This window comes from Corvus cornix, chromosome 1, assembly GCF_000738735.6.
Source record: "Corvus cornix cornix isolate S_Up_H32 chromosome 1, ASM73873v5, whole genome shotgun sequence".
Classification (NCBI taxonomy): Eukaryota; Metazoa; Chordata; class Aves; order Passeriformes; family Corvidae; genus Corvus; species Corvus cornix.
Window position 1 is genome coordinate 25,629,923 of NC_046332.1, and position 57,643 is coordinate 25,687,565.

Sequence of the window (57,643 nt, forward strand, 5' to 3'; positions counted from 1 at the left end):
GAATCTAATAACATCCTCAACCTGCTTACTCTGAAGTTCCCTGAAGAATAGGTTTGGTTTGGTTATTAGTAAAAGCAGTGGCTGAACTCTACTTTCTCTTTGCCATGCACAGCACATGTGGAAAACAAAGAACTTCTCAAGCTTCTTTGAATGCACACACGTGCCTATTTGCATCCCTTCCTATCAAACTGTTCAGTTCCCTTAGGAGAACAGTCCTTACAATTAACTCTGTCATTCATGAGTCTTCAAACTACCTCTCTAGAGAATTAGCCCACATTGCTGCAGAAGTGGCTCTACCCAACTTGTTCCCCATTGCTTTGCTGTACTCTTGTCTTTCAGACTGGCTCCCAAGGACATTGTTTCAGTCCTTTTCCAAAGATCTTTTGAGAGGGACGTGCATTTTTAAGTTCTATATCATCAACAATTTCAGATCTCAGTGTGAATTTCAAATATCTGGAATTTTAAAGGCTATTCTGGGTTAAGTTCAATTAATGACAAATATAGGTCTCAGGTGCAGAAACTGAAAAAAATGTATGGGTTTTGAGTCCCACAGCCTCACCTCTCTACAGTGGGGCTTTTACTGCAGTCTTACTAATGTTGAGAAACTTTGGCCTAGTGAGTTTGGGTTTTTTGTTTATTTCTCTGTGGTGAAATGCCGACTGACAGTTTACATGTAACACTCCATATATACCCACATGCACATATATGCCTATGCACACACACACACACCCCCACATGCATGCATGCAAACGAGAAACGGGACGATGATCAGAGGGCTGGAGCACCTCTCCTATGGAGACAGGATGAAAGAGTTGGGGCTGTTCACCCTGGAGAAAAAAAGGCTCCAGGGAGACCTCACAGGAGTCTTCCAGTACCTAACGAGAGCTTATAAAAAAAGGAGGAGAGTGATAGTTGTGGAGAGTTGTGGATGCTCTACCCCTGTAAGTGTCCAAGTCCAGGCTGGACGGGACTTTAAACAACCTGGTCTAGTGGGAGGTATCCCTGCCCTTGGCAAGAGGGTTGGAACAAGTTGATCTTGAAGGTCCCTTCTGACCCAAACCATCCTGTGATTCTGTGATGCAAACACTGATAGAGACAGCCTGGGTTAAAACAGTCCTGGCACAAAGCTTTGATTGGAAGTTTGCTTTGTTCTACAAGGTTTGATGAAGTGGATCAGACTCAGGCTTGACTCTGCATTCCAGCTTATGACCCCCCAAACTAGGAGGAGACAATACAAACCAATGGTCTGTTTTTCATCTCAGTCCTCAAACTTCCCCAACACAAACCCTTCTCATGATCCTTTTTTTTTCATTTGAAGCATTTTTATATGCAATTTAAAGGCAGTGTGTTACATGCTGTAGCACAGAAATCAAATCCTCTTTGTGTCTGTCACTGTCATTCACCTTCATGTTCCAATGCTGTAGTCATGCCAGGGGCCTTTGCATAAATGAGAGGCAGATTTTATAAGCCCAGAAATGTTTTTACATTGATGAACTGGATTTATAAAGAGTGTACCATAAAAATTAGCCTTCAGGCCCCATAAACTTCAGAAGGCAGCTAGAAAATTATTACCCCTGCTACAGATTAAATTAAATTAAATTACAAATTTGTAGTTGAAGGATTTTGGTGATTATTTGTGATCTTAAATCATAAAACTTGAATCCAGATTCCAGCCCCCTTTGTATTTGGGGGATCAGTGGCAGGTGCTTGATTGCAGCTCACTGCTGTGAGTTAGAATGATTACATTGCTAGAGCTGCAGCATTCCTAGGCATCTTTTGCTGGAAACTGCTGCATAGCACCACTGAATGTTGTTACACACACCCCTGTCCTGGAATATTTTCATCTCAGTCACTGATGAAGGATCTAAGTCATGTGCTCTAAACTTCTTAAAAATGAAATCTTTGCAATCCTTAGAAGGCTTTGAAATAAGTACTGTAAAATGTAGAGCTTTTTATACTTTTATTGTTGTAATTGTTCCTCTTCCTTTTCACCCACAGCTGTACCTTTGAGCAAATATAAGTCCCATAAGACATCAAAGTGGCTTAGAACAAAGAAAAGCAAAATCAGTAATTTTCACATGAGGTCACAGTGGACTTAGCAAGTCTTCAAGGTCTTCTTAGATGGCCATCATTTACATAAATATTCATGTAGCCCTAGTTGTACTCACTCCTTGGCAGTCAAAACAGGCATGGGAGCCCCACCTGGACCATGGGATGAGGGCAGAGCAGCTGCCGTGTTCCCAGGGCTCCAACTGTGAGTGAGTAGGGGAAAATCTTAGATTCAAAGCACCACTGAAGGCTGTGAGGGAGACCTGGTGGGACTGGCAGGGTGAGGGATAAAAGGAGATTACATGGCTTTCTGTAAAATCTAGTGGTATTTCTTCTACCAGCATTGTGGTAGAAGCAGCAGAGGACCTGGTGGAACCAGCTCTACATGCTTCCAAATGTTTTCCTGTGGCTGGCTGAACATCTTCGGGTCAGGCCTGGACATGAAGGTACACTCCAAACACAAATAAGTAACAGCTTTATGGGAATGAGAGCCCAGTTTGCAGACAGTGACTAGTTCTCCTTCGGTAAAATAATCATCTGCCTTCATTCCTTATACTAAACAAGCTCTTTTGTCTCTGCCAACAACCAGCTGATCACAACGCCCAAGGCGGACAACACCATGTACGTACAGCAGCGAGACGAGTACCTGGAGAGCTTCTGCAAGATGGCAACGAGGAAGATCTCAGTCATCACGATTTTTGGCACCATGAACAACAGCAGCATGAAAATTGACCACTTCCAGCTAGGTTCTTTTTCTTTTAATATTTTCTTTCCATCTCATGGGCACAATACAGACAGCAAAGGGAGAAATTGCCCCAGCTTGGGTCAAAATCTAAGACTATGCAGGACCTGCAAAATAGCTCATTTAGACATATTTGATGCCACCTTCTTTACATACAGAGTTTCCATGTAAACAGGTGACACTGAGCATTCATCTCTCTTAGGCAGCTTTTAAACAACTGCTGTCAATGTTCCTGGGGAAGCACCCACCAAAGTCAGTGAAAACCTGTCCTTTTGTAGCAATAGTGGTTGGACAAAGACTTCACACTGCAGTCCAGCAAAGCACTTAAGCTTAGGTATCTCTTGAATCATGTGAACCATCTCGTTCCTGTCTGCAGCTAAAGATTAACACCACTGTGAATGCTTTGATGGATGAAGTCAAAGAAATACAAATATTCTTCAGTTCTATACTGCAAATAGAATAAAAGCTTCTAGTTTTGCTTTTAAGTCCACCACATCCTTCCCCTCAAAGTTCATCTGGTTTTACCAAACCTTGGGAAAAGATATGTGATGGATGAGAAAGCTCTGGACCAAACCAGCTGCAGGGTGTTTCAGGTCTGGCATATAAATGGCCAGAAGATCACAGATGTATGTCTGGCTTCCAGCCGTGCCTCTGTTACTCTCAGAGGGATGGGATCTAGCAGGAGACCTAGCCTTGTGTCCCTGAATGACAGTGAGTAACAAATCCTGCCAGACTGTCCATTTGTGCACCTCCCTGACAGATCTGGAGCAGTGCAGGATTTTCCACATCAGGCCAAGGTTACTCAAGTTCATTTTTTGTGTACCTAGACCCATCTGCCTGTCAGTGGACTGTTTAGGATTATATTTAGCTCTAGTCTGGCTAATATTCAGATATTCACTCTGACACAGACCATACTCTTTCAGCCTGTTTCAAACTTAACCTACATCCAAACTTTCCCCAAACCACACAAGTGTATGTAACAGCTGAGTTCTCACAGGAGGAATTAAATTGTTGAAGAAAAACAGGAGACTTGGAAGGGTATTGATTAAACCTTACATGAAGTTCACCTTACAGTTTTGTCCAAAAAAACAAATCCTGACCTTTATAGAAATATATACAATACAAATAAATAATACAAACATCTTTCTGTTCTATCTCCCCTTCTCCTCTACCCTTCTTGCTTGTATGACCTCTTCAAGGCTCATTCTTTGTGAGAATCAGAGGTAGCAAAAGCTCCTAAGAAATATTTTGTACACAGTATGTTGCTGTAGTGAGAAGCTTGAGCACCCAGCATGATGAGGTCTACTTGGAGTGCTGCATCTTGGGACTGAAATACAAATGATAACAACAGAAAAGTCCACAGAAAAGACTTCTGACTTGAGATTTCAAATGCATTTAGAAGTAGTGAATGAAAGAGCTCAGTGACACTGGTCAAGATTAGCTCACAGTGAAACCACAGAGTATTTCCTAGTTTCCCACTGGAATGACACAAAAGCTGAGTGTCACTGCAGAGGCCTTTTCTTAAGCCCAAGCAATGTGGCCTCTTTTCCCTAGCTCATGGGAACAGGGCTTTAATCAACTAAACATCAGCCCCTGGCTACCCATCCTATAATCAAAGCTAATACCTAATCTATTAGGCCACTGGACTGCTAAAACAACCTGCTGGCCTTCTTTGTAACCTCATTGGAATTATTTCTAAAGATAACTCATCTTCCCAGCCTGTCTAGCTGCCAAAGATGTATGGAGAAACATTTCCCCACTGTTTCAGAGAAAAAGCAAAGTGAGCAAGGACTTTGCAGGTAGCAGCAGAGTCTCAGCTCCAGTGGTTCTTTGTGTGGATCCCAGACTCCTTTATGAGGTGGAGGTCAGGGACAAGTAGTGACTTGGAAAGACTAAATTAGATTAACTTCTTTTTTCTCCACAGAAATAGTTTCCAAGTTTGAAAGGCAGGACAGCCTTTGTGGCATTACTTTTTTCCTTGATACAGAATTTTCTGTATTACTCTGCAATTTAATTTTCTTCCTTTCATCGTAGATTTTGAAAGAAAATCTTATCACTCTCGACAACTACATGAAAAGTGGTTGTAGTCAGGTGGGGGTCAGTCTCTTTGCCCAGGCAACCACTGACAGAATGAGAGGACACAGTGTTAAGCTGCATCAAGGGAAGTTTAGGTTAGATATTAGAAAAAAATTCTTCACTGAAAGAGTAATTGCACGCTGGAATTGTCTGCCCAGGGAGATGGTGGAGTCACCGTCCCTGGATGTGTTTAAAAAAAGACTGGACATGGCACTCAGTGCCATGGTTTAGTTGACGAGGTGGTGTTAGGTCATAGGTTGGACTAGATGATCTTAAAGGTCTTTTCCAACCTAGTTCATTCTGTGATTCTGTGATCTCTTAACAAGGAAACTCTAACTTCATATTGATATCTAGAGTTTAAAGCAGAAGGGTGCCATAGGTCAGTTGGTCTAAGGTACTCCTGTACCGTAGCTGTTTTCCATCACATTTCACAATAACAACTTTTCTATCTCCACCTAGGCCGATGAGACAGTCTTTGCTTTTAAACATAAACTTTTGGTCTATGTCTTAATGGTCATACTTGCCATTAGTAACACATAAATCTCACTTGTGAAGCATCTGATGCAGGATTTACATATATTTTATGAAGTGAATAACCAATTAGCATATCCAGCAACCCATCCAATCAAAAGCTGATAACACTGCTTGTTAATTCTTTACCAAACTTTCAACTGAGGTATATAAAACCATGAAAAATCATGCAAGTTAGATATATAGCCTGATAAGTGTAACCAAATTTTATTATTTGCTGGCTTGGCTTTTTTTTTTAAACAGTGGGTTCAAGGTGTGAAACCTAAACATCAGATTCTAATTCAAACATTTTCCCAAAATTTTAATTCAGAAGTTTCATTCAGTCTATACACAGGATGGACGTACTGCAAAATTTGAATCAGATCAGTATGACCCTTAAAAGCTATGTATATTTAGAAAATTATTTAAATTATTTGTTGTATGGCTCCAATCTTTCCTGTTGCTGTGTGCCCCAATTGAACCAGTCAATCTCATCTCTATTTGATGGCAAATAATTATGGAGCAAGGAACTGGAAAGTTGTACCTCTGGGACTGGAGAGTTGTACCTCTGGATTCCACCTCTTGACGACCTGCTGTGTCTCTGACTTCAGGCAGGTCACTTAAGCCATGGCTGGGATTTCTAAGTGAGGATATGAATATAACATTCATAGTGGTGTCACAGGGCACAGGCAAGCAGTGTTTGCAGGGAGCTCTTGGTGCCCAGGTGACATTTCACTTGGTGTGTGATTTAGCCTGTCTTTAGCTTTCCAGGCCACAATTGCATATGGAGGCTTGTTTCAGCACTGTTGCAGTTGTATAGGGCTGTGCTGGGTGCTACAGCTGAGGCTGTGCTGATGACATGGAGACTTTCAGGACTTGACTGCAATATACCCTGGTTCTATGGGAAGTAAGGAACCTCAGTACCTCCACAGGCTTGTCCTCAAATCTCTGTGTTCAGAAGTCCTTTTCTCATTGTTTCTGAATGTTTTCTTAGAGTGGACCACTGAGTAGGCACAAGGGGTACTCAAAATTAAGTTTTCGCCTGTCAGGCTGCTAGAATCAGCCAGCAGGAGGAGGAGGGAGTACCAAAGTGGGGTATCTAGAAAGGTATGCTGCCAGCACTGCAGCATTCAAGACATGTTGAACAGTTTCTGGTTTCTTGTAGTCACTGAATGTCCCATGTAAATTTTTAAGACTGGTAAGGTTAACTCTAGTTTGCTGGCCAACCTCAAGCTGTTCTAGATATATTTTAGTGACCCAAATCACCTAGACTGTTTCATTTGCACATGGTGCACATTGTTAAAATTTCTGTTTTCAATTACAGAAGTGGCTGCATTTCAGTGGGTGAAATGATTAGGACATGCATATACATGTATGAGCATATTGAAAAAATCTAAAAGATCTTTCCAGGAAAAAGCAAGATTTTTCAAAAGAATGTACACATGATAAATACTGAAGTGCATGAGGCCTAGGATAGACTGATTTTCAAAGAATACTGGGATGGAAAACTGGACAGTTAAAAGTCGTAGTGCCACATCCATGGTCTGTGATACATTGAATATTGCAGCAGGAAAAGAGCTTCTGAGAAATGAATTCTCCCCTTTCTTTTGAGGTGAAATTAAAGGCAGAGTGCTGTGTGATTCCATGACTATTTTTATTTCTCCTTTGCCTCACATTAAGATAATGAAAAGCCCATGAAAGTGATAGAAGATGAAGATCTCGTGGACCAGCAGCTCATCAGTGAGTTGAGGAAAGAGTATGGGATGACCTACAATGATTTCTTCATGGTCCTGACAGACACTGACATGAAGGTCAAGGTGAGGGTTTCAGCTCTTTGAACTCAGCTCTCTTTAAAGAAAACACATTGGAAAAATATGAAAAAATTTGAAAAATTTAGGAAATTACAGGCTTTCATGTGAGGCACATCAGAGACTGATGCAGGAGCTGGTCATTGCTGGAGGACAAGCAAAAGAACAGTAAGCAAAATTTTCAGAACTTAGGTAGCTATCTTCATTTTCTGCACTTAGGGGATCTCAGGAATTGTGTGTTTCTGCTGGAATGGTGAGGAACAGCACCTCCCCACAGCTGACAGGGTTTTAATGTAGCGTCTGGCATTCTAAAACACACAGCTTGGCTGCTCAGCGAGATGACACCACACTGCATAAGGACAATCCTCTAGGAATGGCCTTACAAAAGAATATAATAACTGCAACGTCCTGGCCTTATCACATTGGGCAAAGACTGAAAATACGCCACTTCCAAAGGGCAGTCTGACTGCAAAACCAGTTATATTTTCCATAGTTTCTGATCTGTTTTAGGCCTTGTTGCCTGTGTGCAAATTCGAATACTTGGATCTCTAAATATCCTATGGTGCTGTGATACATGCAGAAGGGCTGCTAATATGAGCATCCTTATATCCACCTGTCTTGGTTTTTTTCATAACAGCAATACTATGAAGTACCCATAGCAATGAAGTCTGTGTTTGATTTGATTGACACCTTCCAATCACGAATTAAAGACATGGAAAGACAGAAAAAAGAGGGCATTGTCTGCAAAGAAGATAAGAAACAATCCCTTGAGAGCTTCTTATCCAGGTATCACCTTCTGTTCTTATCTGCTGCTAGCTCTACGAATTATTGTTGTACTGTAAAAATACCCATGTAACTATTTCTGGGATTTTTAAATATAGATTTCTCAGTATTTACAGTGTTAAGTAAATACAGAGATGCAGCCAGAGCTGAATGCAGTCTTGTATAGAATACTGGAAGTCAGGAAGCATGTTTCCTGACTAACTGCACCTTCCTTGGACACTGATTTTCAGTGCCTCAGTTTCCCCATCATGACATGGAGATAATAAAACTGATTTGCATTACAAGAGCAAATAAGGATTAATTCACGGATGTGAGCTCAATGTTTTGAATGTATGAAGCACAGTGTTTATGTGTTTTGATCATCAACCATCCCAATCTCATTAATCCCATTCTAATCCCTTCCATGTAGTTCAAATCAGTAATTAATTCTGACTTCCTTCTATCCTGCTTGAGATAACAGCTGGTTTTTGCCAGTATTAGTCATGCATATGATTAAAGGTCTTGCAGATGTCTTTTGCAAAATGTTGGAGACCTTCTGCAGAAAGACAATTTTGTTTATGCAATCTCTATATGCTGTGTTATTACTCTATCTTGAGACCTGAATTCCAGGCAAAAAATGTGCCTGGACTGTGGGCATTCAGACCCACAGAAGAGCTGTGCAGCTATAGCCTTCTCTCAATTATCACTGGGTAATTGACATGAAATTAGTGCTACCCCATCATTCTAGACCTTTCCTGTTACAACTGCATCCTCCTCACCTACTATCAGAATCCATGGGAATACACTGTTGATGCCAGACAGCTTTAAAAGTAACTGAGGCAGCATGATGGATTATGACGAGGAGGAAAGGAGCAACAAGTAAATTAATAGGTTGTTGGTTCATAAACATTTTAAAATTCAATGGCCACTTCAACAGAAAAAGAACCTTTAACAAGATCCACCCCACCCACCTCACCACCTCCTGTTTAGGTCCCAGTGATTCATCCTTGAGACCACCAAGAAGAACCACAGTTTGGAAACAGCTGATCAGCACAAGAAAGAGCTTGTATGCTGGAAAGGGACAGGCCCCAAATCCTTCTCTGCTTGGAAACAGCCCTAGTAATAAACACACATTAGAAAACTGGGCACAAAAAATGCAGAATGTTGCATCTATAAACCGCACTGCCGCTGCACAGAATGCATTTGTTGTCTGTGAAAGAAGCATCAGGCTTTAAATATTGGGTGGACTTCTCTAGCCACATTAACTGGTCAGATTCCCAGTAAAATTAATTCCAGCTTTGTCCAAGATCGTGTTTCCAGTTGAACAAGGGCCCTGGCATCATCTCCCTGGTGTTGCTCCTTGCAGAGGTCAGTTACAATAATGCAAATATTGTTCTTAACAAGCCTGCCTGGTGTGAAAGGAGACCACGAGAGCCAGAGCCAGCTTGAATAATGCTTAAAAGCCACATGTAGAAGGAGGAGAACCTTGAGTTTGGGGCTGAGTTCCCCCTAAGACCTAGACACTGGCTGTGCTGCTCTTTGGGCTCACACATCAGAACAGGATGCAAAACAGGTAGAAGAAGAAAAAAGGATCCACACAGGAAAGGATCTGGCAGATTTGTCAGGAGTATTGGTCCATGGCTTCTGATGTCAGAAATAAAGCAGAAATCTGTACTTTATTGATGGTGAACTAACAGCTGTGAAGGACCAACTGAATTAATTTCTAAGATGTAGTCCCAGATAAGCACACCAAGTGCTCCTCAGGCAGGGGAATAAACAGCTTGAGTGGCTTTCAACGCTTTTCAGCTCTGTGTAACTCCAAAGGAGATATTAAAAAAAAACCGAGAAAGCAGTAGAAAAGTATCTTAAAGTGACTCACAGTTTTTCCCTAGGCAAAATATGATCCAATGGCTACATTCTCAGTCACTGTTCATAGGTAACCAGGTGCTTTTCTGTACAAAATAGCACAAAGATTATTTTGTTCCCCATTTTCAGAATGACACAAAATTTCCCTCCTTTTCTTCACATCACATATGTGATCCTTAGTGCTTCTCGTTCCTGTTCACTTGACTGTACACACACATTCATGTCTCTTTGCTGTTCCTCCTGAGAGAGATTAAAATTGAGGTTTGCTTTTCAAGGATTTACTTTTCTAACTGTAAAAAACCCCCAGTACCAATCAACAAGCAAAGACATCAGCATGCCCTGCTCTTCTAACAACTTCTTCCCTGACTTTGAGCAAATCCCACCACACCTTCAGCTTCTCTTAAGTGAAGCAGAATTGACCCTTTGCATTAGCCTTCATTTTGAGATCTTCACATGGTACAGCAGAAAGGCAGGCTATTATTATAGCAGAGTAACATCTGCATCCATTTAAAAGATCATTTCCTGCTGTAAAAATATCTCTGCAGCTTTGCAAATTCCTATAAATCTGACTTTTTAGGTTAAGTGGAGAAGTACCTATATTCAAGAAACAAGTTGTTGAGAGAGTATTAAAAAAAACCCACAGTTAGAATTTTTAAAGATTTCAAGTGTCCTTATAGCACTGCCTTTCCTTGACAGGAAAGGAAGGAGATCCTTGTGCAAAATCTTGGGTAGATGGCGCAGTCCCTCTTAAAGAAAGATTCCAAGATTTATCTTATTGCCCCATGCATGCCTTATATAGCCACAGACTGACACAACCACACACTTACAAGCAAGCTCAGATTTAAAGCCAGGTTAAAGGCATTTTGAGCAAACGTGGTGCAGGAAATAAAAAAGAGGTCAGTGATTATTTACACAGAAGTATGAGTTATGTCTGAAATGAAGATACGCCCTAATTCTCAGACAGCCCTTGGACTGCAAAATAACTGTGCAGTTCCAGCAGTGGTGAATGATGTAAAAGCTAAATGCCTAGTGAGGAATTCCACAGGAATCTTTCTCTCTTGAATATACACTTCTCAGCATTGCTGTAACTACTGAAGGGGGCTTTGAGCAAAGATGGTAAACTTTGCAGTGTTTGTTTGGTGAAGCAGCAGCACCGCAGGTGTTTCTTTGAAAGTTTTGGAGCTGTAAAACTCAAAACAAGCTTTATCCTTTCCCAGTGATGGACAGAACTGGGAAGATTTCCCATCCAGCTGTTACTTAGAAGTTGTGAGAGATGATGTGTCTCAGCCTACAGAGAACAGAAATGCTGAGAGGACTTGAGTCACATGTCTTGACCATGGCCACACTCTCTTTTCAGATTCCGATGGAGAAGGCGGCTGGTGGTGATCTCTGCTCCCAGTGATGAAGATTGGGCTTATTCCCAGCAGCTTGCTGCTCTCAGTGGACAAGCCTGCAATTTTGGTGAGTCAAACGGAATCATACTCTTGCTCCCCCAAACCACATCCTTCCTGGTGATGCGATGGATTCCTTTGCTCAAGTTTGAACCTGAGGAGTCTGACAACTGAAAACTTTCCTCCAGATCCAAATGGAAGATTGTGCTAAGCACGTAGTACAGCACACTGACACCTAAGACGGCTAAACAAAGTGTTCCCTGGAATCATTTGTACTGTAGCAGAAAATGCTAGCACTCCAAAGCTTCTCTTCAGGCTTGTACTTCAGGAGAGTAATAGTTATTTTGGTTTGGTTTTGGTTTTTTTTGTACTGCACAAATTAACAACACAAGGAAAATGCTTTGGTAAGGGCAGATCCTTTAAGACCCAACTCAGAACTGGCCAGGCATCAGGGAGATGCACGGCCATCAGGGTTTTTTTCTTTTTTTTACTGCTTCATTGCCAAAATCTGTAAAAATATTAATGGAAGCCACTTTAATCCAATAAAGGCCCTCCCAGACTAGGTACTTAAGATAAGTACCTAGATAAGATCTTAAGTACCCCTAACTAGGTACTTAAGATCCAACTAACATAGTAGAGAGAGAGGGGCTCCTCTAGGAGACAACTAAGGGCAAGACCCAGAGGTGCTCTTCTGTCTTCTTGTCATGAAGTGCAGAGAGCCTTACTCCTTAAGTTGCTAGCAATGCACACACCACACATGGTCTAGACTTGACTCCTTCAACAGAATCAAACAGGTCCCTTTCAAAAGCTGCTATTTCAATGCATTTCAGTTACACCAGAAGGGAGATCTTCACAGTATGATTGTTTATTCATAATCACCTGGCTTTCGTTCAGAGTATCAGCACCACTTCATTTGGAAAGTACCAAAGTAAACTGCGACATGGACCACTGCAAAATGCTTTCTGAAGAATAAAATGTAATCAAAACAGTTGAGTATCCCCACCCTTTGGTAGGGACAGCTTGAACACAATCCAGTGAGTTTCCAAAGCATTTGTCAATGGGTGTTTTAACTAAGTGGTTTGTTTCCAAGCATCTTACCTCCAAGCTGTAAAAGCAGTTACATCAAAGATTTTGTAGATTGTACTGACTCATGTTATATGAACAGTTTCTGCTGTCCCTAAGGTCTTTCTTCAAAGCAAAAGCAACAGTCCAAGCCTCTGTGCAGAACAAATGGAAGAAGCGAGTATCTGGCATAAGCTATTCCTCATAGTCATTCAGAATTTAACTGGCATAGATTATACTGCCTCTAAATAATTTGTTGCTGTGTGTATGGTAAGTAAAAGCTTTACTAGTGAAGAAAACAGTACAGGAAGATTCTGAATTTGGAGAATGGCCTCTGCAATTTACTGGCGTATCTGATGGTTGTATCCCTATGGTACAGAACCATACCACCATGCTGCTGTCCTTGAAACAGCTTTATGCAACTGATACCACATTTACTCAACACCTCAGCTTATCCTTTTGTTTGGGACAGGTGATGTGACTGGCAGGGACTCCACAGAAGTCAGTAACTCTTTCTCCTGGAGGGCTAGCTGAGACTGGGCCTTAATTTAGCAAGCACAGACCTGGCTGATTAAACTGAAATCTGCCCAAGGATAAGCAGAAAGGTCTGGTCTGACCCAAAACTTTCATTTCCTCCACAGGTCTGCGCCACATAACTATCCTCAAATTGCTAGGAGTTGGAGAAGATATTGGAGGTGTTTTAGAGTTGTATCCAATTAATGGTAAGTGACTGTTTCCAGTTTCTTCAGTACTACACATGAAGGGCATTATTCAGTGCTGAGTGCTTCTTTGCTGTAATTTCTTTAGAGGGATGAGTATGACTGTTTTCCTCTTTTGCTTTGTTTCTTTTAAAAAACAAGATGACACAAAAGCAAACAAAAAGCTTTCTTGGTGTTTCTGTGCTAAATATAGGTTCTTCAGGACAGAAAAGCACAAATACCTGAAAGTCATCTCACATTTTGATTTCCCACCTAAGCTTACAGTCCCCAGTACACTCCTCTGCCAGCCTTGCTGTTAAAGACAGGGATGCATGTGCCTTTTGCACACTCAAGAGTTTGTAGGGTTAATAGAACACACACTCAGCAGATTCTCCTCTATGGATTCATAGAATGGCTTGGAGTGAATAGGACTTCTTAAAGATGATCTAGTTCCAATCCCCTGCCATGGGCTGGGACACCTTTCACTTCATCAGGTTGATCAAAGCTCTATCTAACCTATCCTCAAACACTTCCAGAGACAGGGCATCCATCTGGGCAACCTGCTCCTGTGTCATACCACCTGTATCCTAAAAACCCTCTTCCTTATATCTAATCTAAATATACCCTCTTTCTGTGTAAAATTAATACTCCTTGTTCTATCTCTGGGCCCTGGTAAAACATCTTTCTCAGTCTTTCTCATAAGCTCTCTTTATTATTCCACTTGCATCCCAGCAAGCTACTACTCCAGGTAGATATCCTTGACAGAGTGGGGACTTTTCAAATGCTGCGGGTTCCTCTTCTACCTAATCCAAACAACTGCCTCCATCAGTGGAAGAACAAAGACAGAAAGAATCTTATTTATCCCATCTCTGTTCCAACTGCTCTGTGCATGAAAGCATTCTAGTCCTTCCTTCTATAGCACTTCTACATTAAGTCCGTGTATGAGAAAAATAAACAGAGGAAGCTGATGTCAGATTTCTTCCATCAACACTCTTGCAGCCTCCACTGATTTTTCACTGGAGGCTTCATTACTTTGTTTATAGTTCCTATTTGTTAAGATCAACAGATCTTTGTCTAATTTCCCCTTGAATTGATGTTGACTCCTAGAACGTGTTCTCCTGTGAGAACTTCTACAGAGATACCTTTTATTTGTCCTGAGCATGGCTCCTACACCTTTGTTTGATTCCCCTTATTTCTTGTGTGGGATAAAGGCAAACATTTAATCCCTATCCTTCTCTGCAGTAACACTGACAATTCTGCAGGTCTTCCCCAAACCATTTATTTGAAAGATTGCAGTCTTTACTTAGTTGGATACAGAATCATACAGAATTTATTTCAAACCTGTGATCAACCTTGTTGACTTCCTGACTTTTCTCCCCAGTTCCACCATAGTCTTTTGAGGTGAGAGAAACAGAATTTCATGCAGTGTTCAAGATGCACACAAATAAGAGGTTTCCATAGTAAAATAATAATACTGTTCTGTTATTATTTTCCTCATGGTTATAACATTTGGTTTTGCTTTTGGCCATTAGTGAGCACTGAAGTACCCTTTCATGAAATTTTCTTTCATAGCCCTAAGAACTCACTGGCAAGTGGTAATGGTCAATCTTCACCACTTCTTATGTGAAGTCAGAAAAATTTTCACAAAGTGTATCACTTTGATCTGAGTAGATTTTCTTCTATAATTTTATTAACCAGTCATACAGTCTTAAAGGATCTTCTGCAATGCCTCACAATCATCTCCCACTCTTACTACTGTAAGTACCTTCACACTCATAGTATACTAACCTCCATGCTCATATCTTGTGTGCGTTATTTACACATACATGGAACTGCACCAGTCCCAGCACAGCCATGGAACTTTACCCATGACCTCCCTCCAATACAGGTGATCATTCACTCCCACCTTGCTCCTGCTTCAACCAACCTATCAAAGGACCTTTTGAAGCTTTCTGAAAATTCATATAGCCTGTATCAGCCAGGCTACCCTTAACCATCTGCTTGCTGACCTCTTTCAGAGAGCCTCAAGTCTGTAAAGCAGGGTGCCACCATGTAAGAGTCCTGTTGCCAAGCCAACTATGCATATATGTGCCCACTGATCTTAGTTGCTTTACAGTTTCTACTCATTTACCCAACACACACTTCACACTTAAAAGCCTGGAGTTCACCAGATTTACCCTAGAAAATATACTTTGAAGAGCAAATGACGTCTACCACATCCCATACCTCACATACCATGACAGTTCAAGAGTAAGGCTCTATATCCAGAAATTCCTCTATCACACTTCAATTCCCGTGATTTCTTTCACTGTTGTTCACATATGCCTTCTGCAATACATAAACTTGTGACCCTAGCTGCAAAGAAGCCAAAGAAGTTCACGGATTTTGGGTGACAAAAAGATGTACCACACTACAGTAGCTTCAGCCTAGAGAATAAGGACAAGTTTACTAAACCTGAAAAAGCTGTTAAAAATACATCCTTAGCTCACCGTAGAGCAATTTCATTTTGGATACAGGAAATGGATCTGAACTTGCAAATTACAAGCATCTTATATTGCCAACTCTTGGGCTGTATCCTATCTCATGTTGCTAACTTTTTTACCTACAAATAATCATCATCACCTAAATAATAGATTAATGCTGATTTTATGTGATCACTTTCTAGGAAGCTCAACTGTAGACAGAGAAGACATCCCAGCTAATTTGGTGAAAGACATTCGAAATTATTTCCAAATTAGCCCGGAATATTTCTCCATGCTTCTAGTGGGGAAAGATGGCAACGTCAAATCCTGGTATCCCTCTCCAATGTGGTCTATGGCGATTGTGTATGACCTGATTGATTCCATGCAGCTCCGGCGCCAGGAAATGACAATCCAGCAGTCGCTGGGCATGCAGTGCCCCGATGATGAGTATGGCGGGTATGGCTACCACAGCTACCACCAGGGCTACCAGGAAGGTTACCAAGATGACTACCGTCACCACGGAAGTTACCACCATGGATATCCATACTGAACAGAGCGACTTAGCCTCTGACCGCCCCCATGTCTGTCTTCCAATAGCTATCCAAGCAATAGGTGGCCACTTGCAGAAAATCTTCCCAGGCCACCTAAATATCCACGCCTCGTTCTTCTACTGTTCAATCAAGGGACTTTGGTCATTTGTCTTGTCAAAAAATGCAGAAGCCTTTACAGTGAAGCAATTCAAACCAGTAGTATTGAAGCTTTAAACAATAAAGACTCCTTTATATTTTTAAACCTTTATAAACAAAGGCCATCAGCGGGTGCTGTTTGTATTAAAACCAACCAAAAAAAACCCCATAGCCCCATTCCATGGGCACTACAGTAGGGCAGGAAACAAACTGTCCAACAATGTGCTTTTTAGTACTTTTTCTAAGGAGAAAAAAAAAAGTATATTTATTGGAAAGTGTGATTTCATTATGCTTATGAAAAGAAACAAAGAAACAACACTTTGGGTCTCTCCCAGAGAAGAAAAATTTAAGAAAGAAGCATGGGGCATGCTCTTTAATAATAACAACAACAGTAATAAAATCTTTTTGAAACATCTTGTTTAAAAAGACAGCATCCCTTCTACAGTGCATTAACATTGTAATTAGCTGACTTTATGAATGAAAATAAGATTTATGGCTATGGCAGAACTTGTTCCAATACAATACAATGTAAAGTTCTTAACTACAAAGCTTACTGCATGGCTATTTATTCTTTCAATTGGGGTCCCTGTTCTCTTAGGTCCTGCCCACATCACTGTTAAAACCAAGTTAATGAGAGCTAAGTGGGAACACCAACCAGGATTAGCACTGTCTGAAATACAAAAATCTGAAAAGCATTATTTTCATCAGAAAAAGAAATCTCATTCACATATATTTTCAATGAGTTGTAACTAGCTCTCTATAATAATGCTTTTAATTAAACTATTACTCTAAATTTCAAATTCTCTTTTACCTCTTCTTCTCATACCCTGCCCTATAAAAGTGATCTGGATTAAATGTTTATAAAAAGTATTTGAGATTAATTTTATCTGCTAAAGCATCTCTATTTCTGCCACACTTTCAGAAATGTTTTTTTTCTCCCTTCTCATTGATATCTTTGGGCGTTGGAGCTGTAATACCACCCTACCCTACTGAAACCAGTGGCAAGAACTGCATGCATAGCCATGGTTTCAACACCACCGGGGTTAGATTTCTAAACACTGAAGATGCAGCAGAAAGATTATGGAATACCTTTAAGTGAAAATACCATGTCAGCCTTTATAATGGCACATTAGTCACTTCTGATGTCGAAGGTGTGCCTGACCAGTCACATTTCTTTTTATAATCCATGATGTGGGTGCACACCACACATAGATGCACACAACAGGGCACTCGTACTGGGTATCGCCATCACAGCAGTAGCACAGGAACAGGGAGAAACTACAGCTCTAAGCTGGCCACAGCATGCTCTGCATTTTGACTTTCAGCATTTTCCTGATTTTTTTTCCCAGATGAAAACAAAACTGGCTAAAGCAACAAGTTCACTCCAAACCAGATGCCTTCTTCAGAAATTTAAGTCACAAAAGGTCAGGCATCACTTGCCCTTCTGAATGTCAGAAGGGCAGACAGATGGTCACAAGGCCTTTAGCTTTACAAATCTGGTCACCCTCTGGAGCAGGCTGCCCTCCCTATCACAAGGTCTACTCAGTGCAGGGTACAGCTCCTGACTTACCTTTCTCAGGTGACTGGAGCTAGCTGGGGGAAGGCATTTGACAATGATTTTGCCTGCAGAGCTTCTGAGCTCTCAGTGACAGCACTTCCACAGCTGAAAGCAGTGGACAGAGAAATTCAAAAAACCAAAAAGAATCACAGCATGGAAGGGTTTCTAGAAGAAAATGGAGTGTCCTGTATCTCACTTTTAGAAAACAAGAGCTTACTGCATCACTGTATCAAGGTCAGCTGCCTAACTTTCCTTGCCTAAAGCAAAAGCAGAGGAAAGTATACCAGACATCTAACAGGCACCTCCTGTAGACAGAAAGAAAAATGCCCTTGGGGCACTTTCTTTCAGGAGTTCATTTAAACTTTCCTGTAATCCTGTTTTCATGTGAAGTCTTTAAACGAAAGCCCTTTTAACTCACACTACAAATCACATAAATTAAATGTCTTGTGCTGAGAGGGTTAACTCACAAAAAAAAAAAAAGAATGCAGCACCTGATCCAAATGGCCTTTTCTTTTTTATACCCCTGTCTGAAATTCAAAGTTAAATTGTGCAAGTACCAAACCCAGCCTAGTCATTCAGTGGGAGTTGCATTAAAAAGACAACTCCAAACAAGTTGTCAATTTATCAAGAGAGGTGGGGATGGGCTCTTAATCAAAACTACACATCCAAATATTCACAGAATTTGTAGAAGACTCTATATCATTCTACATTCTGATGCCTATTTCTGCCTTCATTACAAAATGACTCGAAATCACCAGAAACTTTTAGCAATGATTTAAAATCCTGATTTTGCAACCTACTTTTCCCTAAAAGCAAAGCCAGAAGGAACACCAAGCCAAAATAGTCTTTCAACTTTATCTTGCAGGCTATAAGCATTCAGGAGTTACATTTCTCCAAATGAAGACTTCATTTGGCAAAATAAATCAAATCCAGATCACTGGATCTGTCCCTGCAGCATCACTCCAAGGACAGATTTACTGAGATTAAGGTCCTATTTCAACATATCTTAGTGGGAAGATTCTACATGATAAAGAAAAGCTTTTTTCTTATACTTATTTATGGCATTTGATTCAGCTCCAAGATGGCAGGTTTTATCCACAGTCTGTCTTTGAAGCTGTTACATTCACAAAATAACTGAAATCAACCAAAATAAATATTGCTTTAACTGACTTGTTACAAGCAAGAGAAACACGAACACACCTCTCTTCCTGGGATGTTTTGTGAACTATTTCCTCAAGCCTGGAAGGAGGAACAGAACACCCTCAGCAGCAATTAAGTTCAAGCATTTGTGAATCTGGGCTCTAAACCAAAGCTTAGAATGAGCACTCTGCCCAATGTATTCATTAAAGACTATGTGCCAAACTAATGCTGCTCTCCAAAACCATCCTCATAAATTTCCCTATTGTAATTTTGGGCGAATGTAAGTTAAGCTTTCCAACATGGAATAGTTTCCATATAGTGGAAATATTTAATCAAGTGGGATTTCACATGATCAATCTGAAACATGTAACTCTATAGAATAGCTCCCCCTTGCTCACCAGGGCTGCTCTCCAGCTAACAATTGTTCACAGTTACTTCCTCTAACAAATCTCACCTACACACTAAATTTTACCATGGCCATGGATAGTACAGCTGCAAAGATTTGCATGTTATGCTTTGGGTTACTATTTACCCTATTTTACTGCTAAGCGGATGCAAATCCTTACCCATTTTTAGACAGCAGTTAGCATTCCTGTTGCTGCAAAGGGGATACACAGTTCTCCTTCATTATAATAAGAAACCTGCCTGGCCATCCAACATAATCTCTCTGAGACCTCCAACCTGAAGACAACAGAAAGATTTCCACATGTTAGACAGAACCAAATCTCCAGCATGAGTAAAAACTTGGATGAACAGTTATATAACCAATACCTTTGTGCCATCTAAGACTTTGGCAAATAAGTATGATAGCACTGGTGAAATTTACAAAAATGAAAATCATTAAGCAGGACAAGAGTTGAAAGCAAGAACTAAATGCACTTTATAATAGCTGAAGATCAGTCATTTCCATATTTCATGTCTCATAATGCAGATATTTCAGGCACAAAAGTCAAACATGGTTTTTAAGACATTCATCTTTGGTTTGATGCTCTGTCTTTAGAAGGACGATCATGGCTGATTTCTATGTTCTCACTTGATGCAAGGCAAAGCTCTTTGGAGCTTCATGTAAGAAGTTACTGCTCACATAAATGCAAAGCAATCTAAAGCTAACAGTATTTTCACTCTTGAAAATATCTGCTAAAGTTGGCAGCTGTGACTGAAAAAGACAACAAACTCAGGCAGGTATATATTGCAAAGCTGTATGCAATGAAAACAAAAAGTCTTCTTGCTACTAAGTCTTTTGACAGTTTGAGCATTTTTTTAAAGTTTCATTTCCCAAAATAAAACCTCATAAACCAACTGAGATTCTGGAATTTACACTGAAATATGCCTTCTTTTGATTCTCTATAGATGCAAACAACTAGGATTCCTTATGTTGAAACGGCCTGCTATACAAGCACAATGAAATTAGATGCAAAAAGTTTTTCAACAACAACGTTATATTAATTTTTTACAGTTAATATATACTAGAAAAAAATACAGAAAACCAGAAAGAATAGAAATTTTAGATTCATAGTTTATAACTTGACAGTCATGGGCCACATATGAAAACAGGCTGCCCCTCTTGATGGATCAATGACAGGAGGTATGTTAATATAGCAATAAGCCATCAATACAGTACACAAGCTTTATACACAAAGCCTGGACAGGATGGCAGAGAGGAACAAAGGCAGGACTGTCTTCAGTCCAGAGAAATGCATCACTTACTGCTTACTATACACTCTGGTATGAGGCTCTGACACTGAACTCATTGCTTATCTTCTTAAGAATTCTTCTGACAGTATCTTTCAACTATGAAAGACACATTTTTGCACGGAGGAAATTATAAACCAACATCTTTTCCACTGCTCTGAGAGAAGAGGCTTTAGGAATATACCAGGAATCCCTTATCAGCATCCCTGTTCCCTCGCCTGTTTCAAAATTCTCTGAATAATTTGGAACCTAATTTTCATCTCAGTCAAAATACAATCCAGCAGATACCTCAACAGAAATTCTGAGATCACTATGCCTGGCACTCTGCAGAATGACTTCTCTCTCTACTAAACGAATGCAAGACCTTATCAGTCTGCCAGGGTAGAGCAACACTAGATGATATTGCCACCTGCACTCTCTTGCTCAGTGCTCCAAATGATGAAGGGCGTTACTGTAGTTGCATAATATTTGTTTTCAAAGTGGACTCAGTGCAAACTAAGCCTCTACACAAAGCCTTTCTAAACATACACAAAAAAAGATGATGCATTCATACTGTTTAATAAACTTCTGTTTTATTCAAGCTCTTTCAAAGTTAGGCCACGTAAGCTGCATGTAAAATTCACCAGCTGCTATAAAGGCATTCCAGATTCCATTTCCCCAGACACTGGGTGACAGGCACAAAGGAATACAACTCTCGACATATACAGCTTGAATACTGTCCTCATCCATACTTGACATCCAGCCCCAAAACAGTTCCAAACAGTCTGTCAGTGGGGAAAAACGACCCTTCCCTATGTTAATAAAAGATTAACTCTCTCTCACTAGGAGCAATTGCACTCCTCCGAGCCAGCCTCATGCTAGAGGGAATCTTCATCTGTATCGATGTCACTGCTTGGTTTGTTCAACCTCTCAAATTCTTCTCCATCCTACAGGAACCAGAAACAAAAGAGAACAATGTGAGCAAAAGTCATCTCTTGTTATGAATACCACCAAAAAAAAAAAAAGAAAAAAAAAAGAGGTTTATTCTGAAGGCATCACTTAAAGCAAAATGAAGACCCTGTAATTTAAATCTTACTAGTGTGTTATAAGGTTGAAGAAATACACACTCATAAAAAACATTCCCTGCTTCTTTAACACTTTTTAGTGACTCACTGCCTAAAACAACTTGTAGCCCATTCTTCCATACAATCATAAAATGGTTTGGGTTGAAAGGTACTGGAAGGCTGCTAGAAGGTCTCCCTGGAGCCTTCTCTTCTCCAGGATGAACATCCCCAACTCTCTCAGCCTGCCTTCATAGGAGAGGTGCTCCAGCCCTCGGATCAACTTCCCCTGGACTCGCTCCAGCAGATCTAAGTCCCCAGAGCTGGACACAGTACTACAGGTGGGATCTCACAAGAGCAGAGGGGCAGAATCACCTACCTTGACCTGTTGGCCATGCTGCTTTTGATGCAGCCCAAGATATAGCTGGCTTTGAATGCTCACATAGTGCTATTCATTTCTACAACAGCTGCTTAGTTGTAAGTTCTAAAATAGATGACACCTGGCATACCAAAAATATATGAATTTGTGTTATTTATTGCTCATTAAACAACAAGCTAAAAAGGCACCATGTGGAATTTCTGAGAAACATCTCTTCCAAGTTTAATGTTTGTTGGAACGCGGGGACAGCGCTCTCTGCTGGTTACAACGTGCACCCACGGCCCGCTGTACACAAACACTAACCCTTCCCACCAGGCGAAGGCTCAGCTCTGCTGAACCACAGCTCCAAGAGCAAGCCGTCCCCGACACATTCTAGGTAACGAGATCACTATTCAAATCAAAACAAAATACACTAGCAGGCCTGGAGGAAATATATAGCAAGGAAAAAGCCCCAAACCATGTTAAAACTCTGTATTTAAACATTACCTTTTTGTCTTCAGCTATCTTTGACTGTTATGGTAGAAAGAACCTTAACATCAAATGTATAAACTTCCTTATTATGTGGCCTAATCTACACAGACTTACCAGTTCTACCTAGGTACAATTATTTCCCAGGCATCAATTCCAATTTCCGAATGCCCTGGGCAAGTAAACTCTCTTGGTTATAAAGCTTTCAAGAAAAGATTTGTACAAAGCTGAAGTTGCTCATAGGACTGTCTACAGTCACAGCAGGAAAGCAATGCTTACCTAAGCTTCATCATTTCAAAAAGTGGCATACGGAAAGCGATACCAAAGATTTTAAGAAACACTGTGGAGCTTTGGTGTTGAGGGATGAGTCCAGTCACACACAAGTTGATTCTTCCAAACATGTCATAGCATAAAGAGTGGTAAAACAAAACAGAAACCACAGGAGACAAGTACTGGAAAGCCTTACCCCACTTGACCTCTCCCAGGCATCTCCTTTGATGAGTTTTCCCCTTTCCCGCAGAGTGGCATATTCCAAGCCTCTTGTTTTACTGGCATTATAAATGAATATGGAGAGAAGCACTACAGGAGCTTCCAAAAAGAACTCTAGAGAAGGCCTGAAGTCAAAGATGATGAAAGACACAGTGGTGATGATGACAGTGTTGATCTGAGCAGTCATAACATGGAACATGTTGTCTCGGAACTTCAAGATGAAGGCTACAGACAGCCCCAGGAAAGCTGTGACAAATATAAGAGCCACAGAGAAGATGTTGTGCCCATAAAAGAAGCCACAGTTCCCTATCTGTCTCCGGTCCTTAGCCTGCAGCGCCAGCATGAGCCCATTGAACAGCACCCCAAAGGCATAGAGCTTGCTGTTCTGCGTGAAGATACTTTCCCCAAGCTGATCCACATCTTTCAGCATCTTTTCATTGTAGATGTTAGCCAGGGCAGACACAAAGCACTGCACTAGAATAAGCAGATGGCCCAGGCTGAGGCGGAGAGGCTTCAATGCTCCTGCCATGGTACTGGTCACATTCCACTGGAAGCTGTGAAGGAAACTTGGTGGTGCGCAGTCGCCCTTTTCCACGCATGCTTCCTCAGGTCCAGTAGAGAGAAGGCAGTGGTTAGATGGCCTAAAAAACATATTGTGATGAAGTCCATGTGCAGCCAAGCTGTGCTGATGGCCTCCAGTTCCTCGAGTCAGGGCAACGATGGACAGGAATAAAATCACCAGAGACGCCCATTGTACCCAAGAGAGTCTTCGCCTAGCACACAAAAAAGCCACTAGTTTAGAAACACAGTGGCATAAATTAAATGACAGAACATCCAGATCTATAAAACATATAAAAGACATCATGCCACAGATAAGGAGACAGACAGGTGTAAAGAAAAGTCTTTTCAGAAAACAGTAACATGCCAAAAATGCGACACATTTTTCTATGGTGAAGGGGGCCGAGTCTGGCAATCAAAGAAGCACAAAATGAAGTATTCTGAAGAAATAAGGAAAAGGAAGGTCTTTCAAGATCAAGTTATTTCTAGATACTGATTGTCTAACAAGTTAAAAGCAACTCTTGTCTCCATGGGAACAAAGGTCTGATGAATAAAGTAAAAAAATCACAGACATCCAAATAATTACCATCTTTCTTGGGAAAAGGTTCACTATACTGCTCTTTCCCCCCATGATCTGGAGCCCTTTTCTAGTATTTTATGATGGTAACTCTTGTAAGTCTACAAATGTAATTCATAAAACTATTAGAATTATTTATACTGTTTTTCCACTCAAATAAAGTCTGCTTATCTTGGCAAAAACCAAAAATGTGAAGATTAAGTGAACTGTGACATCATGAGACACAAAACTAAAATGAGGAAAAGCATTTCAAGTCAGACTACCAGGCACTGTTTTGGTATATTTAACATCTATAGGAAAGGCTTATTTGTGCCACATTCAACACAAGCAACTTTTACAGTGTAAAGTTAATACCCATTTCCCTGACAGTCTTTTTTGAATCTAAATCATACTATAAAGAGCACAAATTTGGCAAACTGGAACACATCGTCTGGCTTTTGTCACATGAATAATGAAAGGACACATAACTACTTTTCAAAACATACTATGCAGTTGACCAGAAACACATCAGGACTGGCACCAAACACACCTCTATCTTTCACTCTTCTGTATCTCATGCCCTCTTACTAAACCACATTTACACTCAACTAAGAACTGCAACAGACTATTAAGAAGTACTGGTAAACATGAAGAGATTTAATGTAAAAATTAAAGCTTTCTTGTTACTATTCAATGACTATATAATCATGATTTCAACTGTTTTCTACTAGAATTGACCAAATGTGTAGACGTATGAAGGGAGTCCTAATAATCTATTATTTCAGATGGAGAAAACAAAACCATCTCTCCAAGTTGATACAGCCACAAGGAAAGAGAATTACTGTTCCCATCACACAAAGAGAGAAAATATAGCTTAACTTTATCAAAGCTAGGAAGATTTAAATTTCATTTACTTTAGCAAATACTACTTACTTTAGCACTATCCTGAAGAGAAGAGCTGTTGTTATAATGACAAAATTTGAGAAGAGTACAGCCATTGCCTTGAAAGAGAAGGAGAGGAACAAAATTATACTCTAGACACACTGTGGGCACCAAAAACCTACAGACTTCAAGTGTTCACCTTCCTGCGAGGTACCAGAGTGAAAAGCACTGGTACTTAATTTTCTTCTTCACCCAAGAGGTACAATAACACACCCATAAAATGATACTCAAGTCCCATTTCAAAATCTCAAGGAAACCACAGAGCCCAAGCTCCACTGCGGTGGGGAAAGCTGTACTGAAATGAAGATGTGAGGAAACCAACGCAACAGAAAACTTACTTAACAGAGAACAGTTCAGTTTTCTGTCAGATCAGTTCCCCAGCCAGGCTGACCAGTCAGCTGCAAAAACAGCTGCGTTGCCACGAAGGAGGAAGTTGCTCCAAAACGAGAATAAGCAAAAAACAAAGCAAGGTGAGGCTGCTCCTGGCTGCAGTGCCATTTGCAGTGTTCATGTAATTCCGGACTAGGACAAGGCACTAGCAGAAAACAAACTTTGTGTATGTCAAGTGCATTTGCTGTTGAGTTTATCAAAGATAATGAGGTACTTGGCTTGATTTCTCAATACTGCAACTGTAATAAAAAAACCCCATCTATTTCAAAGTAAACTGAAGACAACTCTAAAGCTTCTGTTTAATTTGGGAATAACTATATAATAACATCAGTGCTCTAATCCATGGCCATGATCCAAAGCTAAAAACTCCTTGTGGCAAGGATTGTCTGTTTTGTCTCAGTATTAGACACTCTATACTGGGACACCAAACCAAGAAGAGGCTCTTTTAGGCACTCCAGTTACCACTAAAGATCAGAATCCACCAGCACCAGTAGGAAAAAAATCCTCTTTTTCAGGGTGGGGATGTTTTTCAAACTATGTTATTTAGGACTGCCCTGCATAGTCAGTACGTGTACAAAAGATCCAGGCATCTGAAGTTTTTGGTCCAATTGAGCCTCAGAGTGAACTCCCCTTTTTAGACAATTTTACACAAAAGCATATATGGATTCAGGAGTACAAAACATAGACTTTATCTTGAATTTTCTCATCATTTCCACATTCCCAACTGTGCTATAGCAGAATCTTTTTCATTTACCAGAGGAAAAGCACAGACTCTTTTCCTATCTTCATTCCACTCGACCCCAACATACTGTGTGCTGAACAATAATTCTAATGAAACAGCACAACACAGGGTCTCAAGTAAGCTGAAGACTTACTGACAATGAGACATCTGCCTAAGAAAACACATCTTAATTTTCCACTTTGTAAAATTAAAACTCAGTAAATATTCATGTTAGGTGAACACTGTGGAAGGAGAAAAATACTGAATAAACAAGGAAATTTGGCAGAAATCACTCTGGAAAAAAAAGAGTCTTTATTCAAAACGTAGAAGTGTTCCATGCACACTCTGGTTTTGCTTTACAGTCCATCCAATATCTCTGGTAACATAATATGATCAAAATCTTTAAAAGGATAGTTAAAAAAAAATTAATTTTGAGTCACTTTGTTCTCTGGAACTTCAAGAGGCCTCTGTTCTAGATGAAAAGGAATATGAATATCAAAGTTCCCCATGCCACTAATCTGCACATGAAAAGCAAAGTCTCAAAAGGTAAGTCCCTAGGAAATTTAGCCACTAAAAAGCATCCACAGTTATAGCTGAAGTTTCAAGCAAAAAAATCTCACCAAAGCAACTTTATACTTCCAGCAACTGCTCACCCAGGTACTACTCAGTCCCAAAACTATTTTGTATTTAAAGTCACATGACCAAGTTCAGTCAGGTATGGCCATCTTCCTCTTAAGCATTTTCACCTTTTCACATTCGTGGTCTTGTATAGCACCAAGATACTCTATCTTAGAGGTATTTAGTTATCTCTTTTAATACGTATTTATCATAATAATGTTACAGTTTCAGCTAACCATCATAGGATTTCTCCAATTAAAAGATGCTAGAAGTTCTAAAAACAGGAATCTTAGAGCACATGTTCTGAGGGGAGAGAGACAGTGTATATCTGGGTGTATGTGTATGTAAAAGAAGAGCTGTGCATATTACAAAGGATTACCTTAACTGAACCAAATGAAATTGCTTTAGAGAGAAATAACATTTATGTAACCTCCTACGCATCAGGCTTTGCTTTTACAAATGTTGTAGCTGAATTTCCTTCCTAAAACTAAAAACTGAAACAACCCACAAACAAACAAAAAACAAAACAAATAAACAAACCAAATCCCAACCAAACAAAAATCACCCCCACCACAAACAACAACAAAAAAGTCCACCAACAGAAAAACCCCCTACTACAAACCACAGAACCAAGCAGCTGTGCATGCTATTTTAAGATATCTGACTCTTGACTTTATTAGGTTTTTTCAGCTGAGTCCAGTTCTAGACTCTGAACTGGTCTGTCCCTGACAGAAATGTACACCTAAGAGAACAATATTTTAAAGAGGAATTCTGATAGAGGAGGCAGAAAATCATTTATTTTTAACGTTCAACAGGGGAAACCACAGTATTTTATAGCAAGCACAAACCATCTCTTTCCATCTTATTGAAACATAGATTCTGAACCAAAAAGTATCATGATACAAAAATAAAAGCAAACACAAAACCTGTACAATTTCCCAAGCATATGTAGGCTCATCCAAAAGGATGAGGGTAGCTAGAAGAAAGTACCAACTAAATTTTATACCTAAACATAGCGAACAAACAAATGCAAAAATTAAGTCAGTTTTTTTCCTCCCCTCCTCAGTTTCTGTCACACTTACTCCCTTTGTCAGATTACATTTACTCACTTTATGCCACATGCATGGAGCGGTACAAACCACATAGAAAAGTGCAGCTCAAATAATAGCAAAAATAAAAAAAAAAAAGGATTGAAAGAGAAATAAGAGAAATACAGAGTTGAAGAAGGCAAAGGAGGAAAAGTACTAAAAACTCACCCACTTCTTAAGCACTTCACCCTATTTCTAAATCACTTTGGATGGAGAAAACATAAAGACTCTTCTCTGCTGAAAGCTATACGACACTGACCAGTGGGCAAGAGAATGGGAAGGTCTGGGGGGTCAGGTAACAGATTATTCTTTCACCTGCCAGTGTTAAAACAGCAGATAGCCTCAGTTACAACCTTGCCTTGCCAGTGTTACCATGCTAGATAGCCTAAGAGCAGTATTACCCACTAAGACATTGGAAGCCATGTTATTCAGTAAAAGTATACTTACTGGCTGGAGGTAGGACAGTACGTAGAAGACAATCAAATTATCCAGAAAGTAAAGAAAGGCAGGGATGGACCATTTCATGGAATTACATACATTCTTCCAGGAAAAACATTCAGAGAGATGATCCATACAACCCTTTTCTGAAAGGAAAAGAAATCAGTAAGAAGGACATCATTCTTACTATTGAAGAACATAAGAGAATAGGTACCACTGTTGTCTTTTCAGGAACACCATTAGACTGAAAACACTTGGGTTCCACAGTCCTCTGGCAACACAGAAACCTGTGTTCCAGGGCAGCAGTCCTGTGTCTGCGGTGTTCACCTCCTTGCTTCAGCAGAGAAAACGTCACAGAACCTGTTACATCCATCAGAGCATTTGTCCACTAGGAGCAAAAATTCAATTGTGAACCATTCTTTCAAGGCCAAAAAGCACCCCAGAGTCCCCACACAATAGCAACATCCTTACTGGGTGTGACTTTCTACAATAGGAACAATGACACAGACAGTAGATTTCTTCACAGAGCACCCAAAGGTCAGCCAGTTAAGTCAGAAGTACAAAATAAACCAGAACTCAGTATCTGTAGACCACAACATGTGATCTGGGTAAAAAGAGAGCATTTAGGAGGAAAGAAGAAAGAAAGGACAAAGCACAAAGAATGACATTTACTTAGATATTCAGGACACAAACTTTAGGAGGAAAACTCTGATAAACTTCAGACTACCCCAGAGCTGGTGCCAAAAGTACTTTATTAGCACAGATTTAAAACTACCCAATGTTATCTAATCCTCTCCTGAAGCACCAACACACTGACTTCAGCAATACTCAGACATCTGGATTAAAAAAAAAAAAAAAGAGACAGAAAGACAGAAAGACAGAAAGACAGAAAGACAGAAAGACAGAAAGACAGAAAGACAGAAAGACAGAAAGACAGAAAGACAGAAAGACAGACAGAAAACATGCAGTCAGCAGTAGGCAATGATGGCAAACATTGCTAGAATATATTTACTGTCTTAGGTAAGTCTGTACTAAATGGTGGAGGTGAAAATTTTATTAGCTTGCCAGAGCCATGACTGTTTCCTGGAGAAGTAGACAAAGCCAACAGTTCAATTTAACACGAACCTCCAGTGCCTGACATCCTCTTCCAATTTAAATATTTGTTCTCTACCATTTTAAAATGCTATGAAGTTCATCTCTCATACTTTTTACATAAGGACAGAAAGAAAAAACAAAAATCACCTGCAATGCAAAACCTGTGGCAAGCAGAGTGTCACCTCTCATTAAAAAAAAAAGTATTTGTAGGACAGCAAATCTTAGAGGGTCAACACATTTTAGTTATTTTAAACATAGGTACTTACCTTTTTTCCTATTCCAGAGTGCCAACACCACACAGAGGACCACTTTCACTACTTCAGAACACATGTTCACTGTTGTAGGAAGGTAATCATACTTGTTATCTGTGGGATTCAGCAAATCAGAGAGTACACAATCAGTTTCTGCCTCCTGTATTCATAATTAGAGCAAGAACCTATTTTAACCACTCCAATCACAATTTTAGTCACAAAAGTCTTTGTCAGAACTTCTGTTATAAATGTTTCGATACTTATGATATACAACTTCCTGAATGGCCTCTTTTCTGAGTTGAAATCTTTCCTCATTTGGTCCCAGTTTACAGCAGAACTTTTTTGGAAGAACTTAAGAACATCACTGTTTTTAAAAAAAATTAGAACAGGAATGTTTTCCCCAAAGAACAATATGGTATTTTTTAACCCTCACAAAAAAATGGCTTCCAGGATGACATAGCCTTCTTTTAGGACTGGCAATACCAGCCAGCTTTAGCATGCCCACTAGGATACCACTTCTCTCCTCAGCCTGTTGCAGGAAAAACAGTTCAATCAAATCATGTACCATCAATAGTGCTTAAACAACAATCTAGTCTTCAAAGTGTCAGCTATAAAATAAATCACCTGCTTCATCTTTTACAGATGATACACCTGGCAACCCAAGTTACAACATTATGGTAGACCAGTGGCTAGACATTTTTCAGCGCAGAAACACATGTCTCTATAAATATAATAGGAGGTTTATGCAAAGAACGCTGCAGGTGAAGAAGCAGGTTTTTGGGTATCTGTTTCAGACCAAACACCAATGCTTTCTTATTCGAGGTGCATCAGGGGTATTGCCCAACAGTACCTTCATTGGCAGAATACTTCATGAGGAGGATTCGACTTGAGCCCAACGCAATGAACATTCCTCCAAGCAGAAAGGTCTGGCTGGTTGTCTTGGAGCAAAGGGCAAATCGACTACACCACTCCAACTTCATTCTGCTGCCTTGCTGTCAGCGCCCTTTGGACGGCAGGATAAAAAACCACTATAAGCAGTACTTCCAAAAACTGGTTACACAAGGCAAAATAAGTGTATTTTACTGCTTTGTGTTAATTTATACAAAGATGCTTACATCACAGAACAAGCCTTGTTCTACAAACTATTTTTTACTTACTTAAAAAAAAAAAAAGATCGAGTTCAACCCATGACTGAACACCGCCATGTCAACTAGACCATGGCACCAAAAGCGACGTCCAGTCTTTACTTAAAACACCTCCAGGAATGGTGACTCCAACACCTCCCCTGAGCAACCTATTCCAATGTATAATCATCCTTTCTGTGAAGAAATTCTTCCTGACGTCCAACCTAAAACTGCCGTGGCACAGCTTAAATTGTGTCCTCTCGTCCTGTTGCTGGCTGCCAGGGAGAGGAGGCTGACCCCCACCTGGCTACACCCTCCTTTCAGGCAAGGAGTGATAAGGTCACCCCTGAGAGAAGGATAAGCTACAAGGACCACCAAAGGGGGATAAACAATGTACACACAGGGACTCTGAAGGTAGCACAAGGAGGCTGGCTCCTGAGAAGTCTCCGTCTACGGCATACAGATTAGCTAAAAGGATTAAGTACTTCACACGCTTATTTTTCTTTAATATATTTTTAAGTGCTCTTGCTCCTAATCCCAGCATGGAGAAGCGCTACAGCAGCGGAGCGAGACCAACCCCTCAGAGCTGACCTGGCACCGGCTCGTTCCCCGCGGCGGCGGAGGCACAGGGCAGCCAGAGCCGAGCACCAGAGCCGCGTTCTCCGCCTCCAGCGCCGCCGTTACTCGCCCGACCCGTTAACGGGCTCCGGGGCCTCAAGAGCCGCCCCAGGGAGGAGCAGGGCGGGGAGCCCCTGGGGGCCAGCTGCGGGCTGGGGTCCGTCCCATGGTGACGCTCCGTCCCATGCCGCCGGGGCGGCCGGAGCGCGGCGAACCGATGCGGGGGGACACCCACCTCGCCGCCGCCGCCTCCTCACCAAAGGAGGAACACCCGCCGGGCTTTACCGACAGCCTCCTGCCACGTCGCTGCTTCAGGATGCAGCCAGGAGCGGCAGGGCGGCGGCCGCGCGGGGCGAGCGGGACTCCGAGGCAGCAGCGCCCGGTGCTCGGACGCCGCGGCCGGCGCACCCCGGCGCACCGGGTCCCGAGGCGCTGCGGCAGCGCGGTCCCCGTCACTCGTCCCCGCCGCCCACGGCCGGGCTCCCCCCGGGCCCCACCCGAGGTGCTGCATGAAGCCCCTTCAGCGCCCTCCCCTCCACTCCGACTCACCCCCCTCCCCGGCCTCACCTGGCGGGGCAGGGCGGGGCCGCGCGCGCGCCCCCTGCCGCGCTGCGCCTCGCCTCGCCTCGCCCCGCCCCTCGCGGGCACGCGCGCGCGCGCCCGCTCTCCCCCGGCCGGCCCGGCCCCGCCCCGCCCCCGGCACTCCGGGGAACCCGCGAGCTCCGCCCCCAGCTCGTGCCCGCCCCCCGGGGCCGCGCGAGCCACGGCTCCGCCCCGCCCCTCCCTCCGCGCCTTCCCGCCTTGCGCGCGCGCGCCGTGTGTCGTCACGCGCGTGCGACGGGGGGGCGGGGGGAACGTGAGGGGCGGGTCACGTGGCAGGCGGGGGGCGGCAGCGGGAGCGCCGTGCCGAGGGCGGGGGGCGGCCGCCGTCTGTCTGTCCGCCCGCCCGTCCGTCCGTCAGACCGCCGCAATGCAGAACGTCATCAACACGGTGAAGGGGAAGGCCCTGGAGGTGGCCGAGTACCTTACGCCCGTACTCAAGGTGCCGGTCCTGCTCTAGAGCCGGGATGGGGAGGAGGGACACCCATGGCCGCCCCCGCCTGCGGCCGCACTTCCCTGCCCGAGCGCCCGGGAGCCGCTCCGCTTCCCGAGAGCTGGCTGTCCGTGCCCTTGTCCGCCGGGCTCGAGACCCGCGGGTCTCGGAGGGCGCGGTGCTGGGCGTGCTGGGCACAGCCATCGGCCCTCAGCCCGCACCGGGCCGGAGGGGATGGGGGGAACCCGAGTTGGCGCTCACATCCCACTGGGAGGGGGGAGCATCCACCTGGGAGGGCGGGCCTTTCGAAGAACAGATGTTGCTGTCCCTGCTTCTCAAGGAATGACTTAAATGTGTTCTCGTTTTCTTTTGAAGTTGTGAAACTTTTACCTGGTTGTGTGACCAGAGATTGAAATCCAAACGTACAGACAGATTTGAGCCTGCTTTCCGGAATTGCGTTGCAATGGTTATTTTGGGTAAACTTTTTCAGCTAACATAAAAAACCCCAAACCAAAACAGCAAAATTAGCCACACCTTCGTTATGTGAGCAGATGTTACGTACCACAGCTTATTCCTGTGTCAGAATTACAGTGTTAATATAAGTTTCTGTGCACTAAAGTAGTTGAGAATAGTAGAAATGAGCCATTGCATCCTTGTAAAGGTGGCCAGCACATCTATTATAGCTTCTGTTATTGTATATTTTGGTAGAAACAAATTATGGTTTTCTGCAGTTGTTACACTACATCCCATTCTGTGACTCTTATCTGCAAACAATTTTTTGTGTAAATCCCCACTTTGTATATGATTGCTTAACTTGGCAGCACTTTTTTCACTACTGATTTTGGTACTTCTGCATGTTTTTGAAAAACACTTTTTTTATGACAACAGTCTCTCTGCCTGTGGCTTTGTGGTTTGACCTTCTATGTGCTTTGCACCCTGCAGCTTACATCTCTGGGCAGACAGCAGTGACAGTCAATTATTAATTGAACTTGTCTTTCTGTGGTATGTGGGGTGCTCTTCTCTGGATAGTGGGCTTTTCTAGAGTTGCCCACCAATGTGAAATATATGGGTTGCGGTGAAGTTGTGACATAGGAAGGTGAGGTGACTTGTTTACCATAGTACAGTTGTTGCACAGCTGGCGTAATAGTGGAGGAATTCATGTGTCCAGATGGATTATTGGGAGGAGGCAGGAGTAGAACTCTTCAGAAATGGAAGGTGTTAGTATTATGTGTATATGTTCCCTTTACATGGGGTTGAAATAAGTACTCCAGCTTGGTAACTTTTGAAAGAAACTAGACCTGTGTCTCTCACAACCAAAGAATTTACTTAGATGGAAAAATGAACTATTTGCCCTCAGGGAACAGAGGATGGATATTTTGCATGTTTTCTTTCTGTAATTCCAAAGACACAAGTTTGTGCGTGTTGCCTACTGCTTATGGTTCATTTTGAGGTGAACTAGTAAGTTGTCTCCATTGTCGTATTGCACAATGTGTTATTAAGGATTCTGAGTTTTGTAGCAATTCAAATTACTTTGATTTCAGTCAGCTAGCACGTAATGGTGTTATAATGTATGTACAGTGTATGCTGTTTTCCCTATCTTTATCTTTTTCTTAAGTGTATCTTCCTTAGAAATTAGGCAGAAAGGCAGTAATCAGTACGGTATGAAACAGCTGTGCTCCTTTCATTTGCCATAGCACAGGTGATAGCACAGACCAGGGTGAAGGAACAAGAATAACCAAGCTGGGGCTGCTTTTCTTTAATGTTTTCCAGCTGATTGAATAAGGTGACGTTGTGGCTGGAAGCAAGACATTTTCAGTTGCTGCTTTTAGTCTTGATAGCAAAAAAAAAATAGGGCAAGAAGTCAGCTATGCCATGGTTGAAATTGTATTATTTTTCAAAAGCCATTTTTGATAGCTGCAATGCTGGGAACAGTAAGATACCTTGGTACTTGAGGCTTTTCTGGAGAAACAATCAGAAGCCAAAACATAATGCACTTATTCTAGATTTGAATATGATAGAAGATGTGTTATCCTTATGCTTCATAAATGCTGCCTTTAATGCCAAAGTACTTCGGTTCTCCATGCAGAATAAGTCTTGTGTCTGCTTGCCATCTATTCTTTCATCCACAAAATCCCCCACTACAATATGCAAAAATCGAAGCTGTTTGCGTGGGGTGCATGATGAGGGCACAGAAATGGGCATTAAAACAGTCTATTACTATTTAGTCTTTCTATTTAACTTATTCTACCCCAGAGAAGAGCTGGTTTGGTCTTTCATTTAATGACTTTTCTTAACTGCAAAACCCCATACTGATGCATTGCAGTGCTGTTCAGTACCTAGAACTCTGGAGTCCTTGACAGTTAGAGTCACTGATTCCAGCTGATTTTCTGTTTCTTACTGTCAAACATAATACTGAGTGCCAGTCATCTTTTTTTCATTATTGCTATAATTGGCAGTAGCAAAGAATTTTTATTTTGTATAGGTGATCATTTTTTATAATACCTCACATTTTGCAACAAATAATTTTGGGGAGCCTTATTTTCTAATGTAAGCTACCTATCAGCCATGGCAGAGGTTGCTTCCAGGCTGATTCATGGATCTCTGGACAGAACTAGTTGCAAAACAAAAGTGGAGAAGATGTTTGTCCTTCCAGTAAAGTGGAGTGTGTTGATTTGTCAGCAGTTCTCAGATTTTTCTGAACTTTTTTTTATTGTAGGAGTCCAAGTTTAAGGAAACTGGAGTAATTACACCTGAAGAAGTAAGTATTTAGAAACTTAAATTTATTTTGAAAGCAATGATGCCTTTTTTTAATGCAAAATGACCATGTTAAACAGATCATGGTTTTGCCAGTTATTGCTTCTTGAAACAATTTCCAGAAAGTGAAATTTCTAAGTGGCCTTCTTACTCTACAGATGAAGTTGATCAACATAATTACTCTTGTGATAGCACTAGGCATCTGAATGTGGGACACTTCTTTATTATGCTGTGAAAAGATTGTAAAGAACCTGGGTCTACAGCTCCATTTATCATGGGAGTTCAGGACTGAAGCAGGAATATATTGATTTTTAAAGTCTTTCCTCTGAGGAACTCAAAGGGAACCTTTTACCTTTGGAACAGTTTTTGCTTACTTCTGTTTTGGTTCCTTCCAAAGTTCTATGAAGATCATTACATATATCTGTTCACACCAATCATCCAATGGTGATTATTTTTCCCTCTTCTCTATAGGCTGCTTTAGGCTACTTGTATTTTGGATTGCTGCCAAGCAGTTATATTTTTTTTAAGAGCTCCAGTGCAAAGAGCAACAAACAGGATGTTTTTCCTGGAATAGTAAGAACACTGAGTGTGTTGTGTTACTTTAATTTCCCCGTTACACTTTTTCTCGTATTAAATTGTTACCGATCTGCAAATACTTTGTCTTTTCAGAGGTCTAATAAAACAATGTCAAGACTGTTAGGTAGAATGAAAGAAAAATTAAACAATGAAAAAATGTAAAGATGAGATGGAAAAAAAATGGAACAAATTATGACTGATGCAGATAGATAATGTGGATAGAAGTATTTTTCCTAATATTGGTGCCTGCATTTTTCTGCTGTGTTGCCTGGCAAGCAAACACTTATTCTCTCTCTCTGACACAGAAGTACCACACTGAAAAACAGGCTTAGCAGCATGATGTTCTCCTGTTCTGATAACCATATGTGTGTGTGTATAAATATTCATATATGTTAAACAATAATACACAATATTTATTGTTTATAAACTAGAATAACAGAGAAGGTCTAGACAAATGTTCTACCAATACTTAATCCCTTCTTGATTTATGGGAGAAAAATTTGCAGTAATACTGTAAGAAAAGGCACCTTCTATAGAGTGTAGCAAGAACCACATGTACTACATTAAACACCACCAGGAGTGTGAATAGTCTGTGTTCTGTGTGTCACATTAGATGCTGCTAGGATGAATAAATTGGATCCTTCAAAACAGTAGTCAAGGGAACTGGTTATACAGCAAGATTAAATTTTTGTTAAATTTAGATGAAGCTGGAACATGCATCTGCCGATTGTCCCTTTGACAGTCTTTATATAGTAATGGTTGCTAAAGAAGAATAATGACACTAGGATGTTGTCTTTGAATGAGTTTGGATTTCTTGGGTAATTTTAGCTATCTTTTAGTCTGAGACACTAACTGGTTTATAGATTTTGCGGGGTTCCTGTGGTTTGCCTTTGAGGATGAATAAATTAACAGTAAGGATAAAGATGACTCATTAATCACACTCAGCACCTACTCCCTCTTTTCACTTATCTGTGTACTTGATTTAATTTCAAAAAATTCTTGTCTGTCATGAGTTCTTACTAGTTAATACCTCCAAAAGATGACACCTGTTTTAATTATATATGTAAATACAGGGAAATTGTTAAAATCATTCTTTCCAGGACTAGAAATAAGATGTCCTAAAATTGATCTCCTTCTTCCGCTTCGCAGTACTGATTAAAGTATGAGGTAGCATCAGTGCTTGAGAAATAGAAAGTGAAACCAACTAGATAATTTTGCTGCCTAAGATGAAAAAAACATAGATGAAATTTCAAGTGCTGTTCTAGGGCTGTGTATCTGTTAGACCCCCAAACAATACTGTTTTTTCATATTTAGTAATACATTTCAACACTGGGGTCACAGAGTTCCAATTCCTTGAGCAGAGCATTTTAAATAATTCTGGAGTTTCATTTGTGTTTATCATGTAAGAGATAATGAGTTTTAAAATTTCCGTGTGTGTTGGGAGGGTTTGCTGGGGTTTTTGAAAGAGATTTCAGTTTTGCTAGAGGCTTCTGTTGAAAAATAGGTGAAAAGGAAGCACTTTTGCAGAGATTAAGCCTGTTAATCCATGTGCAGTGCGTGCTGTGGTGTTTCCTGCTGCGCTGATCCGCCTCCCGTTGGAGCTCGCAGTGAGGAAGTGGCTGTGACCTGCTGCAAGCCTGTTATGTCACACTGCAGCAGCTTCTGGGCAGCCAGGGAGGGTGGTGGTATAAACTGGCACTTCAAGACAAGAAAGTACCTGTGGCAATAGCTGTGCACCTCATATTCCAAAGTGACTACTTCAAAGCCCACAAAAATCACTTTTCTTAAGTTCAGGCTTGCCTTCCTCAATTTATGTGTACAAAAAATAAGCCCAGAGGGTTGAATGTTGCTGGGTGAGTTTTGAGTATGTACACAAGTCTAGTGTGACGTTGCTGGCAAGTTTAACATGACAGTATCACTTTGAAATAGTAATGCAATACTATTAAAGGCTTCATCTTTGATACTAAGAACAAGCAGGGTGAATATTTTTTAAAACTATTTATTCGTAACAAAGTTACCTATAAGATTTTCAGTGTACTAAGTGGTAATCCATTTTTAGTTAACATCAGTGATTAACTAATATAGTGATGGTCATTATATAAAACATAGGCTGTTTCTTCCTTTGTTGCAGTTCTCTGATTGATTCAGTGGATTGATGGTCTCGCTTTTCTTACTGCAAAATTGTTTCGAACAGGGAAAGAATTAAACATTTTTTTTTTACGTTAAGCTCTGTGTTGTCTTTGTAAAAGTTTGAATAGTGGCATATAAAAATAATTTCTTCATTACAAAGTAAACAAAATTCCTAGGTCCAGAAACTTTTTTGGTTTTTACTAGACTGGAAGGTAGTACCACAGCTTTTGAAACTCTGAATTTGCTATTTGAATTTGCTCAGTAAGCGTTTTGGGTGAAGTCGATTTAATCTTTGCGTTTTCCTAGTTAGCTGAGAAATGGGGTTAAAATAAAGCATCAAGCTGATTGAAACGTTTGTTAGTTACACAGTTAATTGATCAAAGGAATGTGGATTGTTTCCTTGGGCCATATTTAACAGTAATTTTTTTTCCTGCCTTAACAGTTTGTTGCAGCTGGAGATCACTTAGTTCACCACTGTCCTACTTGGCAATGGTAAGTAAAATTGAAAGAATTGTAAAAAGTTAGCATTCCTACCTGTGCTTTGGTGTGTTTCCATTGGCTTCAGCTATACAGTTGTCTCATTTCAGAGCAGTAAGTGGACGTTTCCAGTAGAACTTTCATGATGGCTCTATATTTAAGTCAGTCAGGGCTTACTAATTGCTGTATAGCAGTAGTTGAGATGAGGATTTGTTTGGGGATTTTTTTGTTTGTTTTTTTAAGGTTTTAGAGGAAATAAGCTGTTACATACTGTGAATGCTTTTAGTGCTTAGCTGCAGTAGCAGCATGTCTCCCCGGGTTTGTCTTGGTGATTGAAAAAGCAAAGGCCATGTGCTACTGAATTGCTAGGAAGTAGTTGTAAATGGTGTACTTTGACAAGCATTTGTTAATTAAATGTGTTCAAGTTGGCCCACAGCAGTTCATTTTGTGCAATTTGGAAATCCTTTCCGTTTCATGTACAGTAAGGATGCAAATGAGGTGCTTCCTCATGTTTTACTGTTGTCTTGCATTATGAAACTAATCTGCTCCTAAATGAGCATTGTCTGTGCAGTTGGTGTCATCAGGGTTTTGGCTCTGTACTGGACCATGACTTGCTGAAGGAAAAAATTGCTATGTTTGAATCTGCCTGCCCTTTTGCCATCTCCTTCAGAGAAAGCATGATGTTGAGTCTGGCAGCAGTTTGGAATGGGCTATTTAGAATGTTAGTCTTATTTCAAAGCAAAAACCACTAAAGGTGAAGGCAAATGCTTGAGTAATGTGGAATTAAGAGTACTTAAGCACTAGTGACTATGGACAGATTTTATATTTATAGAGGTCTATTTTGTGCTTTTCTGAAGTTGCTTTCTTCAGACGTTTGCGACTTTGTTATTGCTGATCCTAGAAAATTTTATATAGAATAGATAATTCTGTCAGCCCATCTTTGCCTTGCCATCTCAAGGTGAAAGTAGTTTTTGAGGAATAAAATGGTTTTGATCCCAGAACAGTTTAGGGATGGCCAAGCTTTCTAACACCATACCAAATGTTTATAGGGAAGACTAAAGTCATAGCAAACCAATTCTGAGAACAGGTCAAGAGGATTATATAAAATGTTCCTGACACAACCTGAAAATAGAAGGGTTCTTTTGTTTGCAGGTCATCAAATTCTCAAATGGTGCACTTCATTTTACAGGGCTTCAGGAGAAGAGCTAAAAGTCAAAGCTTATCTGCCAACAGACAAACAGTTTTTGGTAACTAAAAATGGTAAGGCTGAAATTTAAATGTAAGTGTTCTTAGAATTGACAGCATGGTTGGCTGTGCTGTCAACTCTGCTGATTGTCTGTATTGATAGGGGAAGCAAATACCTCCCACTTTGGATGCTCTGGCTTTGCAATATTAAAGAAGCTTTTCCTGCGCTTCTAAATTTTTTTTCTTAGACCACTTTACAGTAGAGCTTTATATGAGAAATAAAGCTTGCCTTGATGAAGTATAAATGAACTTTAAACATTATAAAAGTCTTTGTCTTTCCTTCAACTCATGTTCAGTTTCTAAAAGGAAAATACGTTTATTTTCCTCTTCCCTTTGGAAACTCAGGCTATTAAGAGTTCTCAAAATGTCTTTCATAGTGACACTGATACTTCTAATTCAAGTATGTAATTGATGTCAATATCTTTGTCAATAATAATCATAGATACAATCTTGAATTAATTTTTTTATCAGCTTCACAGTTGTATTTATATAGTACATGTGGTGACTACCTTTTTAATGGATAAGAAGGATAACATCTTGGCAACCATGGGGAAATCCAAAAGATCTTGTGTCAAAATGTGTCAATGCCATTAGATGAACCTTTACTACTAAGAAAGCATGAGGAGATTTTTGCCTGCACAGGGTTGTATTATATGCTTGGATTTTCCTTGCTGGCTTTTGGAGTCTTGCAGTGCACTATCATGTGAAAATTACTACAGTAGTGTTGGACATTTTCCTGGGATGCTCCTGATAGTTCGATGGCCAGTTGATCTGCTTTGTTTCTCTTCCTGCCACTTCTGAGGTTCCTCACTGCTGTGATCCTTCTTCATCACATTCCAAAATAATGTGTTCCCTGCTTCTGGTGTCACATTGGCCTCCCACCTGAGTAAAAGCTGTGGGCTATAGTTGAGACTGGGAGTCATTCTACAGACCTCATTTTGGAAGTCTTTGGATGACTTCACTGTGGCTTTCACACCCCTTTTGTCCCTTTCTGAAAGGTCAAAGAGCAGTTTTCAAATGCTGCACTTTATGCAGAAGATTTGTTTTTCTCCACATCAGTAGAAAAGGAAAGAGCATTTTCTACATAGTCCTTGTTTATGCTATTGGAAAATACCTGCTTTGCCTTAATCAGATATTCAGTCTTTCTTTGACTGTTTTCTGAAAACATTATCTAAATCTCTGTTTGAATGGCTCTGTAACTCATATGACAGAAGTTATTCTAAATATCACGTGAATTCTGACCTTCTAAACTTCTATATGTTAAATTATAATTAAACATACTTAATGTATTGCATAAATAGCTGATACAATCTTTTAGCAGAGTTCTAAAGCCAAATGAGTTTGTAAAACTGATGAAAATCCAGGCAAAGTTGTCCTTAGTTGTTTACCAATGTGAAGAAAACTAACAGGTTTTCTCCAGTTGTTAGCAAATGAGAAGTTAATTCTTTTCTAATCCTTAAGAAATTGGATGAAACAGCTCTAATGCGTAACAGAAAGATGAGCTTTTAAGGCTACTGCAATCATATTTTTATATGAAATAAAATATCTAATACAGCATATCAACATATTTTTCTAAGTTCATACTTTTGCATTTGAAATACAGCCTTAGGATTCCTTAAATAAGGATCTATGAAAAACTGCCACATTTTAGAAGGCCTTGTAGGATAATATCATCCTCCAGTCTGGTTCTATATAAGAATGACTGACTGCATTCTTTTTGTTTTGCCATTTTTTGTAGTGCCGTGCTATAAAAGGTGTAAGCAGATGGAGTACTCAGATGAGCAGGAAGCAATTATAGAAGAAGATGATGGTGATGGGGGATGGGTAGACACTTTTCACAATGCAGGTATTCAAGGTCTTGCTTCAGGCTTTGCATTTGGTAATCTGATTTTCAGTTTCCACTCTCAGAAAGTAAAATCTTTCTTATATACAGATGTCTGTGTACCAATATCTAGTCTGGAGGAAATAAGTTACATTATCAGCTACCCACCTGATTGGTACATGAGGTCTAACTGTGGGGCTGTATGTGCTTGAAACAGGCTCCTTTTCAGAGATGATGGCAATTATTTCAGTATTCTCTTACTAAAGTTCTAGGAAGTTATTTTAAAATATGAGCTGCACAGTGCCTCATTCCTCAGTAAGGAAATCCTATGAAGAAGACGTTAGTTTAAGTTATGGATGCTGTACTGAAACAAAGATGTTAAGTACACAGATTGGTGTGGGAAATTACCTTTTTTTTTACAATAAGCCCTTAAATGAGCTTGTGTTTATAAAGAAGTTTAAAAAATACTGCTTATATGAATCTATCTCACTGGCTTTTCTAGCACAATGTCTTACAATTTTGGTTTTTTCTAATTGGCAATTATATTTGTTTTAGTTTGTTTCTTGATGTTCTATCATGTGTTAATACAATTCTGTCCTTCAAGGATGCTCTCTCCACCATTTCCAAAAGTACTCCTCTCAGTTTTTACTTTCTTTGGTGTAATTTTTTTTTGCTGTAATATGGAGAAAGTTCTCTGAATAGTTTGTCAGTGTGGGGACAAAAAGGGTTGGAGATGATGCCTTTTGTTTCTGTAGACATACATATTTCAACATTGGCAAATTTGAATGCATCGCAGTTCATAACCAAATGCCCCCACACCAAAGAAATGATTTGGAATAGCTTTGTCATATCCTTGAATTAAGTATGCAGTATCTGTCCCTGCTGTGAATAGACTCCTCTGCCAGGTTGTTCTTTTTGGAGTTGACTGGTTTGGGCACCATACTGTACAGCACAGCTGTAACACTGACTAAACCTGGCCAGGTCTCTAAATGCTGTCGAATGAGATAAAATCTGTTTCCACAGCTGAAGTTAGTTAGATAAATGTACTCTGTCAAAGCAGAATCTTGGCATGTGTCCCAAAAGGTACTGTGTGAGAACAGCAGTAAAACTAGAAGGCTAATGGGGAGAAACTCAAGAGTGGACACTACTATGATTTGGGGTGGTTATATATTCCCTCTTCCTCTCAGCTAAAAGCATTGAGTGCTCTGCTACGTTTTGCTTTGTCATTGCTTTCAAGAAGCTCAGACATACTCATAAATGCCTGCCTTTTTCATGAAGTTGAGTTCCATTATTGTGATGTGAGTGCCTATCCTGAACTCACTTCCATGCAAAAATACCTTAAAATAGAAGTCCAAATTTGCAGAGTTCCATCACAGGCTTTGTAAGGCATGGCACATCTGTGCTGTGGTGCTCTGTGTTACTGATCTGGTTTGCTTAGTGATGTCCAACACTCAGCATGTTACCAATACCAAATGAACAGCTTCTCACATATCAAGGTTGTTGTGAGATGTGACTTGGAAAAATGAGACACTGCTTTCTGAAATCCTTGCAAGCTCTTTCTATGCTATTCTCCAACAAAGAACCAAGCTTTTTCAGCACAAACTTCTTGTTCAATTTACAGGTGTAGTGGGTGCAACAGAAGCGGTTAAGGAGATCACACTAGACAGTAAGGTACTTGTTTCTAAATTTTCTCGTTGCTTTATTACAGGACCTGAAGGTAATATTAGTTTTACTAGTGGCAATCTAGTACTCCCTGTGAAAGATTAAAATACGCTTTGTCACTAATTGTTTTGCAGATGTACGTTGACCCTCAGAGCCTGTGATTATTCTAAGCATGTGCATCTCCTTATTGCTGTGTTTACTGAGGCATTTGTCTTTTTGAAATGTCTTTAGCCAGTGTGCTCCTGTGCCATGCTTCTATTTTCTAACTGAAAATGAAATTCTGTTTACACTGATACCAGACATTTGTGTTTCAAGGCATTAATGTTGGGAGATCCAGCACGAAGAAATTTTTATATGGAAAAGTAATGTGGGGATGTAAAGTATTCTTTTGTGATCTTCAACTACTGCAAGCAGACTGCTAACACATTTGGTCCAGTTTGACAGGTTTATGCCCTTCAGTTTAGAAGAGTTTTACCTGTTTAAATGTATACATCTTATGAAGTCCTCAGTTTCTGCATGTTTCCGAAAAGTCACTGCAGCAGGAGAAAAACCTGAAACTTAAATCCTCAGGAAGCACTTGAAATGCAAATTCAGCATGTTTCAGAAACGTGGAGAAAGTCACAGAGACACAAAATGCTTTTAAAGATGAGTTGGTAAGGGGAGTTTTGTCTGTGTCCTGTGAGCAGAAGTTTTGGATTCTAAAAATTAGGGGAAAAGAAAATGAGCTGCCCCATGCTACTGCATAATTATAAACAGCTCAAAATGCTATCTATTTCATGAACTGTGAAGTGCAAGTATTTCAAATGACTTGGCTGAATTTAGTAAAAATACTGCTTTTTTACAAGTTAATAACATGAGGGTGGAAGAAACACTGTAAGGAATAACTAAAGTTGATCGCTTTTTCTGCAAAACACAATACTTGCAGAATGTTAATGTGGTTCATAACTGCTGTTGTGTGTTTTGCATTGGATTTCATTTCTGTTGTATGTAGAAAACTTGCTTGCAGGTCCAATCCAGGAGGACAACTCTTTCCTGCTGATGTTCTGTTTGACAATGCACTTTGTAACTTAGTTTCTTACTGGTTTTGGTGTTTTGGGTTTTTTAAATGAATAAACAGCCACCTGATGCTTACAATTAGAGGAGCTTCTAGCTGTTGTAGTTACTTGGAGTATACTCCTAAAGTCTTCATGAAACCTGTGGAAACTGAGACCTTCACCTTCTGAATTTCATTGGAGTTGTCTTGAATTCTAATGCTGTGCAAGGCCCAAAAATTGACTGTGGGCTTGTGCTGTATTTGTTTCTGTTGGAGTATGTTTTTTTTGAGAATGATGTCAAAATGTGATACCTTTTGTGTCTCTCTAGTGTTTTAAAACAATTACGGAACTGAACAGGGCTCATAGTGTGTATAACTGGGTGACACTTTTAGTCATATGATAGAGTTTTATGTAGTCCCACAAAAAGCAGGGGGTTGGACTCAATCATCCTTATGGATCCCTTGAGGTAATTTATGATACCTGCTGCACAGTTGACTGCGGTTTAGAACTTAATATTTAACTTACGTGTTTAGTCTTAGCTGTTTAGTCATTGCCTTTCGTCTGAGATAGGTGGATCTTTTAACTGTTTTAACACCATGGTCACTTTTCTTTGTTTAGGAATTAAGTCATTCCAGATTGCAAAATCAAAGGAAAACTTCTTAAATTGATTTTTAACGTCATACTAGGACTTTTAAATTAAGATGAGTTAATAAGCAAGTATTTGAGTTCAGTGTAGTCCTTCTTAATATTGCGGAAATTATCTTTCTGGCTCACTGAATGTGTTGGCTGGACTTAACACCTTTAATTTTTTGGGGCTGTTAGGCTGTGTAGGTGCAACAGTCATTAAAGCAGTATTTTCAATTTAACTTCTAAAGGATAATATAAAAATACCAGAGTGTTCAGCATCTTGTGAAGATGATGATGAGGAAGATGAAGGAGAAGCTGCAGACATGGAAGGTATTTCCTTAAGTTGGGTGGGACATATTTTATTTCAGGTCTTTAACTAAAGCAGTACAGTCTTAAAACACCACTCATTCTTTGCATGGAATGCGTGCTGAAAAATTTCAGTAGGCATATGCTCTTTATCATCTTCTGTATGGTTTTATTGATGCATGTTTAACGTGTGCCAAAAACCTCTGCAAATGTTAGTGGTCGGAAAATTGTGTAGCAGAACAGGTCCAAGAAAGTATAAATTAGAGATTTAGCGCAGCTTCCTTGCAGCTTCGTACCTACACTTAAACTCAATCTGCCTATACAAAATCACTTAAGTATTGCTCATCACCTACTTACTGTAGGCTTGGTCAAATTTGTGTTAAAAAAGGCATAGTCTGGTTTGGGGATTGGGATTTTATTTTACTTGAATAAAACTTGAGATACATGTAGATTTTTTTAAAGTAGTTCTTTATGAATGACAAATATAATGACTGGCTGCAAGCTGAACACAGAATTTTATGGATCTTCTTTTCAGAGTATGAAGAAAGTGGGCTATTGGAGACAGATGATGTGAGTGAACAGTTCTCTTATCTTGTCTGTTACAATATAAATATAAGCACAAGCAAAGTAAAAATAACGATAACAAATGGCTGAAATAACAAGCTTATGAGTTGTAGGGTTACTGAGCCTGGATTCCTATGGACTTGTCTCCTGCCAACCTACTGCAGTAGTACTGCTTGAACCCTGGGGTCCTCAAAGATTTTGCCCACAGAAATTTTCCTTGGTTTTGCTAATCCTTGTTGCTCTGCTTACACACGGCACTCTATTCATGAGAAGCTACAAAATGCAGTGGTGGTTCTTGGGGCTTACACGGGGAGGATGAGTGGCCTGTGGGTTCAGTAGATTGCACCAATCCATCAGAGTTTCATGAGAGAAAACAGAAAGGTCTCATTATTTGTGGTACTATCCTAAGGTCTCCATGAATGTGCATAAACTGAGATCTCTGCCTTCTGAATTTCACTGGAATTGTCTGCTATTTGTGAAAGAAGGTAGGGGGGTGTAACAGTGTAGTTGCTTACTTCCTTAAGAAATCGGACCTTTTTTGAAAAGTAAAAAACCCCACGAAAAATAAAACCAAAAAGTACTTTTTGGGGGAGAAGCTGATACTCCTCATTTAGAAATAAAAACAAACCTTATGTTGGGGGTTTTTATGCCCACTTAAGAATATTATTTAAGGTTTTACAGTTTTACATAACTACTTAGAATGGGAAAGCAGGGAATCCAAGCAAGGCTATACTAATCTTGTCATTTTTACCTTGAACCAGGCAACACTTGACACAAGACAGATTGTAGAAGCTAACAAAACTAAAGTTGATGTTGGAGGGGAAGATGCTATTCTACAGACTAGAACCTATGACCTCTACATCACTTACGACAAATATTACCAAACTCCAAGGCTCTGGTTATTTGGATATGATGAGGTATAGCTATGCTGGGTTTTTTTCTACTTCTATGGAATTAGACTCACTGTGTCAAATAGGCTATTTTGTTGCTTATTCACAGTAGAAATTTAAAGGGAAAAATGGTGACAATACCATTAAGCAATATAGGCTTGTAGGCAGGACTTTTACAGTACTTGCAGGAAGTTGGAACCATTTCACTAAAAACTGCACATGATAACTGAGCACATTTCAAAGAAAACCACTGGAGTTTTTGTTAGCACTGTAGAACTGGCAATAACAGCAGTGAACTCAGTCAAGTAAGCAGGTACATGTTTTCATCACCTTCAAAAGGAAAGGAATATATGAAAGTTCTTCCCTTTAATCACTGGGTTTCTTGAGTTAAGACTGGGTAGGGCTTACTGCTCAAACCCCTCAGTGGGAACCTGGTTGATTGTCAAATACATCGACTTCACCACTCAGAGGAAAATCTCTGCAGTACTATTTCTAGTCCATATAAATTTTAACACACTCAGTTCTTCCAGTGTACCTTCAGAACTTTTCTGTTTTAGATGCCTGTAATTTTTGGTGCATCATCTGTTACTGACATTAGAAAGGGGCAAGATTCTTTGTTAGTAATGCTTTTGTTCTCGTGTTCCTTGTTCCTCTATAGCAGCGGCAACCTTTAACAGTAGAGCATATGTATGAAGATATTAGCCAAGATCACGTCAAGAAAACAGTGACCATTGAAAACCATCCTCATCTTCCTCCACCTCCCATGTGCTCAGTGCATCCATGCAGGTAAGTCTTTGTTTCTGGTCTGATTCAGCCTGCATATACAAGGCACTTCACTGCTCTTGTGAAGGATTTTGTTCAGGTTTTCTGGACATATTTCCACAGTTGGCTGTTGTAGTGGTCTGTTAGCTTCTGAGGCAGTATGAAAGGAAGGTATCAGCAGTTCTCTGAGTTTGTTCCAGTGCTCACTGCAGCAACTGTGTTCTGCAGTTAGCACTGTCTTCTCTGATCAGCAGCTTCCCTATGGACTCCAGAAGATGGCAGACTGCTAGAACTTTGTGAAATCAAAATTTATCCTTTCATCTCCTTTTGGGGAGGGTAGAAGTACAGTGTATATTTCTGGAGCAGTAAAAGCTATTTGAACATGAAATAACAATTTATTTTATGTTAACTACCTTCTGCTCCCCTTTAAATTTTGTACTGATAAATAGAGATCCTGGAGTTGCCACACAAAAATACCTGTTGGACACAAGTGCAAAACACACTTGTTTTTTTAGGGTATTTTCTGTTCCATTTTCCATGTTTCTCACCCAAGATACAGGGATCCTGTAGTTTGACTTGCAGCACAGATATTTTTTCTAGGTCTTTGAAAGGTGCATCTTGTCTTAGATGTAGACCTAACATCATTTTAGGTGTCTTAGTGATACAGAGCCAATATCTGATACAGTGTAACTTCTCAGCTTCTTGACAGTATGAAGTTCTTGGAGATACAAGTTTGGGCTTTTACCTTTTAGGAAAAGATACACTTTGTACGATTGCATATGTTTAAAAAAAAAAAGAGTTCAGATTGCCCTTTAAGTTTAATTTCCTTTGACTTAAACACTTTCGATATCCATATCACTAGCTGAGTGTCAAATAATCCACTTGTTGCCAAGCTTATGGTAGTTTTCACAGACCTAAAGCATTCTTGCTTCTGGTTTAGAAGTTATTTGTTCTTCTGGTTTAGCATTTTATTTGTTCATCAGTCTTTAGAGAACAGAGCAAGGGAACTTTGCAACAAGTATTTTATGGCTAATTTTGGCCTTATGAGGATATATATTCATGTGCTTTGTAAATCTGTATATCATGTTTCTTCCCGTTCACAGTCCATTAGTCACTGCTTTTCAACAATGTTTGCTTTTGCCAAGTGGTCAGACTTACATATGGACAATATTGAGCAGAGAAGCCATTGTACAACTGGGAAATAACTTTTTCCCCTCTAGTTGTCAAGTAGAAAGTTTTGGAGTTGTAAAGTTTATTGTTGGTCTTTAAATCATCAGGTTTAAGTCTGCACTGACATGAAAATGTCAGTCTTGGTGTTCAAGAGTAATACAAGAAGCATAACTGGGACAACTGTAAAGCAAATAAAGAATAGGACAGAAAACAACATAAGGCCTCTGTTAATCTATGGGACCACCCACATGTTGAATACTGCAGTACAGCTCTGATCATCTGTTCTGTAGTCTGAGGTGAAGGTAGACTAAAACTGGAAAAGATATGGTAAGTTGTCTGGGATAACTGAAGTTACAAAGCTCTTTCCCATAAGAAATGCTTGAATAATCTGTGACCCTTTATCTTGGGAAAAGGTGAGCAGGGAATTATGGTGTAAGTGACCTTCACTATGAATGACACAGAAGGTGAAGTAATAGGATTTAAGTTTTCTTCCGATAGTGAAACTGGCGGCATTGAATGCTATTCTGCTGGTGTGTTCAAAGCCAGGAAGAATTAATTTCTGTATGCACCACCTAACTAAACTAAGTATTTATTTAAGCAATATTATGTTAATGAAATAAAAATTTGTCAAGGTTGTTAAAAGTGTAGTTATTAGAAGGATTCAGAATAAGAAAGTTCCTGAGTAATTTCCAGCTGGAAATTAGTAGTGCTTTGGACAGAGCATTTATTAGGTGCTTGTTGCCTCTTTATTGAGCATGTAGTATAAGATAGGAAGCAGAACCAGATAGACCTTTTGTTTGATTAAGTAAGGTGTTCTTGTACCTCGTATGAACATACCAGTCTTTATCTCAACCTATTAGTGACTTTGACTGTCTCACTGTTTGCTGTCTGAAGGGTTTTGGACAAAAAATGGATGCAGCTTTTTTGTGCAACTAGTGTTTTTGAAGGAGTGTCAAGTGGGATGAATGTAGGAGGGCTTAACAGACTGACTGGGAAGAAGATTAATAGGAGAAAAGGAGGAAAAAAATCCTGAAGCCAAAATTTAATTTGCTTTTTGTTTGCTGGAAGCATTGCTAGTAAATCGTTTGGAAGAAGCTCCTGTTGATGCAGATTAGGAGGGCACTCTCAGAACAAAGATGCAGAGATCTTTGGGCATGACAGCCCTCGCTGACTAGGTAGAACTGTGGGTTTTATATTGGGCTGTGGCTGCAATGTGATCTGTTTAGCTGTAGTTATTGCTCTGCAGAGGTGTTAGCAGTGTACTGCCAGTCTGGGAATGTGGGTTGAGTCTCTTCACGGGTGAGAGCTCTCTGGTCATGTTTTCACTTCTTACTCTTCACCAGTGAAGTGCCAGTTCCTTTGTTATGTAATCCACATCTATACTTGAAGGAATGGTTTACATCATGAGACTTGTTTCAGTTTTAAGCATGAAAGAGATGATTGATAGTGGAGTGAGACAGGTTTGCTGCTAGCCTTAAATGTGGGAAACTGTAGCCCTTCTCAAAAAGTGATCTCATGGATCTGCAACCACTTAACACTGGAAAGAGTTTAAGAGGTAGTGTCGAGACTGAAGAAAGAGGCTAACAGCATGTATTAAATGGAGGTTTTAAGTATGTTTTCTTACACTCCAAGGTGAGCTATTCTGTTTTTTCAATTTGGTAAGGCTAACAGCTAAGAAGGTCTGAGCTTCTCAGTAAAAACTAATAGCCAAACTGTTGCTTTGTCTTTAATTCAGCTGCGAACTACCAGTGTTTAGTTATGTCTGCTGCTGTTGCTTCCCATGATGTTACAAGAATTGTGTAATGTAGGATATGTGTAGGATATATGTTTTTCTTGTGACGTGAGTATCCTCATGTCAGGCATCAGAGAAAGGAAGGAAATGGCAGTCGGATGCCACTGTCAGCTGCTTGAGATTGTTTCTATTTTGAGTAGTCAGTGAAAATTGTTCATCTTACAGCTCTTCTGTAAGTTGTAGTTCTTGTCAGCATTTTTATGGTACTGGAAGGAACATAGTCAACTTCCTCATTAATTGCTGTAAACTGCTTTAATCATGATTCTCAGCTTTTTCTGTGGGTGTTATGAAGGGACTATCAAACAAGTTAACTACTAAACACATTTACAGTTAAATTGTACTTGCTTGCACTGATGCCAAGGGCTCATTTTTCTCCATTTCAGAATAAGTAGTGATGGGCTTCTGAATTCTTTTTGCTTCTAATGTACTCTAAATATCTGCAGGGAAAGATTTCTAGATAGCAGGATATTTATGCTTACATTTCTTTCCATTGTAGCATATACATATATTTTATGTTCATTCCGCCAAGTTTTCTTACAGAAGGAAACTGAAAACAGGAAAGAAATTTTACATGGTTTCTAAAGCACCTGCAAAACTTTTCATGAGGAAGTGTGTGACAGCAAGAATGACCATTCTGTGGCCATTATAGAATTCCAGGTACCTGAGTAGTTCTTAGAAAAGAACAAATGTCATTAAGATGTACGAAGTTGAGCCAGTATGCTGTTAGAGACTTCTAATAGCTGCATGGTGACCTGTATTCTGTGCCAGTAAAAAAAATAGTCCACAGTTATGCATAAGGTCAAAACTTAAGTTTTGGCAGTGGCCAGGCTCCTACAGAGAAGCATCTGGCCTTGGCACCTGAAATGGCATGTGTTCCACAGGGCATCGTGGGGATCCAGAATTGGAATCAGCTCTGAGGGTTAGTTGATTTGCAAAGACCAACAGTAAATGACAAATGCTGACCTTTAGTGTTTCCCCAGACGTGCATGTTCCTGTTTACAATGTGTCTTGGTAACTTTGCAACAGCTTCCTTCCTTGTTTGCAGTCACTGGCACCATGATTAGCTGTGGGAGTAACTACTAAATGCCAGTTGCTGCTCAGCTATTTAGATTGACGTACTGCTATCAAAGCATGGTCAGAAAGTTATGCAAACTCTGCTTCCTACTCATCCTTGTTCTCAGTTGGCACTTTGGTTATTTTGGGGTGAGTATTCTAAACTACTGCTGCTCACTAACCTGCAGTGCTGTGTAGATGGATGCCCATAGCCCTGTATGATGTCACTGGTGAAGATTTACCTGCAGAATCATGTATTTAAAACAAGGTTGAAGTATAGATAAAAGTAAGATTAGTTATACAGCCTGGGAGTTTGTGTTAAACATATATAAATAAAACATAAACTAACATACAGTAGTTCTCTGCTCTGACTTGGTATGATCTTCATCCCTTAGTTTATGGGATGGAAGAACTGCCTTGAACACAAGAACATTACTTCCAAATTTTAACTGGTAATTAAAAAATTTGAAGACTTTATCATTAGGGGTATTCAAAACTAGAGCAGACAAGGTCCTGGGTGATCTGTTCTAGTTGACTGCTCATTGAGCAAAGAGGGTTAGACTAGATGATGACCAGTCTCTTCCAGCCCTGGTTATTCTGTAATTTTGTCTTGCATTCCCAGGATTTGCTTTGTACACAAATATTGTATGGTTCGTAGTAGGTCGGGGATGTCACTGATGAGAATGTAAAAACTCAGTGACCTGAGGAAATGTTTATCCTTCCCTGTAGCGCTTTATAATAACAGAGTTACAAGAGAGAAGAAACTAGCTTAGAAACTGTTGATTTGCCATGGAACTCAAGTTAGCACCAGAGAAAGTTTCCATACTCTAAACCAGTCCTAGAGCAATAGTTCTGAATTTATGCAGAGTTGGTTTAACCTGCCTTTCCTAGGAAATCATGAATAGTTTTAGTGTTTTAAACCTCTTCAAGCTTTACAAGTTTGAGTGCAGCAGAGGCAGCTAAAAATGTTACAGCAGTTTTTAGACATCATCTTCAGGGGAGCATCTGGGGACTTCTGGCTGCTGGTCAGTATTACCTTCTGGGGACTTACCTGGGGGCTTTACTGGCATTTAGCAATTAAAAGTCACATTGGTGTTGAGCAGTATGCATTCACTCTCATTATGGCTCTCAGTCTGCATTGTAGCATACAACATATTTTGCTTTCCTTGTGAATGTAAGGAGCTGTTAAATAATGTTACATTCATCACTTAGTGTTAATTTTCAGTTACTGTTGCTGGTTTACTTTCTCAGTGAACTGAAAATTTCCTCTTGCTGCTTCTGAAGCTAATAGTCCAGAATTATTTACTGTGCACAAAACCTAACCTTGCTGATGGAGGAGTTGCCTCTTCCTTAAAATATTTTTTTTCTGATCTGTTTTTCAGGCATGCAGAAGTCATGAAGAAAATAATAGAGACTGTTGCAGAAGGTGGGGGAGAACTTGGAGTTCACATGTATCCTTTTTCATTATTACATGGATTCTTGGAGACTTCTTGCACTGTAAGGGCTGTTACCTCAAGGTTCATAAACTGGCATACAATTATGTGTGAAAGCAGTGAACAGCTGCTTGGGGTAGCACTTGCTGGAGTTCTGGGAGGAGCTCCTTTGTGCAAACAGACTCCATTAAGTTACTGGAAAAACATGAGGTGGTGTATGGCAGGAACAATGTGGAAAGCAGGTAGGTTTGAAGGGACAGGATTGAGCCCTTGTTTATAGGGTTGGGAAGGAGGTAGCTGTGAGTATGAAACAGAGATGCCAGTGTAAGAGGGTGAGATTGGAGGTTCACAGACCTCCATCCAGAGTGTAATCACTGCTTAGTAGAGCAGTTTTGTATTAGATTTTAATCTGAAATTCATTTCTGAAAGATGTAGGAGTCCTGCGATTTTCTATTCTGCATGTGAGCAATATCTTGGTAAAACAACCTTGCTGACAAAAAGCAATGAAAATCACTGAAACCATTCTGAGCATCACTATCAAATGCCTCACAATCAGAATTTTCTTTTAGGGAGCTGACTGATCTTAGTTATGCTTTGTAGCAATTGATACTGTGCTTTCTGACTGGAGCGACCTCCACGTTAGAAGTAAGTGTGTCCTTTCAAAATAGTGTTCTTTGCTGTTATAAGGCAAGTAAGGAGGAATTACTGGGCAGCTAAAGGTCCTGAATCAGTAAAATTCTCGTTTACTGTATGAGTTGAGACTTGCTCAATTTGTACAACAAGCAACTGGAACTGAACTGGAAAATAACTTCTCTGTTCAAATCTCCTAGTCCTCAATAGTTGCAAGTAGCTTATTTTATTACTTTTTTTGTTATTACCTAACAAATTGGGGCATTTTTAACATGGGATTTCTTTACTCATTTTCATGGATCTTTTGTTTGTGAAGAAATAGTCCATGAGACTGATATGTCAAAACAGTAGGGTTTACTTATATCCAGTACCAATGTAACTTAATAGTCAGTTGAAAGTAGTGATTTCTGTTAATTTTTCCATTCCCTGTCTTCCTCTTTCCCACATGGACAGACACTTCAGATTATAATTGTTCAATATACTCCAGACTGCAAATTCAGGGCCAACATGTGTTTGATAGTGATAGATGCAAGGGAGCTCTTCTCTGCAAGGCAGACTGCTCTGGTTGGTAAAGCTAATCTCTGTACTTTCCCTCGTGAACAGGAAGGAGCTCTTTCAAAGGATGGTTCAGAATAGGAACTGATTTCTTTTTCTGAGCCACTGAAACACTGAGGAGAGGAGCCTGCTCTCCCTGCGACTACAGGAAGGTAGCTAGGGATTAGCCTTGCTGGGTAAAATTCACCTTGGCATTGTTAATAACTAATATTAAGAATGTAAATGGGGTTGCTAATGTTTGTGTGGTGTCTGCAGGATTTATTGAAAACAACTTCTGTTTCCCTGCATTATCTTAAACCAGGAAGGTCTATTTTTGGTCAAGCATTCAATGTCATTACCAGAATTCTGGAATATTAATCTCCCAGTCTCTTAACTCTAAAGTAGCTAGGTGTTATTTTCCTATTAGCAACAAATACTGTTGAGCAGACCATTGAATGTGACTTCTGCTTTGTTTTGCAGGTTTTCTAGCTGTTGTACATGTTCCTTAATAAGAAACTCAGGTACCTTCTTATTTTCTTGAAATTTGTACAGGCGGTCATTCCAACGATAGAATACGACTACACAAGGCACTTTACGATGTAACTAAAATAAGAGATGTGTTCCTCTAATTATCAAATCCTTTTTTAAATAACCCATCCATGTGACTTATACAATATTATACACAATTTCTGTAACTAATCTTTTATCAACTTGATGCATTAAAATAAAATGTTCCATTACCAGCCTTTTTAATAAAAATCTGTGTGTAATATAAATAAATCACTTTCATTCCAGTACAGATGCTGCACTAAGAGGTGGGATTTTTTTTTTCTCCATAATTCCTTTAGTTTCCTTCCATCAGATTATTTTGTGTATGTTAGAAACTGAAATCTACTTTTGTAGCAGAAGCCTAATAGTTTTGGATTTGTTGCTGATTCTTGAAAATGTGAATTTTTTTTTTTTTCTCCTCCCATTTAAATTCACTTCAGAACTTTGTGGGGTATTTTTTCCAGCTATGAATGGTTGTATTTCCTCTAGCTGGAGGAAGATTTTGAAAGATGAAAAAAATAAGTGATTGTCTTGTTAGGAAAGTTTGACTACATCCTAAGTAACTGTAACTAACCAATCTTGAAAGGTGATTTATATTTGAGCAAGACTAGAGATGGAATATTTGGGGAGACAAAAGAGGAATATTGGGTATGTAGTCTGTCTTGCAATAAAGGGCAGTCTTATTGACGAAATTACAGCTTGAGGGTAAAGGGAAAAGATTGCTATGGCAGAGCAAGGTTCAATCTTGATTATTTGTCTGCTTCAACTACACTAATTGCCAGTCTAATAGTATGGTTTCTTCTCTGGGATGAACATACACAGAGTTGTTTGTATATTCAGATATTGCAGAGGCATCCAGGCTTTAGCAGCTCCTTTCTGCCCTGTAAAATGTAAGGATTTTATTAATGAAAATTGGAGGAATCATCTCTCCCTCTCCCTCTCTCTCTATATATATATTTGTGCATATATTTATAGTCATTACATTCACTTAAACTGGGTTTCAGGAGAGCACCTTTGTCTCCCAAACATCCATCTTGCATTCTGCAAGGTAATCAGAAGTTGGGTGTCTGCAATGAACTGAATTTACTCTTGGGTAGGAGGGTTGGTCCCTGTCCTGGCACAGCTGGTCCCTGCTTTGGCTGTCCTCTGTTCCATGCTCTTACTCACATGGGAACATGTAATCAGGTTCTGTGTTCTGTGCTTAAATTGACTTTCCTCTTGATATCTGTTTTCATTTCCTCTTTTTTGGACTTAAGCAAGTAAGATACTTAAGACACTCATGATACTTAAGTATCTTAAGCAATGTCTGTGTAAGTGAAGAGTAATGCTGGCTGAAACCTGTTAAAAACTTAACCACACCCACTGAGTCATGCCATAGGAATTTTCCTATGAGACTAATCTCAAAGATGTTTTGGGCTTTCTGGTAACGAAGGAAGCAGCTGTCCTCCACCCAATAAATAGGGGGGTTTGGAGGGGGGCAAAGAGTATGACTTAAAATAACCAATAGTGATGTATTTATCTTTCCCTTGCTGGGTCAGAATCTTTTGAAACAGCCTTCTCTGTAAAAGGGGTCTGTTCTCCTCCTTTAGGAAGGTGACTTAGTTTCACAAGTCTCCAGTAAGTTAAGTTACAAAATACTACATTCTTCCTTGTCAGGCTCTTGATGAAAGCAAGTGGCATGATTTATTTTTTTAAGTGTAAACCAAAAAAAGGCCCTTTTCTCTGACCCTACCAGAAAGAGAGGCACAGCAGAACTGAAGAGAACTTGCCAATGGCTTCCATCATCACCATGATATTAAATGCCATATGGCATTTTTAGCACAGCAATGTCTGGTGTCACAAAAGCCAATCCTCAGTGACTAATACATGGTGTTCTGCTTGGCTGCTTATCAAAGTGGCTGTACCTGCAAGCAAATTTGACCTGGGTACACTTGCAGCAGTTGTACTGTACCTTAATCCTCCTATTCCTTTGGGATTAATGTTTAAAATTCCTGATAGAACCAAAGATTGCTGCTGTAGGAACTACTATAAACATGCAAACATGGTAACCTCAGTTAAAGCTTCTATCAAATCCTACATGATCATTAATTATCTGAACTTTGTCTCTACATCAGAAGAGCTGCTGAGAAGTTCTGCTCTGCTCCCTTTCCTACTACACACCCTACAGTTCTTGTGGCTCTTTGCTTGACTTCTTTTTCTTGATCTTGACTTCGAGGACATTCTCATTTACAGGTGCTGCATGAGGTGAAGGTGTGGGTGAAATTTTGATTTTACTGAATCTAAAAATTACGCACAGTGAATGAGTTATGATGCAAAAGGAATAAATAACCTCACAGAGATGTAAAATAATGACCATTACAGCCTATTGTCAAACTTCAGATATCTAGTCTTCAATTTACATGAAATGCAAGAATGATATAATAATAATAAAAAATTTTAAAATACCAATAAATACTTGCTTCCAATAAAAAGTAAATTTGGAAAATAAGAAAACACTAACTGTGGTAAGTGCAGTTCTGTATTTAGTATTTTGAAAGTCTAATCAAAGCCTAAGCTACAAGTAATGAAGGATGGAAATAGTGTTAAACAAACAGGGCAATTTCAACTTTGTCCTTCTCTGGCTGCATTTTTAGGTGTGGGAAAGTAGAGTTTGTTTAACCAGCTTGCTAAGAAACAGCCTGAGCCAATGCTAGAGAACTAGAATGCTTTGAATTTGTCTGTGTTGTGTAGGCTGTAGGGAGAGTTATAATTTAGGGTCTTACTATGTTCAAAGTTTACTGATTTCATGTTTCTTTCTGAAACATACCCATCTGCTTGTCTACTGGGAAATAGCCTTTTATGCCAGTAACTTGCAAGATCTGTTTTAAGTCTACTGTTTGAAGAAAAAAAAAAAAAAACAAAACAGATACCCAGATGTAGAAAATTCAACCTTATAAAAGAAGAAAAATTTAATTCATCCAGAATATCATACTTATTGTTGGGAGTAGGTGTGTACAACTTGAGAAGAGGTTCCCTCTTTTTTGATAGTCCAGTTTCAGTTGCAACAAGGATTTATGACTAAAAAAAAATGCAAATCATCCTAGTTGCAAACTCTTGCACTGATATCCTTACTGTTGTTCTCTACAGAAAGAAATTTAAGGTGAATATGCTGCTAGACTGACTTAACATGAGGCCAGCTGCTCCCATGGTGCATATCAGTTGTAAGCCTGGGCAAATACAGAAATCTCTTAGTAAAGAAGACAAACTAGAACAGAGAACACAAACAGTAGGAGCAAAATTCTTTGTTGGGTCAAACGGAATTTTTCCTGGCAAAAATTAAACAC

The 57,643-nt window shown here is 39.9% G+C and overlaps 3 protein-coding genes across 6 annotated transcripts in view; 2 read left to right on the top strand and 1 right to left on the bottom strand.

The window, feature by feature from the left end:
- The window catches only part of CCDC80 (coiled-coil domain containing 80), a 21,465-nt gene extending 4,472 nt beyond the window's left edge, over positions 1-16,993 (top strand). The window contains exons 3-8 of the mRNA XM_010396024.4: positions 2,639-2,795; positions 7,058-7,194; positions 7,823-7,971; positions 11,171-11,274; positions 12,908-12,988; positions 15,630-16,993. Of these exons, the coding sequence (XP_010394326.3) occupies positions 2,639-2,795; positions 7,058-7,194; positions 7,823-7,971; positions 11,171-11,274; positions 12,908-12,988; positions 15,630-15,976 (975 nt within the window). The 3' untranslated portion in view covers positions 15,977-16,993. The remainder of the gene's footprint in view (positions 1-2,638; positions 2,796-7,057; positions 7,195-7,822; positions 7,972-11,170; positions 11,275-12,907; positions 12,989-15,629) is intronic.
- A 4,059-nt stretch (positions 16,994-21,052) lies between these two features.
- On the bottom strand, positions 21,053-31,903 carry SLC35A5 (solute carrier family 35 member A5). 4 transcript variants are annotated; one of them, XM_039559253.1, is made up of 7 exons: positions 31,845-31,903; positions 30,386-30,538; positions 29,551-29,649; positions 28,199-28,335; positions 24,926-24,993; positions 22,856-23,651; positions 21,053-21,428 (listed from the first exon to the last, which is right to left on the bottom strand). In XM_039559253.1, the coding sequence occupies exons 2-7, from the start codon at positions 30,513-30,515 to the stop codon at positions 21,360-21,362; spliced, it is 1,299 nt and encodes a 432-aa protein (XP_039415187.1). In that variant the 5' UTR covers positions 30,516-30,538; positions 31,845-31,903; the 3' UTR covers positions 21,053-21,359. The 4 variants fall into 4 exon arrangements, with proteins under 4 accessions (XP_039415187.1, XP_039415200.1, XP_039415193.1 ...); XM_039559266.1 differs by lacking the exon at positions 31,845-31,903 and adding an exon at positions 31,827-31,842; XM_039559259.1 differs by lacking the exon at positions 31,845-31,903 and adding an exon at positions 31,513-31,617.
- Positions 31,904-32,147: 244 nt separating this feature from the next.
- On the top strand, positions 32,148-55,244 carry ATG3 (autophagy related 3). The gene is made up of 12 exons (XM_039559286.1): positions 32,148-32,319; positions 35,027-35,068; positions 38,213-38,262; positions 39,437-39,507; positions 41,231-41,338; positions 42,936-42,985; positions 44,886-44,967; positions 45,479-45,513; positions 46,269-46,424; positions 47,056-47,183; positions 52,557-52,625; positions 54,293-55,244. Exons 1-12 carry the CDS (start codon positions 32,248-32,250, stop codon positions 54,372-54,374), a joined length of 945 nt encoding a protein of 314 aa, XP_039415220.1. The 5' UTR covers positions 32,148-32,247; the 3' UTR covers positions 54,375-55,244.
- The last annotated feature ends 2,399 nt before the right edge of the window (positions 55,245-57,643 follow it).

Coding starts and splice junctions, on each gene's coding strand:
- SLC35A5 (XM_039559253.1), bottom strand. CDS start 30,515: ATGAAGTTGGAGTGGTGTAGTCGATTTGCCCTTTGCTCCAAGACAACC. Junction 29,650..30,385: donor GAAGTATTCTGCCAATGAAG/GTACTGTTGGGC, acceptor TGAATCCCACAG/ATAACAAGTATGATTACCTT. Junction 28,336..29,550: donor ACTCTGGAATAGGAAAAAAG/GTAAGTACCTAT, acceptor TTTTCCTTTCAG/AAAAGGGTTGTATGGATCAT.
- ATG3 (XM_039559286.1), top strand. CDS start 32,248: ATGCAGAACGTCATCAACACGGTGAAGGGGAAGGCCCTGGAGGTGGCC. Junction 45,514..46,268: donor GGCTATTGGAGACAGATGAT/GTGAGTGAACAG, acceptor ACCTTGAACCAG/GCAACACTTGACACAAGACA. Junction 46,425..47,055: donor GGTTATTTGGATATGATGAG/GTATAGCTATGC, acceptor GTTCCTCTATAG/CAGCGGCAACCTTTAACAGT.